Genomic DNA, 72,089 nt, shown 5'->3' with positions numbered 1-72,089 from the left:
CTGTTTTTCTGCCAATACCATGCTGTCTTGATGATGACAGCTTTGTAGTAGAGGCTAAAGTCTGGGATTGTGATGCCTCCTGCTTTGGTCTTCTTCTTCAAAATTACTTTGGCTATTCGGGGCCTTTTGTGGTTCCATATGAATTTTAGGATTGCTTGTTCTAGTTTCGAGAAGAATGCTGGTGCAATTTTGATTGGGATTGCATTGAATGTGTAGATAGCTTTGGGTAGTATTGACATTTTGATAATATTTATTCTTCCAATCCATGAGCAGGGAATGTCTTTCCATTTCTTTAAATCTTCTTCAATTACCTTCATAAGCTTTCTATAGTTTTCAGCATACAGATCCTTTACATCTTTGGTTAGATTTATTCCTAGGTATTTTATGCTTCTTGGTGCAATTGTGAATGGGATCAGTTTCTTTATTTGTCTTTCTGTTGCTTCATTGTTAGTGTATAAGAATGCGACTGATTTCTGTACATTGATTTTGTATCCTGCAACTTTGCTGAATTCATGTATCAGTTCTAGCAGACTTTTGGTGGAGTCTATCGGATTTTCCATGTATAATATCATGTCATCTGCAAAGAGCGAAAGCTTGACTTCATCTTTGCCAATTTTGACGCCTTTGATTTCCTTTTGTTGTCTGATTGCTGTTGCTAGAACTTCCAGCACTATGTTAAATAACAGCGGTGAGAGTGGGCATCCCTGTCGTGTTCCTGATCTCAGGGAAAAAGCTCTCAGTTTTTCCCCGTTGAGGATGATGTTAGCTGTGGGCTTTTCATAAATGGCTTTTATGATCTTTAAGTATGTTCCTTCTATCCCGACTTTCTCAAGGGTTTTTATTAAGAAAGGGTGCTGGATTTTGTCAAAGGCCTTTTCTGCATCGATTGACAGGATCATATGGTTTTTCTCCTTTTTTTTGTTAATGTGATGTATCACGTTGATTGATTTGCGAATGTTGAACCAGCCCTGCATCCCAGGAATGAATCCCACTTGATCATGGTGAATAATTCTTTTTATATGCCGTTGAATTCGATTTGCTAGTATCTTATTGAGAATTTTTGCATCCATATTCATCAGGGATATTGGCCTGTAGTTCTCTTTTTTTACTGGGTCTCTGTCTGGTTTAGGAATCAAAGTAATACTGGCTTCATAGAATGAGTCTGGAAGTTTTCCTTCCCTTTCTATTTCTTGGAATAGCTTGAGAAGGATAGGTATTATCTCTGCTTTAAACGTCTGGTAGAACTCCCCTGGGAAGCCATCTGGTCCTGGACTCTTATTTGTTGGGAGATTTTTGATAACCGATTCAATTTCTTCGCTGGTGATGGGTCTGTTCAAGCTTTCTATTTCCTCCTGATTGAGTTTTGGAAGAGTGTGGGCGTTCAGGAATTTGTCCATTTCTTCCAGGTTGTCCAATTTGTTGGCATATAATTTTTCATAGTATTCCCTGATAATTGTTTGTATCTCTGAGGGATTGGTTGTAATAATTCCATTTTCATTCATGATTTTATTTATTTGGGTCATCTCCCTTTTCTTTTTGAGAAGCCTGGCTAGAGGTTTGTCAATTTTGTTTATTTTTTCAAAAAACCAACTCTTGGTTTCGTTGATCTGCTCTACAGTTTTTTTAGATTCTATATTGTTTATTTCTGCTCTGATCTTTATTATTTCTCTTCTTCTGCTGGGTTTAGGCTGCCTTTGCTGTTCTGCTTCTAGTTCCTTTAGGTGTGCTGTTAGATTTTGTATTTGGGATTTTTCTTGTTTCTTGAGATAGGCGTGGATTGCAATGTATTTTCCTCTCAGGACTGCCTTCGCTGCATCCCAAAGCGTTTGGATTGTTGTATTTTCATTTTCGTTTGTTTCCATATATTTTTTAATTTCTTCTCTAATTGCCTGGTTGACCCACTCATTCGTTAGTAGGGTGTTCTTTAACCTCCATGCTTTTGGAGGTTTTCCAGACTTTTTTCTGTGGTTGATTTCAAGCTTCATAGCATTGTGGTCTGAAAGTATGCATGGTATGATTTCAATTCTTGTAAACTTATGAAGGGCTGTTTTGTGACCCAGTATATGATCTATCTTGGAGAATGTTCCATGTGCACTCGAGAAGAAAGTATATTCTGTTGCTTTGGGATGCAGAGTTCTAAATATATCTGTCAAGTCCATCTGATCCAATGTCTCATTCAGGGCCCTTGTTTCTTTATTGACCGTGTGTCTAGTTGATCTATCCATTTCTGTAAGTGGGGTGTTAAAGTCCCCTGCAATTACCACATTCTTATCAATAAGGTTGCTTATGTTTATGAGTAATTGTTTTATATATTTGGGCGCTCCGGTATTCGGTGCATAGACATTTATAATTGTTAGCTCTTCCTGATGGATAGACCCTGTCACTATTATATAATGTCCTTCTTCATCTCTTGTTACAGCCTTTAATTTAAAGTCTAGTTTGTCTGATATAAGGATGGCTACTCCAGCTTTCTTTTGGCTTCCAGTAGCATGATAAATAGATCTCCATCCCCTCACTCTCAATCTAAAGGTGTCCTCAGGTCTAAAATGAGTCTCTTGTAGACAGCAAATAGATGGGTCTTGTTTTTTTATCCATTCTGATACCCTAAGTCTTTTGGTTGGCGCATTTAATCCATTTACATTCAGTGTTATTATAGAAAGGTATGGGTTTAGAGTCATTGTGATGTCTGTATGTTTTATGCTTGTAGTGATGTCTCTGGTACTTTGTCTCACAGGGTCCCCCTTAGGATCTCTTGGAGGGCTGGTTTAGTGGTGACAAATTCCTTCAGTTTTTGTTTGTTTGGGAAGACCTTTATCTCTCCTTCGATTCTAAATGACAGACTTGCTGGATAAAGGATTCTCGGCTGCATATTTTTTCTGTCTAGCACACTGAAAATCTCGTGCCAATTCTTTCTGGCCTGCCAAGTTTCAAAAGAGAGATCAGTCACGAGTCTTATAGGTCTCCCTTTATATGTGAGGGCACGTTTACCCCTTGCTGCTTTCAGAATTTTCTCTTTATCCTTGTATTTTGCCAGTTTCACTATGATATGTCGTGCAGAAGATCGATTCAAGTTACGTCTGAAGGGAGTTCTCTGTGCCTCTTGGATTTCAATGCCTTTTTCCTTCCCCAGTTCAGGGAAGTTCTCAGCTATTATTTCTTCAAGTACCCCTTCAGCACCTTTCCCTCTCTCTTCCTCCTCTGGGATACCAATAATGCGTATATTATTTCTTTTTAGTGTATCACTTAGTTCTCTAATTTTCCCCTCGTACTCCTGGATTTTTTTATCTCTCTTTTTCTCAGCTTCCTCTTTTTCCATAACTTTATCTTCTAGTTCACCTATTCTCTCCTCTGCCTCTTCAATCCGAGCTGTGGTGGTTTCCATTTTGTTATGCATTTCGTTTAAAGCGTTTTTCAGCTCCTCGTGACTGTTCCTTAGTCCCTTGATCTCTGTAGCAAGAGATTCTCTGCTGTCAGCTATACTGTTTTCAAGCCCAGCGATTAATTTTATGACTATTATTCTAAATTCACTTTCTGTTATATTATTTAAATCCTTTTTGATCAGCTCATTAGCTGTTGTTATTTCCTGGAGATTCTTCTGAGGGGAATTCTTCCGCTTGGTCATTTTGGATAGTTCCTGGCGTGGTGAGGACCTGCAGGGCACTTCCCCTGTGCTGTGGTGTATAACTGGAGTTCGTGGGCGGAGCCGCAGTCAGACCTGATGTCTGCCCCCAGCCCACCGCTGGGGCCACAGTCAGACTGGTGCGTGCCTTCTCTTCCCCTCTCCTAGGGGCGGGATTCACTGTGGGGTGGGGTGGCCTGTCTGGGCTACTTGCACACTGCCAGGCTTGTGTTGCTGGGGATCTGGCGTCTTAGCTGGGGTGGGTAGGCAAGGTGCACAGGGGCAGGAGGGGCAGGCTTAGCTTGCTTCTCCTTAGGTGATCCTCTTCAGGAGGGGCCCTGTGGCAGCAGGAGGGAGTCAGATCCGCTGCCGGAGGTTTGGCTCCGCAGAAGCGCAGAGTTGGGTGTTTGCGCGCGGAGCGAGCAAGTTCCCTGGCAGGAACTGGTTCTCTTTGGGATTTTGGCTGGGGGATGGGCGGGGGAGATGGCGCTGGCGAGCGCCTTTGTTCCCCACCAAACTGAGCTCTGTCATCCGGGGGCTCAGCAGATCTCCTTCCCTTTGTCCTCCAGCCTTCCCGCTTTCTGAGCAGAGCTGTTAACTTATGACCTCCCAGACGCTAAGTCGCGCTTGCTGTCGGAACACAGTCCGTCAGGCCCCTCCGCTTTTTGCAAGCCAGACTCGGGGGCTCTGCTTGGCCGGCGAGCCGCCCCTCCGCCCCGGCTCCCTCCCGCCAGTCCGTGGAGCGCGCACCGCCTCGCCGCCCTTCCTACCCTCTTCCGTGGGCCTCTCGTCTGCGCTTGGCTCCGGTGACTCCGTTCTGCTAATCCTCTGGTGGTTTTCTGGGTTATTTAGGCAGGTGTAGGTGGAATCTAAGTGATCAGCAGGACGCGCGGTGAGCCCAGCGTCCTCCTACGCCGCCATCTTCCCTCTCCTCCTATGAAGCATTTTAAAATGCTACTCTCCTCTTCTATAAACATCCCCGTGTTTTATTGGCAATAGCACCAGAACTGTATTTCCAAAAGCTTTTTCTATTCATATGGAATATTTTGTAATTAGATACCCAATTAATCTGCTTCAGCATAGCTTTGTGAGGCTCAAATGTCTTTCATTTTGCTGTTATGCCTCTCTGCCCTCCAGTATTGTTGATGGAAGTGAAGTCTTATGGAGCCATTTTTAAAAGCAAAGAGCAGTCCTTAGGTTAAGTAGGTGTGTCCATTGTAATGCAGAAATTCCTGTCCCACTGATAAATACCAGAGGAATTCTCACAAGGGCCCATACTATGCAAGAGTATCCATTGCAGCAGTGTCTGCGCTGGAGATGAACACATCTGAGGTGTTCATTACTTGGCGAATGTGTAAATAAATCAAGGAATACTATTCAGACACCAAACTAGGCGTACACACAATAGGGTGAATAGACTTTAAAAACAGAATGAAGAAAATAAAAATAGAATGGTATCTTTAGGACATCACCATTTACGTAGATTAACACTATACTTTTTTAAAACAAGTTTTTAAATGTTTTATTTATTTTGAGAGAGAGGAGAGTGATCAGGGGAGGGGCAGAGAGAGAGGGAGACAGAGGATCTGAAGTGGGCTCAGGCTTCTCTCTGACAGTGGAGAGCCTGATGTGGGGTTCAAACTCATAAACTGTGAGATCATGACCTGAGCCAAAGTCAGGCACTTAATGGACTGAGCCACCCAGATGCCCCATCACTATACTTCTTAAGGATACATTCAAACTCAACACTAGTCAAACACAATGAGGTGACCACCCATGGTAGGAGAGAGAGACATATGGGAAAGGGAATAAAAGGCAACCAATCAGTCATCAATCCAACACAAACCAATACTGGCATGCCACTAAATGATGGCTCACCATTAACTAGGAGGATGATTAACTCAACTCTGTGCATCTGAGGCTCGAAGGGGTAAACTAAACAAAGGGGTGAACCTTTTCTAGTCAAGGGTTTGTGCCAGCATCTGCTGCTGGTGCCACGGCCCTTTGGTCACTAGTGTCCTTACTTGGCTCTTTGTCTCAACTCTAGGCTGCTTCAGTCTGTTGGCCTGTTCCACCACTGAGGCTCATGGGAACTTCTGGATCTTTCCATGCTTTGCCGCTCAAGCTAGAGATCTGGGATGGGAACTACTTCAGAGCCTCCAGCTCCCACTCTGCCATTTCAGTTTTTACTGGGACCACCTCATGTTGCCTTTGGGCATCCCACAAAGCGGTCTCCTCCCAGAATTCCAAATAGAAATTGGGATACAAGACCTTCTTCTTTTTGGATCCCCTCAAGCTAACTGGCATTTTTATTATTGCTCCTACCTCAAGGCCATCTAGGTAGGAGCCTGACCAATTCTGGGACCTGGGAAGTATCTTAATGTTGGCCTCATTCCCTGTGAATCTCTTCTGAGCTCCTTTCGACAAGCCTGGAATAAACACATTTATCCCTCTGGTGTAATGGCAGCTACTCTCACTTCTGGATTCGGCTCTCATCTTGGCTGTTCACATTTCCTGGTGCCTCTCAGCTCAGAGACCTTCTGGGATGAGCCTGTTCAGAAATGTTTCAAGAGTTCTATTTGCATTTAAGTTTTTAAAATATTTTTGAGAGAGTGCACGAGCAAGCTGGGGAGGGCAGAGAGAGAGAGGGAGACACAGAATCTGAAACAGGCAGGCTCTGAGCTGTCAGCACAGAGCCCAACACGGAGGTCGAACTCAAGAGCCATGAGATCATGACCTGAGCTGAAGTTGGACACTCAACCAACTGAGCCACACAGGCACCCTGGATTGATTGATTGATATTTTTATTATTTTTTTAAATATTAAATTTATTGTCAAATTGGTTTCCATACAACACCCAGTGCTCATCCCAACAGGTGCCCTCTTCCATGCCCATCACCCATCCTCCCCTCCCTCCCACCCCCCATCAACCCTCAGTTTATTCTCAGTTTTTAAGAGTCTCTTATGGTTTGGCTCTCTGCCTCTCTAACTTTTTTTTTCCTTCCCCTCCCCCATGGCCTTCTGGTAAGTTTCTCAGGATCCACATAAGAGTGAAAACATATGGTATCTGTCTTTCTCTGTATGACTTATTTCACTTAGCATAACACTCTCCAGTTCCATCCACGTTGCTACAAAAGGCCAGATTTCATTCTTTCTCATTGCCATGTAGTATTCCATTGTGTATATAAACCACAATTTCTTTATCCATTCATCAGTTGATGGATATTTAGGCTCTTTCCATAATTTGGCTATTGTTGAGAGTGCTGCTATCAACATTGGGGTCCAAGTGCCCCTATGCATCAGTCCTCCTGTATCCCTCGGGTAAATTCCTAGCAGTGCTATCACTGGGTCATAGGGTAGATCTATTTTTAATTTTTTTGAGGAACCTCCACACTGTTTTCCAGAGTGGCTGCACCAGTTTGCATTCCCACCAACAGGCACCCTGGATTTAAAGGCAATACATGGTTGTTGAAACAGTTTTAAAAATACGGTAAAGATTATAGAAGAAAATGAACAGATACATCATGTCTCAACACCCACAAAACCACTGTCAAATTTTGGTGCCATTGTCTTTTAGTCTTTGCTTTGGGAACCTTGTTCATATACTTTCTGGGAATCGTGTTTATATATTTGGAAGCATAGTGCATACAGCATAATATACATGTAACATTCCATAAGCACTTCTTTCTGTGGCTGGGCCATAATTTATTAAATCAGAAAATTGGTGGGCTTTATTGTTTTTGGCCATTAGAAGCAACACAGTAATGGACATTCTTGAGTGCAAAGCCTTTTCTGCATTCTGGATAATTTCCCTAGACTGAGAAGTAGGATTATTTGGTCAAAGGATATAAACACTTTTTAGAGGCTTTTTATTTTTCTAAATTACTTTCCTGAAAGGGTAAGTCAGTTTATCCGAGTTATGTACGAGGTTTATAGAGGATAAGACCCTCTTAGCCCATCCTCACTAGCATTTGCCAAACAGCTTAGTTGCTACATGAAAGGATTATGGAAATGCCGAACTTGAAAGACTCCAGAATTAAGAAGTAAAAGTGTCCAAGTCACAACAGATTTGTCTCCTCCTAAGTTTATTATTTTGGGGGCAGTGACACTGTCTGAAGATTGACAGTCTTCTACATTCCATTTGCTCTGTGGCTGCGCATTGGTGACCAGCCAGCTTGGCAGTAAGTTGGCAATGTTTAATAAGATTGTCCTCCATGATTGAAACAAATGACTCTCTTTTTGTCATCAGAAATGGAACCTTTATGCATTTGTTTTAGTAATACAAGATCTGACATCATTAATAATCTGGGCTTGCAACTTGTGCTTGTTGAATACAATAGATGAATGAAAAATTAAATTTTTTAGTAGATCATAAAAAGATGTGCCAATAGATCAAAAATAATTTAGGCAGAGTACCTCTGATGCACAAGCCATTCCTTTGTTTCTACTTTTTGTTGCTAGCGTGTACATACTGATCTCATTCTTTGTGAGACCTCTAAATGCCATAGTGTAGTATCCAGAGACTTGTATTAGCTGGTCCTCTCTCCTGCTCTCTCTCCCCCATGACTTTCCACCCTATTTCACCAACAAAGTCTATCTGCTTGATGTTCCCCGAGGATGAGCTGCAAACCCCACCTTCATGTTTCTGTCCCTGATATACTTCATGTGAGGAGCACCTTCTTTTTTACGGCAGTCTGTATAATTCCTCTCTTTCCAAGACCCCATTGAAAGTTCACTTCCTGGTTTCATTTCTCAGGTTGCTCCTTCAAACCTAGCATTTGCATCGTGAGTCTACAGTGTTTTGTTTTCCATTTGATTCAGTGTGGCTTCTACAGGATCTTTATTGATGCTTGGTATTGGACAGATAATCACCTTCAGGAATTTAGAGGCCACAAGTTTGATTCTTTGCTTTTGGATCTCTACCAACCAGTAGAGTTTGAGCTTAATAGAGTCACTTAGGTATTTCTTCAACTTTCATTTCTCCGTCGTGCGCTTGAGAAGACGAGCTGGGTTGGTGTCTGTCTGAAGTGCAGTAGCAACCAGCATGGAAACGTCTGCCCAAGGACTATTTAAAAAACTTCCCAGTTCTGCTTTTGTTCACATGGGAGACGGAGCTTTGCAGGAATCTCAGTACCAACAATGGCTTTAGTGTCTCCTCAGCCAGGGACCTGCAGTGCTGTGACCAGTTTCTGTATGAGTTGTGTTTGGAGCCACACAGCCAGGATCTGGTGCTGAGGATGGGGAGATTGGGGGAGGACAGGCAATACCTGGCAAGCAGTTGGGTTTTGCTTAAAAGAAAGATTCTAGAAAATGTATTGAAGACTCACCTTTGCCCGTTGTTTCTGAAGAACAGATATTTCGTGGTGTCAGGATGAAAATGTAATTCAATAATTGTGAATAATGATAGCAGAAAGGTGGTCACATGACATCACCATGCTTCCTTTCATTACTTGTGGGTGAAATTTATTGGCCCCTGAGAATTTTTGTTTTTCTGAAATGTACAAGGAGTTAGAAGACAGTCTTAATGGATTTTTCTGTTTTATCTCTTGTAGATGTGTTGTTGGGTGCAATACAACATGTCTGTAGGGATTCAAGGAACAAACTCCTCCCAGGTTGCAGTATCAGAACTTCAGTCTCTCCTCCCCACTTAAAAAAAAAAAATCTATGGATACCGTGAGCCTTGCAACTGATTCCCTCTGTGGCCAGTAGGAAACTTAGATGAAAGTGTAAGACCACTGCTCACAGCTGCAGAGGGTTGTGGGCTTGTGTTTCTCTGCTTTTTAATTACCCTTGGACTTACCATTTTACTGCCCACTTTCCCCCTTGCCATGATATGCTCAGTTCTTTGTTATTTTACCTTTTAGATTATATTTTTTTATATTGATATTAAACTTGTTCTTTTGAGATCATTGTTAAGTCGTAGGCAATTGTAAGAAATAATAGAGATCCAGTACCCCCTTTACCCAGTTGTCCGCAGTGATAACATCTTGCATAACGACTGTAAAAGTATCACCACCAGGAAATTGACACTGGTGCAATCCGGTAGGTGTGCTGTCCCCACCGGTCCATCAGTAATGGACAATGGACAATGATGGATGAGCATTTTCCAGAAGAGGCATTACTTGGTGATCTCAGGTGGATGGCACCTCTGTATCAAGAGAAAAGAAAGTACACATTCTGCGGCATTTTCTTTTCTTTTCTTTTCTTTTCTTTTCTTTTCTTTTCTTTTCTTTTCTTTTCTTTTCTTTTCTTTTCTTTTCTTTTCAAGCATTTTGCTTTCTGTTTCCAGCATCTGGCGTCTGTTGGCTCCAATATAGCAAGTAGCTGTAGAGATTTCACAAAGAAAAGAAAGAAAAATTCATCCTGTTCTCATAGTGGCTCAGATGCTCTAGGTGCATGCGTCCTCACTTCGCGTGGTAGTGTGAGGCCATAGTTAAAGACGGTGCCAGCTAAAGCCATGCAAAGGCACTTAATGATCAAAGAAAATGTCACACAGAGAAAGGGAAGCATCAATCCTCCAGAAGAAAGCTTTGAGATCTATTTAGTTTAAGAAATCATAGTATAAAGCAAATGACTTCTATTTAGTATATCTGGCACTCCCTTCATGTTTGTTTCGCATACAAAAAAGTCTTCTGCTGTGGTACATGAATGAGAAAATCTGGGTCTTGGACTTAAGTATGTGACTACTGAAAAGGAGGGGGCAGAGAGAGACATAGAGAGATAGTCACAGAGACGGGCAGAATGAGGTAGGTAGAAGAGCAAATGTAAAGGGAATTGTCATAGATGTTCAGAAAGGGACATAATCAAAGAGTGATTAGCAACTTGCTGAGCTTGTTCTAGAAAAAGGACTCTTGTTGGAGGAAGATAGAAGGAATTCTGAGATAAACAGTGCTGACATTTCTCTTAGGGCTTATGTGTTTTCCCATTCTTGACATTTTGTTTCTCTTAGATTCTGTTGGTGGCAAGGAGGCATGGAGAGGCATTTGGCAGGAGGTCTGCGCCTCCCTTAGGTGTTCAGGGGGTAGGGGACGAAGAACATAGGGGATGAGACGCCCCTGACAGGTGGTGTAGCTACAGGTGGAGGGGTGCAGCTATTGCAAAACTACAACGTGGAAGGAATAAATACCCTGGACTGGCTCCCAAACAACCTTTCCTCAGTCTCCCACTGGCACCTTCCATGGCACACAGGCTAAGAGAAAGTTGGGGTTGTATTGTGTTATATTTAAAAGAGATTCAGGAAGCGCCTGGGTGGCTCAGTCGGTTAAGCGTCCAACTTCAGCCCAGGTCACGATCTTGCGGTCCGTGAGTTCCAGCCCTGCGTTGGGCTCTGGGCTGATGGCTCGGAGCCTGGAGCCTGCTTTCGATTCTGTGTCTCCCTCTCTCTCTGCCCCTCCCCTGTTCATGCTCTGTCTCTGTCTCAAAAATAAATAAATGTTAAAAAAATAAATAAATAGAAGAGATTCAGGTCAGGTCCATTGTGACAGTCATGTGGTTTTTCAGGCATTAGTAATTCATAAATACCTTCTTGATTTTCAAATAAGCAAATGTCTCAGCTATTCTTTCTAGAAGACTTCTACATTTTTCCTTTCTATAGACAGCCTCCTCGTATGACCACAAGCTCTGGAATACTTAGGAAATACGTACCTTCTCAGGCTGCTTGTCTCTATCATTTAGTGCAGGCTCTTTACAAACAGGAAAAATAAATATGGACCTCTTCTTTCAGTCATACATTTTAATATAGTTTAGCATACCAAGCTGTCAGGCTTTGATCTCCTGGGTCAGAGTTCAAATTCCTTCTAACCCTAATGTCAATATTTCTAAATTTCTGGGGCAGTTTCAAGCACAAGCCAATTGGTGTTAATAAAGGCTAGTAGCAGGGTTGTACTTCGTGCAGAGCCTGACGAGTTTTTGGATGGTGTCCTCCAGTAGCATGAAGGTGTTTGTTTGTGTTGCTTCTTCCTTTTTTTTTAAAGTTTATTTATTTATTTTGAGAGAGAGAGCGAGAGAGAGAGAGAGAGAGAGCACACGAGAAAGTAGGGGAGGGGCAGAGAGAGAGACAAGGAGAGGGGGAGAATCCCAAGCAGGCTCCACACTGACAGTGTGGAGCCCGATGTGGGGCTTGGGCCCAGGAACAGTGAGCTCATGACCTGAACCAAAGTTGGATGCTTAACCCACTGAGCCACCCAGGCGCCCCAGTCTTTGTTATTTCTTCAGGTGCTTCTTTGCCTTATCTCCTGGGGCAGAGAATAGAAGTGAGTACACATTGTTCTAAGCCCTTGTTCGCTTCTGAGGTAAAGAGGAACCTCCTTACCCAAAGTAAACGGAATCTATGTGGTAGATGGGTGTGATGGTTGATTTTATGTGTCATCTGGCTTGACTCTGGTGCACAGGTGTTTGGTCGCACCCTAGCTTGATGTGGCTATGAATATATTTTCAGATGTGGACAGTGCCTAAAATCAGTTGACTTCAACGAAGCGTATTACTCTCTGTAACATGGATGGGCTTCATCCAATCAGTCAAAGGCCTTCAGAACAAAGACTGACGCTCCCCAGAGAAGAAGCAATCCTGTTTCTGGACTGAAATGTAGAAAAATTGAAATGGCAATGCCAACTCTGACCTGAATCTCTTGCCTGCCAGCTGGTCCTATGGATTTCAGCCTTGCCAGTCCCAACAATTGTATAAGCCATTTCTTTCAAATATATCCTGTTGGCTCTGTTTCCCTGGAGAAACCTGACTGATAACAGTGGAGGAAGGGTTTGGACATCAGGGTCGACCCCCAGAGAGATCTGTCTGCTCAGTGAGCACAAGTGCCAAGTATGACTGTCTGGAAGATTGTGCAGCTGTGGAGTCACGCTCCTGGTGACATCAAGGAGGTCTTCCCCATCAGGTTCCTGGCAGGAAACCGATAGCACACTCCAGGGGTTCACTGAAGAGACCCTTTCAGAGGTAAAGGGAAAAGGAATCAAGAAGCGTGGTGCACCCAGGGGTAAGCATCAGTGGGACTCTGTTAGTGCCTGTAGGCTTGGGAGGTGCAGGGCAGAGAATGAGATCTATGGGGGATGCTCCCCTGACCGAGGCTGGGGCCATGGGCAGAGGAGTGCAGCCATCAGCAAGACTGAGGGTTGGCAGACAAGGTGTGGAGAGAACAAGGGCCCTGGCCTTTGTCTCCTCCAACCCCAGTCTCCTGCCAGGACCTGCCATTGTCAGAGCCCAAGCGGCAATCACAGGACAAGGAGAATCACTGGAAATGTTTGGTGGGTGGGCCACTTGGGTGCTAAACAGGGGAGCAAAGGGCAGAGAATGGATCTGGGGGAAGAAAGAGAATAACCAAATCACGTAGGGCTCCATCTCTGGAGAATTCATAATAACTTATTCACTTTCAATACATTATCAGCTTGATTAGCTTGATTATATATTCCATGATATGGTGGAGGAGGATTCTTAGCCTCCCTGAACTCTGGGGCTCAGGTGACCCCAATTCTCAACCACTTGGGGTGGGGACTCCTTGACTTAGATCCTGTTCTTTGCTTCGCCCCCCCCCCCCCCCCACCACACACACATCTAAAAAGCCAGGCCTGGGGTGCCTAGGTGGCTCAGTCAGTTAAGTGTCCAAATCTTGATTGGGGTTCAGGTCAGGATCTCACAGTGCGTGAGATCAAGCCCCTGCTTTGGGCTCTGTGCTGACAGCATGGAGCCTGCTTGGGATTCTCTCTCTCCCTCTCTCTGCCCTCCCCTGCTTGTATTCTCTCTCTGTCTCTCTAAATAAATATACAAACTTAAAAAATAAATGAACAGCCCGGCCCCAGTTCCTGTCTGTCATTACATGGCTTCACAATGCAAACAATTCCAGAGTCATGCCTTGGGATAAAGGTCTGTCATCTGTGGGTCACCTCATGCATAGCTATCAGCCTCCAGTTTTCTGTGACAAGACAAGGGTTCAACCTTTTAAGTGAGCATTTGATTATATGCTTATGGCTTTCCTAAGTAATAGCTTTTGAGGGCTTGGGAGTAATTTATAATGCTAGCTGCACATGACTTGCTTTAAAGCAATTGAAATGGTAGCTTTTGAATAGGAAGATTAGTTTATACTGAACAGTGTGCCCTTAGTGGTTCTAACAATCCTAAGGTTCTAACAATCCTTAGCTGTTTTATTGATTTTCTATTAAATTCCAGCACACCATCTGTGGGCATATGAACAAGCTCTTGAGTCAGGATGTGTTGGGTGCTTATGGAGCTCTCACCCGATGCCAGGAAATGCGCTAAATCCTGGTTATGCAGAGATCCAAGTCTCTGCTTCCTGGGCACACACAGACGGGTCAGGGAGACAAACACACAAATGGTAGCAGCAATGTGATCAGAGCAGCATTAGAGGTATTCATAGAGGGGCAGTGTTGTACTGGACCCAAGACCTGGAGGGCGGGGACCCCTCAGGAGGAATTGGTATCTATGTTACAGCCTGGACCTTATGGTCAGTTCAAGGAATGACCCCAATGCCTCCTAAGTAGGGAGGTGGCACAACGGGATTTTTATTGTATTAAAAAAATGCGTGTAGAGATGGATGGAGACTGGACTGTGAGGGAGTGGGCCAAGACTGAGGATCCAGGCCTATGAGGAAATGGTTACACCAAATCCAGTGAGAAATGCAAGAGCCTGGATGAAAGCCGTGTGTGGGGCATTGAAGGAGGGATAGAGTATAAAGATATTTGTGAGCTGTGGTCGCAGAACTTTGCCAGAAGCATGACTGTGTGTCCAGCTTAGTTGGCAAGACAGAGAATCACCAATACAAACAGTGAAGGAGAACAGACTGGTGGGTGGCTGAGAGGTCAGTGTGGTTGAGTTGCCTGGAGGGCATCCAGGTGGGGATGGCTGGAGGTGGGAGCAGACAGGCCCACAGAGCGGGACAAAATCGTGGAAAAGATTTTACAGTTAACACTGTTAAGGGGGAAGGGAGCATAGAATAATGGATGAAACCACCAAGATCAAGCATAGAGTGTGGGAAAGTAAGAGATTCCAAGATGAGCCTGCTAGACTCTGCACTTTTATGAGTGTTTGAAAGAGTTCATTGTTGAAAAAATAAAATTTAAAATTATAAAAAAGAACAGATGGAGGAAGAAGGACTTTCATGGATAAAGACGCAGTAACTATGGGTCTGGGAATTCATGAGTTCACAGAATGAGAAGGTTGGGAAAATGGCAGCTCCTGGCCACAGAGGATAGAGATAAATAAAGATGGAAATAATTCAGCTGTATTTGGAAGTTAATGGGGCGTTAGGGACTTCAGCCCGAGCAGTGTCATGAGTGTTGGTAGTGGGATTGGGGAATGAGAAGGAGGAGTGGAGGCAGAGAGAGGTGTAAGCTATTCCTTCAAGAAATCTCACTTGGAAGAAAGGAATGAAATAAGTAGCTAGAGAGGCAATTGGAGTGTAGGCGGGCAGAGCTAGGATATGACCAGGATGAGGGCAGAGTTAGAAGGGAGGCAGTCTAGACACCCGTGATGATGCAAATGTAAAGCCCCTGAAGAACTGGAGATACTGGACTGGCAGAGCAGGTGAGCTCAGGGGAGCAGAGGACATAAGCACAGATTCCCAGAGTTGCTGATTTCAGAGGCAGAGTGGTACCTTGTGAGGAGAGCCCCAGGTGTGATTTGGGGAAGAGCCTGGAGAAGCTCAAGGAACTGAGGTGTGCATATGGACCCTTAAAAAAGTCAAACATAGCAACCAAAGTCTCCAGTGAATGTGGGGAGGGGAGGGAGGGTGGAAACGGTGTAGGGGTGAGTTAGGGGGCAACATAGCTTGCAGGCTCAAGACTCCAGATACTTCAGAGACTGGGAAAGCAAAGCCAAGGCACAGCCAAGCCCTGCCCTTGTCCATTTAGACAGCCCCTTGAGGGGGGTGGAAATGGAATCTACCAAATCCAGTAGGCTCATGGGGCACACAGGAAGCAGATAGATCCAGATTTCGGGTGAGAATTGTGAATTAGTGAAAGCAGGTTAGGGGAACTGCGTTTTTGGCATCATTTTCCTCTAAAGTTGAGACTTGCAGACAAGGGAGCGAGAGGGGCACCAGTGAAAAGATGGAGAAATGAGGATTTGTTATGAATCTGTTTTAAACATGTTTTATCTAGGATGACCGTTTCTTTGTTGTGAAGAACTCTTTGCATTTTATGACCCTCTTCTGTCACTAGGGCACAGGTGTCATTCTTATGAGCCTTCTTCACGGTGAAAGTCTCACTAGTGGTAAAGCATATGAGCTTTGAAAAGAGGAGTGTAAATGGAATCATAATTCACGACCTTACTAATTTTGTATAGCTGATTTTACATCTGAGATGTCACCATAATGTTCAAAATGCAGAACTTTCTATTAAAATGAGCATTTAAAAACACTATGTGAGTTCAAATAACATAAAATTAAAACAATCATATTTAGGTATATGTATAAATAAATATATAGAATCTATTATATTACACCATACCACATTATATTTCATACGTGAAGTTAAGGGTAGCATTTCAGCAAAGTTCAATACAGTCACATTGGTTGATGTGTGTATATAGTTATATATCTATACCTATACCTATCTATCTATTTCTACCTCTATTATCTTCATTGTTTATACCCTAAATTGTGTATTGAAATATTCTGGGGTGACTCCTTTAGGACTTAGCAAAGGTAAATTATTTTGAATTCTGTAATTTTAAAATGGAAGTTTGGATAAAAGTTCATTTTTAGATAGTTGAGTGTAATAACTCAGAATTTTTGCCCAAAATTATAAGACTATGTGCAAAGACCTTGAAAGACCAAGAAACGACATAAATTTATGATATAATTTTCTAAATGACCAGCCATCGCTTCTTTAAGAAATGCTATCTTCATTTGTAACTCTCAGGATACCCTGAAATTTATAATACAAATAAGATTTCTGTGGTATTGAGTCCGCAACCCACACATAACAGCCCAGTATATCTTCATTAACAAGAAACATTTCTATTGATTTCATTTTGCGATGTTTCATATTACATATAACAAATATGTATGGTCACCTAAATGAATTATTACAATCCAATTTGAAATGATTGCATAGGGTTATTGTATTATCTCTAGGATGCTTTAGTCTCTGGGTGTCAAAACTGTTTTTATTTAATGGAATAACATGGAAAAGTTAATCAGAGTAGGTTAACCTCTGTGGAACTGAAGGTCACACGCATTTACTCTCAGTTGGAAATGGAGGAGCTTTTGGTTTTGAACTCTCACTGGGGGTGAGTGAAGGTGGACGAGGGAATAACCAGGAGTGATTTAGTGCCTGTGTTTCCTCGCATCTTGCTACTATCAGTTGGCTTATGGGGCTTTTCGATAACTGGATTTTTGATTAAAAAATTTCCTGCAAGGGAAATAAAATTAAACAGGCAATACAAACATAATAAAAAATCAATACTGCAGTTAACATTTCTATTATATGTTATTGAACGGCTCTGCTTCAGGCTCATTCAGCTTTGCATATACGTGAAACAGCTCAGAGTTTCCAACCAGGGTTGGGGTGAGGAAGAGTTGCAAAGAAAGAATCTTCTTGTCAAAATTATATTTTCAAGATAAACGATGCTTCTTATGTGTCCTTTCACTTCTGAGCCAGGAACACAGAGGTAGAAACCTCCCTTTTGCTTCACTAACATCTTATATTTGTTGAGTACAGCAAATATACCAAGATGAGTGTTCACTGAGCATATTAAAACTCATTAATGCACATCATGCTTTCTCTTTCAGAAGAGAAAATGTGTAGGGATTTTTTTTTTGTCTTGCTATAAAGGCATTTGCTTGCTCTTGTAGGACTCAGATGTAGTGGTGGGTGGCTGGAAAGACATCCAGTTAGGGGCTGAGGTAAAGCATTACCCACGAGGTAATTCCTCTAGAGTAGCAAAGGTCCTTTAAACTTCCGGTCAAGATAGTCAAATGAGGTAATTGTGAAAGTCCCCCACTTCTACTCCAAAAATAACAACAACATGAAAATCCATAGGTGAATTCAAAAGCTGGAAAGGGAGATCTCCAGGTGCAAGAAACAGGAAGCCAGCGTTGGAGCAGAAGGTGGCCTGGAGACTCTGGATGTTGGTCACTACCATGAGCCTGGGTTGTAGTAGTGTACTGCGAGTGAGTTCAGGCGTCAACATCCTTGGTGGACGAGATGAGACTGAACTCCAAGTGACAAGGACTGTCCTGTCATTGAAATAGGGATCAAAAGCTCCAACCACCAGTCCCAGATATGGACTTTATGTTCTGGACCTTGGGTAGAAAGAGTTGCTTGAGGGAAATCAGAAAGTACAAGCTGACACAGCGAGTGTGAGACTAAATGTACACAGCAGATCTCAAGCCAAGAAATCCCATTAAAAACAAGTCTATGAATCAGCGCCCCTGTATTCTTTGGATAAATTCCTGGTAGTGTTATTGCTGGTTCATAGGGTAATTCTATTTTTAATATTTTGAGGAACCTCCACATTGTTTTCCAGAGCGACTGCACCAGTTTGCATTCCCACCAACAGTGCAAGACGGTTCCCATTTCTCCACATCCTCGCCAACATCTGTTGTTTCCTGAGTTGTTAATTTTAGCCACTGTGACCAGTGTGAGGTGGTATCTGCTTGTGGTTTTGATTTGTCTTCCCCTGATGATGAATGATGTTGAGCATCTTTTCATGTGTCTGTTGGCCATCTGGATGTCTTCTTTGGAAAAGTGTCTATTCATGTCTTCTGCCCATTTCTTCACTGGACTATTTGTTTTTTGGGTGTTGAGTTTTGTAAGTTCTTTATAGATTTTGGATACTAACCCTTTGTCTGGTACGTCATTTGAAAATATCTTCTCCCAATCTGTCGGTTGCCTTTTAGTTTTGTTGATTGTTTCCTTTGATGTGCAGCAGCTTTTTATCTTGATGAGGTCCCAGTGTTCATTTTTCACTTTTATTTCCCTTGTCTTCGGAGATGTGTTTATAGCAGTGCTATCAACAATAGCCAAATTATGGAAAAAGCCCAAATGTCCATCAACGGATGAATGGATAAGGAAGATGTGGTTTATATATACAATGGAATACTACTTGGCAATGAGAAAGAATGAAACCTTGCCATTTGCAAAAATGTGGATGGAACCGGAGGGTATTATGCGAAGTGAAATAAGTCATCATAGAAAGACAGATATTGTATGTTTTCACCTATATGTGGAACTTGAGAAACTTAACAGAAGACCATGGGGGAAGGGAAGGGGAAGAAATAGTTTCAAACAGAGAGGGAGGCAAACCATAAGAGACTCTTAAATACAGAGAAGATTCATGGGAATCTACTGCTAAAACCAAGAGCACACTGTATGCACTGTATGTTAGCTAATTTGACAATGAATTACACTTAGAAAAAAAATAAATGATAAAAAAACAAGTCTAGCACAGAAACAAATATAAAAAGCAACCTGGAACTCCTCAGGGTCTGTAAGAGCCAAATTTTCACCTCCATGACTGGGGGCACACGGGTGGCATTCCTTTAGGGGCCAACATATGCCAAAGACAAGCTTCCATCAGACACACCATGCAGGCTTGTGTGTTCTGATTTCCCTTGAGCACCTAAAAAGATTACAGAACACACAGAGACATTTATCCTTGGAGTGAGGGCCAACAGATGCAGCTAATGGAAGCACTCACGAAGAAAAGTGCAGACAAATGTCCAAAGAATTTGAAAATAAGCATGATTTTGATGCTCAAAGATAAAAGTGAGGAACCAATTTTATAATGCATGATGCAAGAAAAGCAGGTGGGTTTGAGAAAAAAAAAACCTAAATAGTCTGCTAATAAAACTGAAGGAATAAGTCTTTTTGAAGATAAAGACAGAAAAAATAAAATGCTCAGAATATAGCTCAAAGAGACGGCAACTGTGAAGCAGAAATCGAGACAATAAACACAAAATGAGAAGCTCCAAATAGAGCTAATCGGAATTCCAGAAGGCAATTAGAGAAAGAATGGGGAGAGACAACAGTTAGAGAACTATTGGTGGAGAATTTTCTGTAACTAATAACTATTAGACCAGTTTGCAATAGCATCTTAAGCCTTGGGGAGGCCACATAACATAAATCCACATCTAACGCACTGCGGTGAAACTTGAGGCTATGTAAGACGGCGTGAAAATCTTCATAATGCACACCCTAAAATGGAGCAGCGTCTGACTGACAGCAGACTTTTCACTGGCAACCACACACGTCTGAAGATGATCCAGTGCTGTGTCCTAACTGGTAAGGATAAGTAACTATCCGCTTCCAGCTCTACTCAGTTCAATGATTGTTCAGAGGGGAGGGAGCTTTCCAAGCAGCTACAAGCCTGGAATGTTGCCAGCGTCCTCAGGGTCCTCCTCCCCATTTCCTCTTTTCTCATTATCCCCCAGACTCTCTTGATATAAAGCAGGAAAGACTCTCCAATGGGAAAAAGACAGCCTCTTTAACAAACGATGTTGGGAAAACTGGACAGCTACACGTAAGAAAATGAAACTGGACCACTTTCTCACATGATAGCCAAAAATAAATTCAAAATGGATGAAAGATCTAAATGTGATACAGGAAACCATCAAAATCCTAGAGGAGAACACAGGCAATAACCTCTTCGATATCAGCTGTAGCAACTTTTTGCTAGATATACTCCTGAGGTAAGGGAAACAAAAGCGAAAATAAATGATTGGGATTTCATCAAGTTCAAAACCTCTGTACAGCAAAAGAAACCATCAACAAAACTACAAAGCAACCTTCAGAGTGGGAGAAGATATTTGCAAAGAACACATCTGGTAAAGGGTTAGTATCCCAAATATAGAAAGAACTTATAAGACTGAATACACCAAAACCAAATAATCCAGTTCACAATGGGCAGAAGACATCAATAGACGTTTTCCCAAGAAGACGTCCAGATGGCCAACAAACACATGAAAAGATGCTCAGCATCTCTTATCATCAGGGAAATACAAATCAAAATTACAATGAGATACTACCTCATGCTTGTCAGAATGGCTAAAATTAGCAACACAGCAAACAACAGATGTCGGCCAGAATGTGGAGTAAGGGGAACCCTCCTGCACTGGTGGTGGGAATGCAAACTGGTGCAGCCACTCTGGAAAATGGTATGGAGATTCGTTAAAAACAAAACAACCTTATGGTCTAGCAATTGCACTACTAGGTATTTACCCAAAGGATACAAAAAAAAAAAAAAAACAAAAAAAAAAAAAAACTGATTCAAAGGGCTGTATGCACCCTGGTGTTTACAGCAGCCTTATCAACAATAGCCAAATTATGGAAAGAGCCCAAATGTCCATCGAATGATAAATGGAAAAAGAATATGTGGTATAGATACACAATGGAATATTGTTCAGCCATAGAAAAGAATGAAATCTTGCCATTTTGGCATTTCAGTAACAGTGTGGATCGACCTAGAGAATATTATGCTAAGTGAAATAAGTCAGAGAGTGACAAATACCATATGATTTCACTCATATGTGAAATTTAAGAAAACACAACAGATGAACATATGGGAAAAAAAGAGAGGCAAACCAGGAAACAGTCTCTTAACTATAGAGAACAAACTGAGGGTTATTGGAGGGGAGGTGGGTGGGGATGGGCTAAATGGGTGATGGACGTTAAGGAAGGCATTTGTTGTGATGAGTACTGGGTGTTGCATGTAAGTGATGCATCACTGAACTCTACACCTGAAACTAATATTACACTGTATGTTAACTGGAATTTAAATAAAAACTTGCAAAAGAAAAAAAAAAACCTCTTTTAACATAATGGTTTCACTCCTTGCTGTATAAATGAGTGGAAGTAAAGAGAGGTATTTTCAGACACAAAAAGACTAAGAAACTTGCTATCTGAAAGAGAAAATAAAACAATGCAGTACTGAAAACAAGAAAAGAAGCCGTAAAGAATCTGTAGGCAGCAAGAAGCAAGGGCAAGTTAAGAATCTGGTAAAAACAGATTCTGGTAGGTTGCAAATCAACCATAAATATAATATGAATGATATTTGAGAGGCTATTTACAATGAGAAGGAGTTGAAATACTGGACAACAATATGACGTATGATAGAAGGACAGAATTTGGGGATATATTAAAGAGTTGTAAGAGCTTTATCTGTGGGTGTTGGTTCGCATCACAACCTGAAAAAAAAAGAGAGCCCAGTTCACTTAATACTGTATTAATATGAGTATAGAAATATGGACACATAATTCCAAAAGAACAGAAAGAAAAAAGGGTAAAAAGAAACAAAAACAGAGCAGAAGGCAGGAGAAAGGGGAGAAAGGAAAAACACAGCTGGGGAGGTGATAGAGAAAGTAGATGCAAATGAATGATCAGCCATTAAAATAAATAAAAATGGATTAAACTCTTTTCTTAAAGTAGCAGAGCCTGAGATTGGACAAAGCTCCCTCATTCCTTGGATACTCTGAGAGAACCCTGGGTTGTCCTGTTCTCCAGCATCAGCATGGAGACGACAAGAGCACTTCTTCATGACAAGAGCACTTCGTCTCAGGTTTTGGAAATGAAGTGTTATCTGTCGTGTCTTTCTGCAGATGTGATCAGATCCCAGACCAAGAGTCTCCTCTAGTATCATGACGGTGTGCCTCCAGGGAGTAGGGGTAGAGCAGTTGATTGGGGTCACTCTACCCAGGTCAAGTGAACAGAGAAAGTCTGATGAAGCGATAAGCCTCCTCCCGCGTGGGGCGGATGGAGAGATGTGGAAATGCAGGCTGCGTAGATTCTGATTCACAACGTGGTTGAATAGCTTTACTCAGAGGGTGCTGATAACTGGATCAATGGCCACACACAGAGAGGTTCCCAGTGAAAAAAGACTTTGGAGTTTTAATTGAGTTTTGGCTCAATAGGATGTGGCTACTATGATCAGCTAATGTGATTTCAGAAGGCAATAATGGAGGTAGAGTGTCCATAATAAAGGGTGTGATAGAGCCTCTCTCCTTGTTCTTATCAGACCACAGCGGGAAGGCTGAATTCAAAGGCAGGTCCAGAGGGCATCACCTAGGTGTTAAAAGTTATCATATCCTATCACATGGACACTTAAGGAGGAAAGGTGATGCTTATCTCAGAGCAGACATTCCATTTGTCCCTAAATATTCCATGAGCTGTCATGGTGCACAACAGTTGGACCTAATTTTTGTGGTCTCAGTAAACACAACTGGAACCACTAAGAACTTTGTAGCCAAACTGTAAAGGAATAAATGGACAATTTCGGGAGGTAGATGCCTCCTATTACAGGAAGTGTTCAAGCCAAAGATAGACCAGTTTCTGTTGGCAACATTATCGGGTATTGATATTACTGGGTTTGGGGTTGAATTCTCTGGTTCCTAATCTCCTCTTGCACCCCAAGATCTTGATTCTGTGTTTTTCCCTGCCACTTGCAGTGAGTACCCAGAGTGGGAGTATTGTCTTTTTCATCCCACTTCTGACTCCCTCTACAAGTCATGTGTGTATTTGTGAAGCTAGCACTTTAAGGCAAACACTGACAATAGACTAAAGGAATTCCTAGAAAAGGTCTAGGTCTCTGTGAAGGGCGTCCCTTCATTCCAGTCTAATCCAGGACATTGCAAACCTGTGATGTCTTCAGAACTACCTGAGGATATTACATGATTCTGGATTCTTACCAACTTAGAATCTTGGATTTATAGCAGGAAATAAGCATTTTTAACAAGCTTGATAAACAATCCTGTTTTTGTTCTCACTTAGGCATAAGAACCACTGCTTCCGGTGCAAGGTTGGTTTCATCGCAGCTTCTGGTGAATGATTGAAACTTGTTTATCTCAAACTTTTCCCCCTGATATTCCCAATAGATGACATTCTCATAGACATCCTCTCAGATGTCTTTGGTGCAGGGACAGAAAATAGTCAGTAGGTTGTATGCAAATCACATTTAGTTAATTGTAACTCCGCCCTTGTTCTTGCTCAGGATGCAAGAGATTCAGGCATTCATTGTGGACTGTTAATGGCTATATACCCATTCATCCAAGCCAGCCAGCCAGCCATCCCTCTACCCATGTATCTGTCCATCCACCCATCCATCATCTATCTACCATGTATCTATTAAACACCTACGACTGTATCATGTACCAGCAGATGATGGGGGAAGGCTTGTTGGGATGGGGAGGAACTGATTCACCCCAAAGGTTACTGATTCACCCCAAAGGTTTGGTGAACTCAGTGAACTCTTTGGAAGTCTGTCCTTGGTTGTCCCCTCCACTGGGGCAACACTGTGCCATGGAAAAACCAAAGGCATTGGAAACAACTAGAAGTGCTGTTGAATGCAATATTTGACTCTGGGTGATCTATCAGCCTCTCTAGACTCCGTTTCCTAATTTCTAAAATGAAAGAATGCTAACAACACTGATGTGAGAAACCAATAAGATAATATAACCAGAGTGTTGTACAATTTAAACCCTTCTATGAATAGTAGTGTGTGTGCGTGCGTGTGTGTGTGTGTGCGTGTGTGTGTGTGTGTGTGTGTGTGTAATGTACATCCAAGTTTAGGTTTCCCTAGAAGCAGGTTGTGAGAAAAGGATTCAAGGTCAGCAAGTTATTTTTGTGGAAAACGAGGGCCTAACACCTTGGGGGAACTCTAGGAAACAGTGTTGCACATCAGAATTTTCCCACTTAGTGACACCCATCAGTCACTGCGTGAGAACTGCTCCTGGTGGCATTAATTTTCTGCCCATTCCAGTCTGTGATGTCTACGGGCGGGGGGCAGACTCCGGTGGCCAGAGAAAGCCTTCGGGCAAGTAAGTGAAGGTGCTGGGAGTTGGCAGCTGGGCTGGAGAGCACTGAGAGGGAGGGGCAGGGGGCTAGTGCGGGGCACTGGATCGTCTGCCACAGTGCGCGTGTCGGCATTGGCACGTGCCAGCTTTACTTGCACCAGATGGCCTCTAACCACAGAGTCCACTGCACTAGACAATAGTTGGGCACCAGGCGGGATGCAAGCAAAGCACTGACTGAGAGGCGGACCAGTTTGCAACTCTGCGCCCAGAGCCTGCTTTCCCTCCCTAGGGTTTCTAGGCATTTTTGCCACCACTTATGCAGCCCTATCCTGCTTCCTAACCCTATGTTTGCAACTTAGCTTTTCTTCCTAGACGATTAGGGTTCTGTGGCCTCTGCCAGGACACATCTCCCCTCCTCTCTCTTTTCTCCTTGAGAGCCTTGTTTCGTGTGGGTCTGAGGGCCGTTTCCAGACAGTGCTGACATAGAGACACATCCCTGAGTGGTTCAGGTACGTTTCTGATATTAATAATCTGGTGCAGACACAGAGCCCCAGATCAGAACCACAAGATGTCTAAGCCCCTTTGCATGTATGCCGTCCTGGTATGAGTCCTGGAGTGAGCTTCGTCTCAGGGTGCAGGGCTGACAGCCATCGGACTCCATACATGACACTTGTACCCACCCCTGCCAGCAGCGAGCGGCCTGTTCGTTGCAGACCCTTGATTCTGCTGGCAAGCCTCGTCCCCACACCCCAGTGTTTGGGGTGAGAACTGAATTCTGTCCCGTGAGCAAATCTCACTCGAGGCCTCCAGAATTCAGTGAAGGAAGGAGTGGGCCTATGTCACTGTCACAGTGTAAAGGATTTCCATTGACCCAAAGACTTGGTGGAATTTCAATCCCGGGCTCAGAGTCCATTTTGTGTGCCTCTGCCTCCCCGAGGGACAGGCACTGTGTCCATGGTCAGCAGAACAAAGGCCAGCCAGCGCCATTAATATTTCAAAAAGGTGAACACGGAAATGGCATTGCGGATGGCGCATTGACCCTCCAGGGCAGTTCTTGCGAGACTGTGGGTGAAGGGTCCGTCAGGAAGTTCCTGCGGCAACTTGGTATCTGATTCTTCCAGCCTGTTCTAGAAATCAGCCCGGGGTGTCCTGACTCCTTGGCCCAATTATGTCCTAACTTCCCCAAGGAGCTGTGGTCCTCCTCTGGTGCCAGTCTTGGTTCACCATGCTGCCAGTCCTGGGAAGCCCTGGCCGCCTCCCTCCCTTTCCCACATCCTATCAGCTAAATCAATAGATGACGTTAGATGGGATGCGACGTGTGTGTGATGCTTTGATGGTGACAGTATTTGCTGAACCATACTGTGTGCTCCAGCAGGGAAATGCCAGGATAGAGGAAGATACCGTCTCTGATGTCAGAGGCCAATCATGTACTTGGGGAGAGGAGAGGATTCATAAAAAGTGACAGCAACTCCAGACCCTGTCACCAGCACACGAGCCCCGGGGTTAGAGTGCGTGCAGAAGGAGGAGTGATGGCTGCTGGCACCAAGACTCAGAAAGGCTCAGGAAGGAGAAGACAATGACTGTCTTCTTGAAAGGACTAGCCAAGGGACTATTTTAGTGATGTCCCAGAGGCCAATGATCACTGGGTTCGATACACATTGAGTCCTAGGGGAAGCACATTAAGTATTCCTTAATGAACTTAATGAACCTGAATGGGGTGGTACCGGGTAATGGTTAGGAAGACAGGCTCTGGAGCCAGGTGCTGATTCTACCACTTACCAGCAGTGTGGGCGGGGGTGGGGGGGGTGGCATGCCTCAGTTTCCCCAGCTGCGGAATGGGGATGTCGAGAGTGCTACCTCATGAGGACAGAAGGGATGGGTAATTTCAGAACACTCCATCTCATGCCTGGTACACATTAGGGGTGAGGTCACTATTGCTGTTACTATGAACTCTATAACCCCATAGGGGGACTCGTTCTCCCTGCCCAGATGGGAGAGCCCCAGCCTTTTGTGGGCAAGGTGATTTAAAAAAAATATTTTATTTATTTATGGGAAAGAGTGCAAATGGGGGTGGGCAGAGAGAGAGAGGGGGCAGAGGATCCCAAGCTGGCTCTGTACGACAGCAGTGAGTCTTATGTGGGGCTTGAACTCACGAACCGCGAGATCATGACCCGAGTCAGGCGCTCAACTGACTGAGCCACCCAGGTGCCCCAAGGTGATTTATTTTCAAAGACCCCTCAGATGATGGCCCACAGAGGTGGAACCAGAACTGGGCTCCTGGGTCCCAACTGATAATTCTATGCGTCAGGCCTGGGAAGCTGTGACCCTTTACCTCATCTTTGTAGGAGAAAACAAAATTTGGTCTGAAAGTATCTAATATGTAACCATATTGTTCCCAGAAACCAAGATCAATAATTCTCAACTGTATCAAAATGCCACAAGAAGGTAAATGATTCCACAACTTTGACCACAACCCTCCAAGCATCTAGCTTCTGTTGAGCACCACATGGAGGGCTTGGGGAATAAGAATCGTTGGGTGTTTTCATTTGGTGTGTGTTTGTTTGATTGTTTTTTTCCCCCTGTTCTTCAGAAACTTAAAACTGAGAGAGAAAAGACAAGGCAGAAAGAGCTACAATAAAATCAGGACTGCAAAACTTGTGCGTTTTTCAGATTAAAAAAAACCTTTTTATTGTTTATTTATTCTTGAGAGAGAGAGTGAGACAGAGTGTGAGCAGAGGAGGGCCAGAGAGAGGGAGACACAGAATCTGAAGCAGGCTCCAGGCTCTGAGCTGTCAGCCCAGTGCAGGGCTCGAACTCACGAACTGCGAGATCATGACCTGAGCCAAAGTTGGAGGCTTGCCCGACTGAGCCACCCAGGGGCCCCAATGTTTTTCAGATTTCAGACCCTCTTCTTGGTGCTTCTCAGGAACACACTTAGTGACTCTCACCTAGCCCTTTGAGGTAGGTTGTATTATTAAGCACATTTTTCCAGATGGAAACACTGAGGCTCACAGGGATGGTTATTTTGCCAAAGTAACATGGTTAGAAAAGGGGGAAGCTGGGATAGAGCCCAGGCTTTTGCCTGGAGTCTTTGCTCTTGACCCCAACATGGCAGCATTTTCAGCTAGAGGAGCCAGAACGCTGGACTGTAGTTTACTGGGTGTCGGTAAATACTTTTTGATGAAGTCTGTCTTCCATACGTATGATCAGGTGTGCAGGTCTCCAGCCCACAGCGCCTGGATTGTTTTTTTTTTGTTTGTTTGTTTTTGTTTTTTAAAACAAAGTGAACACATCCATGTAACCAGAAGCTGGGACAAAACATGGAATACTATTAGTGTTCTGACTGTGAACTGTTATTGCATAGATCAGTGTTTCCCCACCTTGTCTTTTCATGATCTACTCCCTGTGGAGATTGTTAAGATATTGTTTTCCTATTTGTCTTCCGGCAAATGATAGTGCCACAGAGGGTCTGTAAATCTGTATATGTACTGGATGTATATCTGTACCTTATGCCTTAAAAAAGTAAGTTTTTTTTTTTTGTCCCCCAAGAACCACTTTATATCCAGAAACAGCATGTGCCATCAGAAATGCGTGTCCTAGAGCAGGGGTTCCTGGGTATAAATGCAGAGGACACAAGGGGGACACTTCAGGGGCCTCAGTGCCTGCCCAAGGTGTGCACAATGTTGTCTACAAGTGCATTTTTCTGGAGTGATCCCTAGTGTAAAGGCTAAAGTCGTCAAGGTTCCCAGCATGATGGCGGCCAGATCAGATCAGTCACCAAGGCTCGGTTAGCTACACAATGAGCCCCTTGATGGGACATTTCATTGTGGTGGACACCTCCTTCCTCCGGAAGTACCCCACAGGAACGGTCCTTCTGTCGGGGCCACCCCTGCTTCATGCAGTCCCTGTTACTGTTGGGGTCTACATTAGGTTTCCAGGCTATGTTACAAATTGCCCAAACTTAGTGGCTTCAAACACATACTTGTGGTCTCATGGTTTCTGTTGGTTAGGAGTCTGGACATAGTTTACCGAGTTCTCTGCTCAGGGTCTCCTAGGCTATCCTTAAGGCATCACTGGCTGGGGTACCACCTTCCCTGAGGCTTGAGCCTCTCCCAAGCTCTCTGGTAGTTGGTGGAATTCAGTGTATCCTGGTATAGGTCTGAGACCCTGAACTGCAGAGACGCCCATAGCTCCCTGGGGCATGGTGCTGTCCACAGGCAGTTCACTGCATGATAGGTAAGCTCCTCTAACGCTGGCAGGACTCTCTCTGGCTCCTGGAGTCTTATACATATTTAGGTAACAGGTTATATATGTATATGTTTGATACACACACACACACACACACACACACACACACACACACACACACATACAGTTATAAGTCAAGAGGAGGTGGTTGTATGATGCACAATTCCAGAGGTGGGGATCACAGACACCATTTGGAATTCTGCCCCCACAGCGTCTCTATCTCCTGGCCTTAACCAATGGGAGGTCTTCTTCCGAGAGAATCTCTCAGGGGAGATACATCTGAAGCTTCAGGGGGTTACTCAGTTGGCTGGGAAATCAGTAGACCCAGGTTCCCCAGCACCTACAGGTGTGGCCCGCTGTTAGCAAAACAAGTTCTAGAGATGAACTGGATGGAGTAGAATCTGAGCTTGGCTCCCCAGCAGTGAGCAAGTTACTCTGTGCCTGAGTTTCCTCATTTGCAAATAAGTTACTTCATGAGTTTTGGTTTGCAATGAGTGTCACAAGCACAGAAGAATAGAAGGGTTAGCACTGCCAGTGTCAACAATAATAATGGCAACATCATTATTAGTCTCGGCATCCATCCTCTGCGGGAGTGCACCCTGAGGCAGCACCTGTTTGACCTTGCCGACAAATGATTTGGGCTCATTCTTCTAGCACCTTCATCTAGGGACAGTGTGAGTTGTGCATGTTGAGACTTCTTCCTTGGGCTCCTTCTTCCTGGGAAGTGGACATGTGACCCCGTTGTAGCTGAAAGTCTGGCTCTCTCAAGACAGACAGCTTATTGGAGCCGTGCCGTCTTACCTCTGTGCCTGAGAGAATGTTCCGGGGCTTCCCCTTGGGTACCAGGGCTGTACCAGAACCTGTCTTTTCAGGCTCCTTGCGCATCCCCCCGATTCTATGTGTCCCTTCCAGTTTCCTTTTACAGAATCCCGCACTGTGTTGGAGTCAGGCAGAGTTCCTACCAGGCACAGGCTATACTGACCAGATGGAGAGACGGTGGTCAGCTGTCCAGCCTGGTTTGTCCTAAAGGGAAGACCCAAGTGTGTCAGTGAGTTCAGAAGAGCTCTCTACACAGCTGTGCAACCGGGGGAGCAAATATTTCTGCCTTCATTCATTTCACCCAACCTTGGGAATTTCTTAATGAATTAGTTGGAACGTGGATTATTTTAGGCCCCCAGCATTTAAACTAGTCTTGTATGATGATTGATGGTCACATATATAAGGTATCAATAAGCCTTGATGTATTCATTTTTGAAAGTTGAAAAACTTAATGAGGCACTAAAATATAAAAGCAACCCTGAGTTCCCATCAGAAATATTGATTATATACTTTGTCAGATAGGTTTCTTTTAAATGCCCAAACTCAGATGCTCAGATTAAAGAGATGTCTACCATTCCTGGCCAAATGTTTTCAACTCTAATGTATCTTGAGGACCTACTCTATGCCTGTCACTCTGCTGAGTGGTGCATATTAGGGATTAAAACACCATGCGCTTCTTGCCATTAGGGACCTTACAGTTGGATGATGAAGGTATTTTGAAAGTCTGCAAACAATTAAAAAAATTTTTTTTGTGGGAACATTAAAAACATTTTTTTAAGGGGCACCTGGGTGGCTCAGTTGGTGAAGTGTCCAACTTCAGCTCAGGTCATGGTCTTGCAGCTTGTGAGTTCGAGCCCTGCATAGGGCTCTGTGCTGACAGCTCAGAGCCTAGAGTCTGCTTTGGATTCTGTGTCTCTCTTGCTCTCTGCCCCTTCCCCGCTTGTGCGCTGTCTCTCTCTCCCAAAAATAAATAAACATTAAAAAAATTTTGTGGGTATTTTTCGTCTCCTGAGGCCATACTTTTCATTCTCTAATAGCTAATGACTATTTTCAGTAGTATTTCTGAGTAATGTATGACCAAATGTTATAGGATGAATGAGGTGATGTCAACATACTATGGTGCCTGAAGGTTCATCTGCTATGTTTCTATTCTTTTTACTTAAAAAAAATTTACTCATGTCTATTTATTAAAAATCAGTATTTCCTAATAATATACAAAATTCATAGTAAATTATCTAATGTAAGTAGAGTTGGGCTTTAATGATAATTTCCCCAAGACATCAAAACTATTAAATGTAATTTCCATTTTTAATCTTTAATATGATGCATTATTTATTTTGAATAATTAATTTTAGTAGCAACTGACACATATAAGGAATTTTGTATCAGTTTTGGGGGAAACATATGAACTAAGTTTCAAAAATACTTCTAATGAAAAATTGACTAAGGATAGTTAGGGTTTTCCTGTGCTAGGAAATTTTGGGGGAGACAGAATGAGAAATTGGACTTGAAGTGCTACATCCCCCCGAAAAATCATATTGTAGAGCTGCAATTACTTTTAAACTGGCAGAGAGAAAATTGTCCATCTCCAAAATATGCAGAGTATCCAACTTGCAACTAATCCTGAATTTCAAATCAATAAGGTTTAATATTTCACCAGCAATCATAGGTTGAAATCAATGCTGTCATGGCTCTTTGGAAGAAAGAAGCTTATGAAACAAAGAATTGAAGGCAATCATCCAAGGGTGAAATAAAGAAATATGCTTTGCAAGGGCTTTTGTGAAAGGAAAACATACGGCAGCTCACCCCTTCCCCTTGCCAAGGTTTTTTGTTTCGTTTCAATGTTAGATCCTGGTGGCCCACGAAAATGGTTCCAAAAGACCCTGTGGCAGATGGAGCAGGGATACCACCAGCTGACTATTTGAGAATGATTCAGGGGGTGGGTTCTTTCAAACTGGGAACGAACCCTGATGTTTTTGCTGATAAACTATGGAGCCTGTATGAGTTAGCATTTACTGCATAACAAACTACCCCCAAATGACATAGATAAAAACAGCCACCATTTGTTTCACACATGTGTCTGTGGGTTGGTCCGGGCTCTCAGCTGGGCAGTTTTTCTGGTCTCTGCTGGGTTTACTCAGTCGATAGTCAGTGGCTGGGTCGGCCGGGACCTGGCTAGTCCAGGATGGCATCCGACAGACAGCAAGCTTCTCCTGAATGTTGTCTCTCATCCTCTAGCAGGCTGGCCTGGGCTTACTCTTTGCAGGATTCTGAGGTGGGGGAATTAATGCAAAGCCTCTTGATGCCTGGGCCCCAGATTATCAGATGGTCACTTCCACCTCATTCTTTTGCCTTCATTAAGTTCGAACAATGACTCAAATTCACAGTATGGAGAAAGAGTGCGTTTCTTGATGGGAGGCATCACCAAGTCACATGCAAAAGGTGTGACTCTCTCAAAGATGGAAGGATTGTAGCCATTTTTCAGTCTACCACAGAGCCATTCTTAGTATTCAAGTCCCCAGAGAGCATCAGACTTGTAGCAGTTACGCACTGGAAACACTGTCTCCCCAAGGAGGGCGCCATGTCTGGATAGAGCTTGGACTAGAAGAACTTTGTGATATTGTCCTGTGCAGTTTTCCCACCACTTTACAGAAGGAGAAAATAATAAATTAGTCTTCCCCTGAGATCTCCGGGGGAAGGCCTTGTTTTAGAAAGAGAGAGAGAGTGTGTGTGCAAGCAGGGGAGGGAAAGAGATCGAGAATCTTAAACATGCTCGGCATAGAGCCTGATGCAGGGCTTGATCCCACCACTCTGGGATCATGACCTGAGCCAAAATCAAGAGTCGGACACTCCACCGACTGAGCCACCCAGGTGCCCCTCCAGGGGCGGGTCTTAAGAAGAGGAAATAAAGAGAACAAGATCTTCACTGTAGAATGAAACATCATGGTGATTAATTTCTCAGTGGTCAGTTCTCAGGGGAGGTGATGGATGACATCTTGCATTATAAGAAAGCTGAGGGGATGGCTCCAGCAACAGCCTCTGAGTGCTCCATGGAGTTGAAACTGCTGGAAAGAAAATGTTCCTTTTAGGCAGCTGGTAAAGTCTGGGAATTCCCAGCCACAAGTGAAAACGTGGCTTGGGGGATCGTGTCACTTAGGCATGAGCTAGGGGCCTGTGTGATAGTCCGGTCTTCAGAGGTGACTCCAGAAGTGACCTAGTGCCTACATTGCCCCTTGTTACATTTGTAGGCTAACAAGCCAACTGTCTGTGCAACAGCAGAGAGAATGTAAGGGCACGACGCCTGAAGACGTCCCCAGGGCCAGGAACCTGGCTCTGAACTGCCCGTCCAGCTTCCCCCTTGCCCTGTCATTCCATTTCCTTTCTCCAGGTAACTATTGACTCTTGCTCAGCACCTGCATCAGACAGACCTTCAGGTGGCCCTCATATGCCCACCCGCTGTAATTGCCTCTTCTAGAATGTGGGCGACACCTCTGACTTGCTTCTGAGCAACAGAATATGGCAAAGGTCAACTGATGCTCCTGGGATCAGGCTACTTTTTAGGCAAAAGTGACGGAATGCAGCTCCTGATCCAGGACTCTGTCAGCTGTGAGAGTGGACAGGGCTGGATCACAGAAGCGTCGGAGGCAGGTCCCTCATAACAGGGAGGATGATGAGGAAGGCAACAAATCAAGGAGATCTAAACTTCAAAGTTGCCACGTGTGGGCAGACAACATCTTGTCAAAGGAACTGCATAGAGAAGCTGTAATTCCCAAATGGTAAATATGGGGAAAGTTTCAGGAGTGGGAACTTTTGGGGCGTCACGGGCATTGTGGCTGTGCTTCCAGGAGGCCTTAGCTGGAGCTCCAGCATCTGCCGAGGTCAAATGCTACCTGTTCCGTGAAGCTTTCTTTGAATGGCTCCAACCCAACTTGAAGTTAACTGTCACCTTTTCTCCATCCTGCAGCTCTTTCTTTTTGCCTCTATTATAATGAATTTCATGTGCCTTTCACTTGCCTTCAGTGCCTTTTACTTTAGATTTTAAGCTCCTCCAGGGAAGGCCATATGTCATGCTCATTTTTATTTTCATCACACCTTCGCTCTGTACACAAAGTTCCTTGAGGCAATATGTGGCTAGAGCTTATGTAATGGATCTAACCAGCAGGCTATGTTGATGGCAATTCAATTGTCAACACATCTCCACACACCCCGAATTTAGCCCTGCAGAACCACACAGAGCAATTTCTCACACCAGAAAGGAATAGTTGGTTCCTCCAGCATCCCAGCCTATAAACCAAGCCCTGTGAATTCCATCCCTCATGGGGCAACATGAGCCCTGAGTTTCAGGAATCCCTGAAACTCTCTGAGCTCCTGTAACTCCCTCTGTCCTCACGGAGCAGTGGAGATCACGTTTTCCCATTCTTCCTATGTCACACTCCAGCTATTAGAAGACTGCCATCCTTGCCTTTCCTTGGGTAAATATACCCAACTATGTCAATGATTTGTCACCTAGTGTGGCAGCCACATCCTTCACTGGTATTGTCCCCCTCTACTGAATTCTCTCTTATCTGTCCTAGAATGCAGTGCCTGACCTGAACCTGGGTATCTCCCAGCCCACCACATAGCAGGATCGTAACTACTTTTGTTGGGGGGGGGGGGGACCCAGAGTGTCTACCAAGGCAATCTAAAATGCCTTGGGTCTGTTGTTGGCTACAACAAATCACTGAAGCACATCATGCATGGGGCCAGGTCTTCTCTCCCTGAACTGCTCCTGAGCCAAGATTCTCACACCCTCTATTGTGCCATTGACTTTGGAATACATTAAAGGACTTTATCTTCATTCCTATTACATTTCTTCTTGATGGTTTGGGGGCCATTGGACTAGCAGGCTAGCATTTTGGATCCTGATTATTTTGTTTAATGTGTTAACATCCCCCCTACATTCCTGTCTATCAACATTCTAATAAGCATGCCTCCTACAATGCTGTTCAAGACACTGATGAGCTCGCTGAACACAAGACCGAAAACAGAACCCTGGCTCTGGTCTCCTTTCCAAGTTGACATCACTCTATTAATCAACACTTGGGATACGCTTGTCTGACCAGCTACAAATTCACTTAACTGTATTCTAGTCCCACCCCCATTTCTCCCTCTTGTCTACAAGAATATCCTGAGCAACTCTGTCAAGTGCCTTGCTGAAATCCAGATCCACTGATCAACCAGCCTAATAACCCTATCAGGAGAGGAAACAAGATTAGATTGGGGTGATTGTCTAAGAGCAGTCAGCCTCTTGGCAGTCACTGTTTGTCCCCGAGCACACAGATCAACCCATAATGATTAGTTCTCGTGTTCTGCCAGGGATCAATATTAAGCTCCCTGGTCTGTATTTCACACAATATTCTTTGCTCTCCACTCTCTACCTCCTTATCTTCAAGCCCTCCTCCAGCCCTTTTGAAAATGGAATGCTTTGCCTGCCTCAACTCTGCAGGAATCTTTCCTTTTCTTCTCAATTTCTTGAATAATTTTTGCATCTTCTGTCACTTTCATGTCTCCCGATAATTTCCTGGGCATCTTTGACTGCCCCCCCACCCTCGGTCTCCTCCCTGTGGGAAAATAATGCGAATCTTATCTAACCCCTGATAAAGAAATATGCATGAAAGCTCCTTACACAAGTCCAACATAGATAGAATGAAAAATTGTTAATTGAATAAACTACAAAGAAGCATATAAATGCAGAATTTTACTATAATTGCATGAGATACTCACAGATACCCACAGAATACTTTTCTAGAAAGCCTAATAAATTACGCTTTGAATTTCACTGTGTGCTGTCATAATTTCAGCAAAGTATTTCTCAAAGAATCTAAAAATCTTTGGCCCAGTTGTCTATTTGAAATTAGCTTACCCTAAAATCGGATTTAATAGAAGAAACCCAAGGTTTTGTTATACCCCAATTGATTAGTTCTAGTTAAGGAAATTTAAGATTGGTGACATAGTTTGCACTAGTGTTTTTTTGCTGGTTGAAGTGGGTAAATCAAATGATGGGGTTTTGGATCAAATAGTATCATATTTGAAACCTGGGAAAAAATAGAGTATTGAAAGGGTGAGGGAGATCTATTGGAAAAGAATTTCTTAAAAAAATTTTTTTTAAACATTTACTTACTTTTGCGAGACAGAGATAGAGCATGAGTGGGGGAGGGGCAGAGAGAAAGGGAGACACAGAAAAAAAGCAGGCCCCAGGCTCCGAGCTGTCAGCACAGAGCCTGACACGGGGCTCAAACCCACGAACTGCGAGATCATGACCTGAGTTGAAGTTGGATGCTTAACCGACTGAGCCACCCAGGAGCCCCTTGGAAAAGCATTTCTTAATAGAAATAGAATTTGTGTAATAGGTATTAATTACAATGCTGCTGCTGTTAATTGGCAAATTTCCCAGAAGTAGCAACAATGTCTGTTATTTCAATGAAACTGACGGTCTTCCTCCTTGCTACACAGAGTATGATTTTTACTCTCTAGAAGTAAAATAATAATTAGGGTGGAAGGGCCCTTTAAACTCAACCTAAGTTAATACCCTTCTTTTATAGGACAGGAAACTGAGGCACCTGGAAGCTAGGCGACTTGCTCAAGCTGATCTGCTGGGCGATGGCTGAGCTGGAGCTCACAGCGGGGTCTTCTGACTCCAGGTCTATGCAATTTGCAATGACTTGTAGCTGCACTGACAGGTCTGGGATCTCTGGGGCGATCCGTTGTAGGTCCTTTGCTTCTGATTCCATTGGATGGTGGGCAGAAAAAAAAAAAATACTATGTATGGTTGTCATCTTTCTGCCATTTAACTTCGTTCTTGGAAACATGAAGCTTTCAACTCTGGCCTGTCTGGTGCCCAAGGCAACGCAGATGTGAAGATGACAACGTGCATCTCTGTGATGCACGTATTAAAGCTGATTGATAGAAGGCCACAGATAAGATGTCACTTCTTATAGATGTGGATGGGCCATGGGGCCAGTGATAAAGCGAGACTGGTGCGCTCTGACATCCACACAGCCTGGCCTTATTATTGACAGTGGGAGATAGTATTGATCCAGCTGCCAAGATGATCCTATTATGCAATTAGAATATTAGATTTGCATTTTTAATTCCTTTAGAAGAGATTGGCCCGAGGCAATTATGGCAGGAAAATATTAAGATGGATCCAGCTTCTTTGAAAATAACTCAGAAGAAGCTTTTAGGAAGATGCGGTCATTATCAGAGAAAAGTTTTGCTTATAAAAAGGGGTAATAAGGAAGCGATAAAAACACAAGGCTAGGCAAGTTGGAAGGGTTCATGGATACCAAGCTTTCCCCTGTGGAAAAGAATAAAACTGCCCGACCGTAGGACGCTGTCCAGACCAGTTTGGGCATCGCTTCCGTTCCGTGTGCAATCCCCAGCAGGCTGCATTTTGGGCTTCTCATTTGGGCAGATTTTGTCCCAAAGCGTTTGGGCAGGATCGTGTTCCAATGCTCCTGCCGCAGACGATTTTCCTCTACCGGCTTAGCCTGCTTGTTAGTTGCGTTTTTGTTTTTGTTTTTTTGTTTTGTTTTTGTGGTGTGTTTTTGCGGTGGCTCGGCTCCATAGCCAACTGAAGTCGATCCTCCCTCCCTTGAGATACTAATATATTTTTTTTTAATTGTAGACTCAATTTATAATAGCTTATGGAGAAATCTGTAGAACCCAAGGTGGTAGCAGGTGCTTCTAAAACTCTAAATTGCCTCCTTCTAAAGTGTGGATGGCCTTGGTTCCATTAGGGCTGTCTGGGCCCAATCTGCGGTCCCAACTGTTCCTGAGCCCTTGGGAAAATTTCTGGGTAAAGCTGGAGTGAGGTCATCCTAGAAGAAAATGAAGGCACCGCTAGATGATGTCTGCATGCTCAGTGTGGGAGACAGTAAACTTCTTCTATAAAGGACCAGATAGTATATATTTTAGGCTTGGGGGTGAGGGGCACTTACAGACTCTGTCTCATGTCCTTCTCATCTGTTCAGGTCACTTGAAAAAAATCTGGCCACAGGCTGGATTTGACCTGCAGGCCAGTTTGCTGACCCCTGGTTTCGTGGGCAGTACACGTAGACCAAATAATTCCCTTGGGATTATTGATTGAATGCCTTCTACATGGCAGATACTCACTTTCAAGAGGAAAAGCCTTGGCTTCTGTCCCCTGGAGCTTCTGGTAGAGCGGGAGAGGAAATCATGCAAGACGTTACAATAAACAGGATAATCGGTATGAGGACGAAGAGAGGCATACCCGGGAAAGGGCGAATCCTATGGATACCACCACCTCCTTCACTGACACCAGAAAACACAGCAGCAATTGAAAGCTACTAGATAACTACGAGGGTTTCCATAAGCAATGGAGGAGGAAGGTAAAAGCTGTCTAGAGAAATCCAGAAAAGCTTTTCAGAGGTCCCTGCGTTTGAGTTGAGAGTTTAAGGAACAGGAATTTGAACAAGGAAGGAACAGCAGTACAAGGGCAATGGGTAGAGGAGAGCACAGTGTGTTTGCTGCCTCTGCACAGCAGCTAAGGGTCTACATGATGAAGCCTGTCAGCCAGACTGGGCGAGGGAGCAGGTCCGATGCACAGAGGCCGTAACGACCGTGACAAAGCTCACCCAGCAGAGGTATTGGTGGAAACAGCTAGGATGGAGACACAGGTGTTTGGGGGAGTTGATTTATGCTCAATACGAAGAGGGCCTTTTTAGTCGCAGGTTGGTTCCATTTGTCCACTCAGCAGACATGTATCAAGTTCCTGTTTGCATTGGACATGGCTTTGGATGCTGGGGCCTTAAGGAGCTTGGGGACACACCCTGCCCTCCAGAGGCTTACAGGGGGATGCCTTGGTAGGAGGAGGTGATCTCCTGACAGGCATATGGCTGCAAACAGGGAGGGTGATATCATGGATATATATGAATAATGTATTTCAGATACAAGTGCTGACTTTGAGAGGCTCTGAGAAACTTTAGTCTCATGGAAAACAAACCATATTGCAGAGCTTATGTTCTTCATAGACTTGGCAGAGGGAAACTTGCCCCCTGCCTCTCTGCAAGCTGTCAGATTCATTTAGTCCCTGGGTTCTGCTGAGAATTTTCCCTGATGTATTCATTTCCTGGAGCTGCTGTAACAAATTGCCATGAGTCAAGTGGCTTAAAGCAACAGAAATGGATTCTCTGACAGTTTTGAAGGCTAGAAGTTCAAGACAAAGATGTCAGTAGGGTTGGTTCCTCTGGAAGTTCGTGAGGAGGGAGAGAATCTATTCCATGCCTCTCTCCCAGCTTCTGGTGGCTGATCTGCCATCCGTGGTGTTCTGTGGCTTGTGGCTGCGTCCCTCCAATCTCTGCCTCCACCTCACATGCCTTTTTCCCTGTACTTCCTCTGCCTTTCTCTTTTTATTAAAACAATTTTTTAATGCTTATTTTATTTTTTTTTTTTGAGAGACAGAGCATGAGCGGCAGAGGGGCAGAGAGTGAGGCGAGATACAGAATCCAAAGCAGGCTCCAGGCTCTGAGCTGTCAGCACAGAGCCCGACGTGGGGCTTGAACTCATGCATCATGAGATCGTGACCTGAGCCGAAGTCTGATGCTTAGCTGACTGAGCCACCCAGGTGCCCCTGCCTTTCTCTTATAAGGACACTTGTCATCGGAATTAGGCAGTATCACACTAAATCCAGGATGATGTCATCTTGAGATCCTGAGCTTAATTATATCTTTAAGACCTTTTTTCCAAATCAGATCACATTCACAGGTTCTGGAGGTTAGGACTTAGACATATCTTTTGGGGTCCCTTAAGTGTAGCCCTATTCAACCCCCTATACCTGATAAATAGCCCTTGTGAGTTATATTTATTCTTTAAACTTTTTAAATGTTTATTTATTTTGAGAGAGAGAGAGAGAGAGAGAGTGAGCAGAAGGGCAGAGAGAGAGGGAGACCCAGAATCCGAAATAGGCTCCAGGCTCTGAGCCATCAGCACAGAGCCCAACGCGGGGCTTGAACTCATGAACCACGAGATCATGACCTGAGCCCGATGTCAGATGCTTAACTGACTGAGTCACCCAGGCGCCCTGCCCTTGTGACTTTTAAAGACCATACTGGTTGCATCCAGGTTGCCTACTACGTGATGGGGAGACAGGAAAATCTCCAAGACGTGGGGTTCGTCGCTGTAACTCCCCGGCAAGAACGAGAGCACTTCCGTGGGGCGAAGCTTCAGAACGACTTCAGAGCAAGGGACTAGCATTGTGAACACAGGGGCTCCTGAGAATCGAGGCTTGGCGGTGTTTGCCCCAGAGGCCAGCTGCTTTAAGCAAGGCCGCTCATGGAGCTCAAAGTTGTACTGTCGGCAATGTCACCCTGCAGTCCAAAAGACAAAGATGAATGGAGTAAAAATGTAGTACTCTTGATTTATCAAATGATTCCACCTAATGAATCCATCACATTCAATAGAAACCACATTAGCAATTCCTGTTATTGGTCTTACCCTCCCGAAAGCCCCTGAGGTCCACCCCAGTGCCCACATGATCCGCTCAGGGGAAAAAGAATGCAAAGTTTAAATAGATTTTTCTGTAAATGTAAACTGCTTGGACGAAACAACGCAAAGCCCGGCGCGGGGGTGGCCAAGATACCTGGCTTCCTTTTGCTATTATGGAGCTAGCCGGGTGATTATCATGCAACCCCGTAGAAAAGCTGAGACCTTTCCATCAGTTCATTGGAGCAACGATACGGTGTTCTGGAAAAGTTTGATTCAGTTTCTCCTGGTTGTAATAGCTGTGGCATGTTCTTGGGGGTTTCTGTAACTGTGTTTGTCAGTTTCTGGAGCCGCGTTTTTGTTTCCTTGCTTTAAACAGCTGACTGGATCCCAGCTTTCAGTTATTGTGGTGCTTAAGTTGCTTAGCTCAGTTCAGCAAACATCCTTAAGCATGCACTGTATACCTGGCTCCATGCCACGGCCAGTTGTTCGGATGCTGAATAAAACTGTTTTAGATATAAGGTGGGAAATGTGGGATCCTTTCCTTTGACTATCCTAATGCTTTAAAGTCGCCTGTATATTTGTAAGATTTATTTTTCGATGTGTGTTTTTGAATGGTAATGAAATGGAGGGACTGTAAGGTGGAGTCAATCCTCTGCAATTTTAGCTCGGGATCCTCACTTCCTTCAGCTTTGAGTCAACGATGAATAAATGCCTTAAGCCCTCCTTTCTCTGGGTCTTTTGAAAGAAGCACAAGATGTTAACACGATGATGCTGTTTCCAGAGAACAGCACCACTAATTGGGTCTTGGCTATTTTCTGTATAGACTGAAGCTTGATTTGGGTGTCAGCAAGTTGAAACTCCAGCACATCTATCTTTCCTGTAAATTCGGCTGTTCCCCACCCCCATCCCCATCGATTGCAGTCAATATTCTCTGCTTTTCATCAAGATTCTCCTGTAAGAAAGGGAAACGTGGAAGCAGTGTCTTTGCATTTCCTTTAACTTCTAGAATCAGTGCTGCCCAGTAGAAATATGAAGCAATGTAATTTAAAATTGTCTAATGAAAAGAGAGATGAAATTCGTTTTAATGGTCTATTTTACTTAACACAATATCCAGAATATTATAATGTCAACATGCAATCGATATAAAAATTACTGAGATATTTTATGCCTTTTTTCATACTGAGGTTTCCAAATCTGGGGTGTTCTTTGCATGTGTGGCACAAATTGATTTGGACCAGCCACATGTCAGGTGCTCAATAGCCACATGTGTTTAGCGGTTATCATACTGGAAATTGTACTTACAGGGGAATTTATCAGTATTAGCTTTTGATAAGAAGGATATATCAATCTTTTTAAAGAAGCACTGAGGAGTTAAAATGGATTACTTTGTGTGAAGTTGAGGACTATGTTTCCCAAGAAGAAAAATTTATGAGAGTTTTTACTGTAAAAATATCTTTAAGGTTGAGGGTATGTGTGTGATGTGTGTAAACGCACTTGTATACACAGAGCCTCATATTTTAATGCTTTATCAATAAAGAACATGAATTGATAACTGGCTTCAGAATGTACTGACTGCAACTCTAGCCTGAAGCCAATTAAAGGCTAGCAGGGCATGTGTTATAGGCACTTGTATCCAATAAGAATTGTTGCATAATGATTAGAAAAAGTAAAAAGGGTCAGACACACACTGGGAGTTTTGCATGGCTATGCTCATATGTGGCCCATACACTGTCATGTTGTTGTGAGGGAAAAAAGATCGAGAACTTCCAGTTTGGAGAAGAGAAAGAAAACAAAACTCTGCTTGCTGAGGCTACCAGTTCGTCATCTAATCATGGTTAGTATCTAGTAGCTTTATATTAATTTGGATGGAGTATTAATTTGAATGGTATCACCGTCACCAACCCTCGCCTTGTGATATGATGTTAAAGTGCTAAATTCTTTATAATTCTATTTTTTTCTTTATAATTTGAAATGGAAAAGATAAAGGGTGGGAACAACAAATGAAGACTTATGTACCAATGAGTTTCCTAGGGAATCACTCGCTCGTGTAAGACATACAAGCACTCGTGTGTCCACCCTCCACACACACAGGTCATCCACCCAACCCTCCCCGATTCCTTCTCTCACCTGTGAAACAGACTGGACCACCTCGATTGAACTCAGCTGCTAATATAAAATGACTTGCTAGCAAATGTGCTTGAACCAACTCAGGAGGCAAGTCCATGCCACCAGTCCCCACCCCTACCACATTCTCAAGGGCAGGTGACATCGGTGCCAGGTGAGATTGGTCAGAATGTCTAGTTCCAGAACATTATAGTTGAAAGTGATCTTAGAGGTCCTCCAGTCCATTCTTCTTATCTATTAGGAAACTGAGGCACCAAGAAGAATGCCCATGGTTGTGTAGCCAATTAGTGGCAGAGCTGGGACCAGAACTCAGGGCTCCTGATTCCTGATTCCTATTCAGTACTTTTCACACTGAGAATTATCGGAAGGGAAAGTTATATAAATGAGGCAGTTTATCAGTCAGAGTCCCTTCATTCCTAAATTCCAGTCTAGGTATTGCAGACAGAGGGAATTTAATAAAGGGAATTAGATACACACATTATATAATAGCTAAGAAGCCACCAGAAAGCCAATAGGCAATCAGTGATCAGTTCTAAGAATATCCCACTGCTATCCCTTGGGCTGGAAGGACATTGGGCGGATATGATATCAAACTGGGGCCCCTAGGAGGGACTGCCTGACTGCAGCTGAGAACCCAACATGGAGGGCTATCAGGTAGAACACTCAGGTACTGTTGGAAGCCTTGTTACAGGAAGAGTAAGAGAGACTCTCAAGTCTTACCACTGGCTCCTATTTGACAAGCCTGGTAGAAGCCAGTTGGCAAGGAGCCTGGGAAATGCGGATTCCTGTGGCATAGAGCAGAACAAGGCTAGGTTGGGAGGGCATGTGAGAACAGATAGACACCTGCCGCCACAGATGGATAGCCTTAAAAAAGCTGTATGGCTTTACAACAGCTTTATCATCTACTTATGTTTTAAAGCTAATCTTAGAAATGATTTGTGTACCAAGTTCACAATAACTAAGGTGGAGTGGAGATGCCAGTTGAGAAGCAAACCTTGGCCATGAATGTTCACAATGAAGAGCTGGCTATACCCAGCATCCCTTTGGCCTTACTTTGATCCATCCTCATTCGTTTGTCTCGAGGTGTTGGACTTCCCAGTTTCTTGTCTGAATCTATAGTCTCGTCCTTCTTGGACAATGCGCAATTTCTGCTCATGGCTTCCTGGAGATTTTTTCTACTTGTTTCATAATTCGGAGCTTCTGAAGGTGGTTCCTCAGGTACAGGATGAAACCAGAATTCATGACTGAAGGGGCACTCTTACATAGGAGGGTTTTTGTTTGTTTGTTTGTTTTTTTGGTTTCATCAGTACAAAACATTTTTTTAAGTCCATCCATTTATTTTGAGGGAGAGAGTACAAATGGAGGAAAGGCAGACAGAGAGAGAGAGAGAGAGAGAGAGAGGGAGAGAAAGAGAGAGAATACGAATGAATGAATGAATGAATGAATGAATCCCAAACAGGCTCCACGCTCCACACTGAGTCCCACACAGCACTCCATCTCACAATGGCGAGATCGTGACCTGAGCCGAAATCAAGAGTTGGTGGCCCAACTGACTGAGCCACCCAGGCACCCCAGCAGTACAATACATTTTAAATTATTTTTTTTAGCATTGAATGGTGCATGGCAGGAAAGAGTTAATGTGCCTAACCCCCCAGAGGAGAAGTAGCTGAAGCACTGAAACATTAGCCATCTTTGAGGATTTTCTATGTTCTAAGAGCTCTCTTAAATGCTTTGCATCTATTAACTCAGGTAAGCCTCACACTCACCACACTATGTGTTAGAAACAACTGGTTTCCCCCAGTTTTCAGGTGAGGACACCAAGGACCAGAAACATAACTTGGCCAAGTTGGAAGGTTGATAAGTGGCGGGGCTGTGTTTGGACCCCACGCAGTTTGGCTGAAGTGTTCATTTGTCAACCACTCATTTGTGTCTTGCTCCTGTCCGTGTAGGCTTGTTGCAGGTCCTCCCCAGGCTCCTCCCCAGGCTCCTCCCCCTGGCGCATGGGGCTCTGATACCCAGAGGGCCATTGGGTTGGCGGGGAAGCTGCCGATGCTGTCATGAGGTGGTGAGTGCCCCATTATCGCAGGGCACTTAGTTGCTAATTGCCATTTAATCACAAGATGAATATAGTTATTTCTTTTCTCTCCCTACCAAGTGCCAGTGAGATGGTAATTACTGCTGAACCAAGTGCTGAAGATGTGGCTTTGCACGGAGCTGGCGCTAAATGCCACATCCTTTGAGCCACCACATTCCTGGCAGCACTTGTTTCCTCACGTGGCTAATTAAACACATCACTTTGATAACAGATGCTCCTTCCAAGCTTTCCATTTCCCTTACATGAGGACTTCCTCCCACCCCACCTAGGGAGATTTGATTTAAAAAGAAAAAAAAAAGTTTGGATTTTATATTTGGTAAATTAACTCACATTTTTGTAGAGGTGACATTGTGTTTTGGTCAACAACTGAAACAGAAAACTTTGCATCTGGATAGTTCTAAATTGACAATGAGTTAACTGAGAATTTGTTTCGCCACAGTTCCCTGTTTCCAGCTATTGCGTATGGAGGTGAAGGAGCTGCTTTTTGTTTTCTGTGGAAAGTCTGAAGGTGTAAAAACAGAATTATATGGACTTTCTCTAAGCATGGAAATACCATCTATGGGCTTATGCTTTTCTGAGGATGTTTCCTCCAGGTGCCTTGTAAATGAGTCAGGCTTGATCTACTTTGTACAGAGTGGGAATTAAGTGAGCAGGTTAAATGACTCGTCTAAAGTAACTCCGCTAATGCCGGGCTTGTTCTCTGGCTCCTGGTCAAATGTCATAGCTGATACCTGAGGTCAGTAAGCCTTTGACCTTGTTAAGACCTCATCAGTTTGGTCCAGGTTTGGAAGAGTCTACAGGTCCAAAATAGGTCATCTGAGTAGCAGAGAAGCCAAATGTTCGAGATCGAGAAGTCTGCAACACAAATGTGATCCCCTGATGGACTTTGCAGGGGCCTGGTAGGTGATGGAGGCGTGTCAAAGTCCCTGGTTAGGTGGTGGTTAAGTCCTAATTGGTTTTTGAGGTCTCAGTTTATGGTGTTGTGTTGGAACCCCCTGTGGATCGTTATCTAGGCACCCTAACAGAAACCCTCCAAATCTCAGTGTCTTTACCCAATAAAGCAGTGGTTCTCAAACTTTAGAGCCTTCAGATATTCTTATTAAGACACAAACTGCTGGGCTACTTGTCTAGGGTTTCTGATTAAGTCTTGGCTGGGGCCCGAGAATTTGCATTTTTAACAAGTTTCTGCAGGGGTGGGGGGGTGGGTGGTGCTAATGCTGCTTGTCTGAGGATCACACTGTGGGAACCAGTGCATTACAGGCTTATTTCTTCCTACTGTCACAGTGCAATGTGGGTGTTTCTGGCTGGGTGCCTTTCTGAGAATGATCTCCTCCACGTGGTAAGTCAGGGACTTAGGCTACTTCCCTAGAAGCTCTGCCATTCTCAAAGGCCATTGACTCCTGCTCTGCAGGCAGCCAGTGGGTCACAGAAGAGAAAGAGAGCACAAAAGATTGTGCTAGAAGGTTCTAGGGCCGTCAGTCATATGGATCTACCTAATTGTAAAAGGAAGCTGGGAACAGGGTCCAGTTGAGTCTTCAAGAAGAAAAGGAAACTGAATTTAATGAAAATACAGTTTTTTTTTTTTTTGCTACATCTAAGTTATGGAAGTCCTCCTCTTTACTTTCACCTGCACCTACGCCACTGAAATTACTTACCACTCATTGATTTTGAGAGTTTAATGATGTTCTTTGACCTGCCTGGGCATATTCTTGAGAACTGGCAAACGGAGATGGTGAAGCACATCGTCATCCGTGTTCCTTGCACGGATGAAGACACTGTGATAACAGATCACAAAGGCGAATGGTTTGTCTGCCCTGGAGGCCAGGCCAGATCTGGAATAGGGGTCTCCATCTGTGCCAAGTTTCAATGTATTGTCTCTCAGCTTCACATCCACCATTCTCTGCTCTGATTTGTGATGCTGGAACTGGACCCTGTAACGTTCCTTTTTTGCCCACTGGCTGAATGTTAGCTTCATCACTAGAGGGTTCTAGAGTGCAGTGCAAGGTGAAGAAACTTTGCTTCTGAGCTCTGGGCCTCCATTATTATTGTTCCCTGTGGTAGTCCAGTGGCCCAGGCGGCTGAGCCCAGCTGTGCCCTCAGGCCATGCTCTCCCCACTGGCAGCCAGTTCCCAGAAGCTTTTCCCACCATGCCTCCTGCAAGGACAGGCTGCTCCTCCAGACCACCTCTGGCCTTTGCCTTCCAGAAAGGTTTATATTTTTTAACTCCACCAGCATGTTGCAAGTTCCTGTGGTAGCTAAGCTCTCTGATGAGGTCTGAGTCTGGGGAGAGAGACTTCTTAGTCCTTGGCCCCTTTGTCTATTTTCTGTCAGCCTGGAGGTAATAGCCACTCTTCGCACATGTGACTTCTTTACGGTCCATGTTTAGCCATTTTTCACAGTTAAGCACCTTTTATAGTTAACATTTCCTTATTTTCCTTGTTACAATAACTAGAGTGATTTCTTTGGACCAGACCCTGGCAGATATGACCTCCTCCTGGTAATTTTTGCTATAGAAAAGCCAAGGTAAATGTATGTCCTCTCAAATCTCAAAGCAGGACAGCCAAACTATACCTACTCAAAGCTCCTTTCCATCGAGTGCCCTTCTTTATTCTTTGCTCTCAGGATGTTGATTTCTTGCCCTGAGAAAGGCTGGTGTTCTTATCAAAGATCCAACAGGAAAAGGGCGAGGGGGTCTTCAAGTCTCAGACTTCTAGACTCTCTAGTCTTGAACCTCAACAAGCAGGGGCTCCCGTGGGTAAGGCCCTGGGTAGGATTCCCAGGTTAGCAGGGGGCATGGGAAAGAAAGAGGAAGCACATGTGTCATCAGTAACCAGAAACCAGTCTTGCTGCCTCAGTCTCTGTCCAGGGGTGAAACCAGAAAGTGAACTGTGTGTAACCACCAGGTCCTTTGCCCTGGCTTGGTTTTGCTGCCACAGCAGTAGGGAATCAATACAACCTAAAAAAAATACAATCCCAAGAGAAAGTTGAATAAACAACACAGGATCTAATTTTAGGCCACAGAAAATAAAAGGTCAGCATAGAAAAAGGATAATAATAATAATAATAATTCCAGTCAGCATTAGCTACTTATTATTTCTTTTTCTCCATAAAGCATGGATCCATGCCAACAAAAGGTTGAGGCCAACTCTGCTTCCTTCCTTGAGAGCTAACCTTGGTTTCCCAGACAGGCCACAGTGAAGGCTTCCCATCTGAGGCAGGCTCAGTTTTGGACAAAGCAAACAAATTCCTGTGATTTAAGGGCCCTGAGAAAGCGCTTTAATAGGAAACCTCTACCCCATTGCTACTACAGCTTAAATTTCATCATGAGAGACTCATGGGCGACCATCTACAGACTCCCCCACCGTTTAAAAAAATTGTGCTCAAATTCATATATCATAAAATTAACCATTTTGAAGCGAAGAATTTAGTAGCATTAAGTACATGTACAACACTGTATAACTACCAACTCTATCTAGTTCCAAAACATTTTCATCACCCCAAAAGGAAACCTTGTACCCATTAAACAGTCATTCCTTATTCTCCCTCCCTCCAACCCCTGGTAACCACCAGTCTACTTTCTGTGTCCGTGGATTAGCCTATTCTGGGCATTTCATATAAATGGAATCATAATGTTTTCAAGGTTCGTCAAGCTTCTTTTTTATGGTTGACCCAAATGATCGTCAGTGGGTAGATGGATGGATAAATAGACCATGGGGTATACGTATCAAATTATTTTCTACAAATTTAGTTGAGAGAGAGAGAGAGAGAGTAGGGGAGGGGACCAGAGGAAGAAAGAGAGGATCTCAAATAGGCTTCACACTCAGCACGGAGCCCAACGCGGGGCTTGATCCCACGACCCTGAGATCATGACCTGAGCTGAATTCAAGAGTTGGCTGCTCAACTGACCGTGCCACTCAGGCGCCCCTCCCTTTTAAGTGAGTTTTAAATTATCTCCTCAAATAGAGGAGGTAACACACAGGACCACTGCCACCAACCAATATCCTACTTTGAATGCGCTTATCTGACACAATTACTTTGGACTAAAAAGACCAGGGAAAATTGCAGGGTAGAGGAGACTCCCAAATTACAGAGAGATGGCGGAGAGTTGGAGGGGTGTAGTAAACCAACTACAATTTCGTGGAGGTCTGACTCTGGTTTCAGTTCTAGGGAATGATTGCTGTGGCTTCTCTCTGACTAAATGCGACACAGCATGGCTGAGTGTAGGATCCACGCATGCACACCCATATTCTCAAAGGTCAGCGCTAAAAGAGGATCTGGGTGAGAGATCTGCCTTCTCTTTATCCAGCACACTTGTGGACCAAGTCTTCAATGGATGAGGACCTCAGCTGCAGAGCGCATAACCTCATCAGCCCCCAGTGGGTACAAGCGGTGCCACGGATGGAAGCTGCTCCCATGTGACTGCCTGGTGATCACACTTGCCACAGGGACGTGGTCTATATATACCGAGTTGAGTTGAGTTTCCACTCCTAAGGTGGGACAATAAAATACCTTTGGAAGGAAACAGTCCAAGAGTCAAGGAGACAGATTTCCCTTTTCATCTTCATTGGGAGTTAATTTGCTGGCAATTACAGTGTCTTTACCATACACTTAGAGTCTCATTCTTTTACACTCCAGGAAGAAGAATGACTCTTTATGACTTTTTTATTTTAATTATTGATGCTTAAAACCATGAGCCATTCATTTCCTGCTTTCTCGACATTGGTAATTGACTAATTCAAGGCAGGTGTGGGTTTTGAGAAAGCTGTTTAGTTGGCATGAGGAATGATCACTGCAGGGACCATGCTGTTAATTTCGCCCACAGATAATTATCAGTCATGTAACATTGTAGTCTCCATATTGGAGCACACAGGTGGCTCCCTGTGTGCAGCTGTTTTCTCTAGATGCCAATGCCAGGGCTGGGGTTTGGGTTATCTCTATAGGTGTACATATAGGGTATTTCTAAAGTAAGTGCTGAGGTACACGTAGATCTTTCACTCTACCTACTGTTTCCTCTGTACTTCCTGTCAACATCCAGCTGGTAGTAAAATCTTTTTTTATTTTTTAAATGTTTTTTTTATTACTTACTTTTTTTTGAGAGAGAGAGAGAGAGAGGGAGAGACAGAATCCGAAGCAAGCTCCAGGCTCCGAGCTGTCAGCACAGAGCCCGATGTGGGGCTCAAACTCACCAACTGTGAGATCATGACCTGAGCTGATGTCAGACACTTAACTGATTGAGCCGCCCAGATGCCCCTGCTAGTGGTAAATAAAATCTTATGCCAGATTCTGCTTGGAAGTGATTTATTTTTAAAAAAGGCCAAATAGAAACAGCTACAAAGGGAGAGTGAGCAAGGGTAATTTAAGTACGGTAAGATGTGCAGCCAGAAAAGTCATAGAAGTGTAAATTGGGAATGATCACATTTTGGATCAAATATGTCACGTTCTTAGAGTATGGCATGAGTTCAGCCAACATTTCAAGAGAGTGTAACATGTTTGAGAAGGTGTGCCACACTCCCCAGACATTTGAAGAATGTGGTCCCAAACCTGAAGAAATACACAAGTTTATCAGGGGAGAATGAGTCTTATACATCAAATCATGGTAGAAACAGGATGGGTGTTATAATTGAAGAGAGAAAAAATAAAAGTGGGCATTGAGAAGAGGAAACTTCATTTTTGGGAGGAGGTGGGAGATAATAAGCATACAAGGAAGTGACATTTAGCTGAAGCTGGAAGGGTGAGGGGGATTCATTAGGTGGAGAAGGGAATTGTAGGCATGTCTGAATGAAAACACACCAGCTGCTTTCAGATTGGTAGTGAGAGCCATTTAGAAGGCAGTTGGGAGACTGATGATAAGGTAAGAGGGAGGGAGCACTGAGTGGGGTGATTCAGGCAGACATTTAGGAGGTAAGTGAGGACTTATCCATGGGGAACTGATGGATGCAGGAGCTTAGGGAGAAAGAAAGGAGACATGGATGATGACAGTGTTTCCAGCTTAGGCGGACAGGTGGCCGCTAACACCTGGATGATGACAATGTTTCCAGCTTAGGTGGACAGGTGGACACTAACACCCTTAACGGAGGGAGAGAAGATTTGGAGAGGATAACAATGAATTCAACGCTGGCCGCGGTGAGTTGGAGCTGCCCCAGAGATAGGTTGGGACAAGTGGCTGGCTGGCATTGGGCTTGTGCCCTCCTGGTCGAGATAGAAGGCAACTCTGTTGATCTGTAGGTATTAACACATCTAATTCTAATTGTAAGCAATTAACATATTTGGGAATGGCATTAGAACTTCTGGCATGTGTGCCGGAAATCCTCACGAGTGCATTCTTCATCATGGTTTTTGTTTTCTTTGGTTCAAAGAAATGAAGTTTGCTCATGAATGCCTTAGCACTTTATCTGGTGATGTGTTTTGTTTCTATTTTCTTCGTCTCTGGAGAATGGAGCACCACGTTTCGGTTACAGACTGCTACTGCTGCCACCACATTGTGAATCTCTGGAATCGTGTTTATGTTTGTAAGACCAGTATAAAGTGTTATTTAAAAATCCAAAATGTATTAAAGGGAAACACCTAAAGAATTACTCGTCAATAGAGTTCTCCTTTTTCTTTCGTTCTTTCTTTCTTTTTTTTTTCCTAGCAAAAGACCAAGGAGCTAGTCACTAGCAAAAATGACTAGCAGCCTCATGACATCATTCAACGGTTGGCGTGGCAAGTAGGGGAGGGGATTGGTGTTTCCAACTGCACTTTGCCTTCATCTGCCTCTTCATGACGTGCGATGGCTCCCCAGGGATGGAAGGATAAATTCCAGAAGTCTCGGGCCGATTTTCAAGTCTCAGATTTGAACCCTTTTGACTTTTATGTCCCAGTCTTGTATAGCTATCACTAATAAAAATTCCTGTTCAAGCCACTTGGGTCTTCTTGCCGTCACCCAAATATGACACAGGCATTTCCTCTCCTGTGCCTGCGCAGGCTCATCTGCGTCATCTGCAGAGCTTTCCCAGTACCCAGTGCTGATGACTTGGCGTGTTATCTGATCGGTGATGTGAGGCCCATAGCTGTTTTCAGTATGATTTGACATAATGCGCTCTGCTGTTTCCAGAAGGGTCTCTCTGGCAGCAGAGGGTGGGCCAGAAATACTGGTAGGCTTTTAGGAGGGTTTGCAAGGGGTTCGGTGAGCGGGGAGGAAGCAGCAACAGGTTGGATTCTAGGGGAAAGGAGTCAAATGAGACGTTTCCTAAACAATGTCAACCAATGGTCTTTGGTTGCTTTTTGGATTTCTCTTTTAGATGGTGGTGGAGATGTGGAGGCTTTTAATGGTACGTGGGAAACCAGGAAGAAGGACAGAGAGCAAGAATATAAATATCTGATCCAGTTGGGGACAAATAAGTTCGTGGTGTCTGGAATATCCAGGTGTACTTGGTCAGTTGGGAACTGAGAATACCACTCTCAAGAGACACCAGATGAAAGGGTATTAAATAAGCACAAAAAAGCACCACAAATATTTGCATGCTAATTGTGGCTTCTAAGGTCTTTGAGGGGGTTTGAAAACAGTTTGTTTTTCACATAGTTTCAGCATTATTCTTGCCATCTTCTTTGGAAGATTCTGTTTGTAGGGTCGACGAAGAAAATGCTTGCTTAGCAGTCTAACCCATATTAATCACAAATTCCAAATTCATGGCATCAGAATTACAAGAAGTTTCATATTATATAATTAGAAGAAGATTCCGGTCCTTGGTTCATTGACTCTGGATCCATATTACAGTCTTGTTATATTTGATAATGACATAGCAGACATTCTATCAGAACTTGGCTATCTGGAGAGAGATTCCAAAATGCTTTAATCTCGTCACAAATCAGAAGCAGCTGCTCCTTATAAAAAGGAGAGTTCAAGGCTGGATGATCCACAGAAAAGCAACTGTGACTTACAGTCTTAAATCGCAGATTCTGGGGGTTTTCAATTGGCAGGTATTCATCAAACAGTCCTCTCCCCATACTGATTCTTGTCGCCTTTATTTCTTTAGACTTCCCCCAAACTGAACATTGCATTTGTGCAATGAACTTTATCTTAGGAACTTAGGCATTTTGTAGCTAAGATGAAGCGTCCTCTTGGGATTTTTACACGCTGATGAAAACAGTTACATGGAAAATGTGACTTAAATACAACTTGCCTCCTCTGAGTGAATCACTGAAGACAGAACTGTGGTTATTGTCTCTCAGTCAAGGACTGTCAGCCTCATGCTGAGCCTGCAAACCTTCCATAGGTTCTATGATAACATGAAACTGCTGTAGTAGAAACTCTAAAACTAACAAGGGTATTAGCTTCATTGATTTTCTGGAAATGGGAAAGAAAAAAAAAAAAAAAGGAGCGCTCAGCTAAGTCCAGGAAAGAGATTTAATACAACTGTCTTTTAATAATATTAAGTTTCCTAGAATCAATATTTTCTCCCCTCATATTATGCTATGGGTTGCTACACACCAGTTGCTATGTAGGAGAATGGGAATCAATAGAAGGCTTACCTTCTTTGGAGACTATTTCAAAGGCCTGCATAATGGAGCATAGATCAGGAAGAGTGAAATTGAATCTTAAGTACACTGACATTATGCTATCATCTTCAACCCGGGGAATATAGATTGTTCTGGGGCCCATGGGACCCATGAGGCACAGGGTGAGAGGTGCCAGTTACTACTGATCGGCCCACAGAACTCCGGCTTCCTAGAGACTGTTTAACAAATGCTAAATACGGGCCTCTGGGCCACGCCTAAAAGTACCTTCAAACACTTCAAGGAGAGCAGGGATGATGGTGTTCTTTACACAGTTTGGCACAGGGGGTTGTAACATCAGCCAGACCCAGTGTGTGTTAACTCAGTGTCTGATGTTAAAAACCTTTCCACTCAGCTTCTTTTCACTTTATTTTGGAAAACTGAGTGACCGTTTCTTAGCCAGTAAAAATAACTCTTGATAGAATCACTGAACTTGTTTTTACAACAGTGCTAAAATGACCTTTTTTGTTGGTATCTGTGGAAAACACTCAATAGTTCCACAAAAATATTAAAATCTCAAATTCTGGGTCTCTGGGTGGCTCAGTGGGTTGAATGTCCTACTGTTGATTTCAGTTCAGGTTGTGATCCCAGGGTCGGGGGATCGAGCCCTGTTTTGGGCTCCGCTCTGAGTGTGGAGCCTGCTTGGGATTCATTCTCTCTCTCTCTCTCTCTCTCTCTCTCTCTCTCTCTTCCTCTCTCTCCCCACGTCACCCCGTCTCTCTCAAATTAAAGAAAAACAAACAAACCTCAAATTTGTAGAGAGGGTAGAGCACCTTAGTTTTTGAGTTGATTCATAGTAATACTAATCTTTTATTTTAAGAGGTTGGCTTGAAAAAAATTTCTGGAGATTTACTGCGATGTTGACATTTGCAAGTCAGTATTTGTTCAAAAAAAATGGAATGAGGGGCGCCTGGGTGGCTCAGTCGGTTAAGCGTCCGACTTCGGCTCAGGTCGTGATCTTGTGCTCCGTGAGTTCGAGCCCCGCGTTGGGCTCTGTGCTGACAGCTCAGAGCCTGGAGCCTGCTTCTGATTCTGTGTCTCCCTCTCTCTCTGACCCTCCCCCCGTTCATGCTCTGTCTCTCTCTGTCTCAAAAATAAATGAATGTTAAAAAAAAATTAAAAAAAATTGATTCGGCAACCCCACTTTAGAGAACTAAAAACTTACATTCACACAACCACCTATACATGAATATTTATAGCTTCTTTATTTAAAATTACCAAAATCTGGAAGTAAACCAGATGTCCTTCACCAAGAAAATAGTTAAAGAATCATGGTACATTCACACCATAGAATACTATTTAGCAATAAAAAAGAACAGGCCGTAACTTTGGTGATTCTCAAAGATGTTATGTTGAGTGAAAAAATAAAGCCACTTTTAAAGGCTGTATGCTGTATGATTCCACTTGCATGACATTTTTTGAAAAGATCGGAATAGACCAGGAAAACAGATCCGTGGTGTGGGGGCTGGGGTGGGGAGTAGAATTTAAGCGTAATGGGGACTTTTTTAGGGTGATGGAGCTGTTGAGTATTCTGATTGTGATGGTGTTAGGCAAATTTATGCATGTGTCGAAATTCATAGAACTGTACCCCAAAGGGGGAAAAGGTTAAGGTTAATTTTTCTGTATAGTGAAAAAGAAACTTAAAAACTGCTCTTATCTTGACCTTCTTTTTTAAAAAAATTGGAAGGGGCGCCTGGGTGGCGCAGTCGGTTAAGCGTCCGACTTCAGCCAGGTCACGATCTCGCGGTCCGTGAGTTCGAGCCCCGCGTCAGGCTCTGGGCTGATAGCTCGGAGCCTGGAGCCTGTTTCCGATTCTGTGTCTCCCTCTCTCTCTGCCCCTCCCCCGTTCATGCTCTGTCTCTCTCTGTCCCAAAAAAAATAAATAAAACATTGAAAAAAAAAATTAAAAAAATTGGAAACAGTGGCATTAGTATTATCTTTCTGTAAAAACAGCTCTTAAATATGGATAAAATCCCACATATTGGTAACTATAAGTACATGTATGGTTAGGTTATGGAGGTCATCATGTAGTTGCCTAGGTAGGAAGTTGCTTATGTGTTATTTTACAGGTGACTTCAACAGAACCTGTACGGCTCTCGGTCATTACTGTGGCCTGGACCAGTCTGTGTTAGGCATAATCAGAGAGCACATTTACCTGCTTTATAATCCCTAGCACTTTCCTGTGTTCTCATTTTAGCACTGCGAAGTAAGTAGGACAGGACTCCTTACCGGAGTCTTGCGGATACAGGACATTGAGGTGTGGGAAGCTCAGGGAGCTAGCTGGTCTCAGATCACCAACTGGAGAGTGGGATTGGCGTCCAGAGCATTTGATTCCTGGCAAGTTCCAAATCCCAGGTTTGTTTTTAATTTAAAAACAATTTTTAATGAAATTGATTATTTTTTTATTTGCACCAGCCTACATCTAGGTGATGTCCTACAAAGCTGGAAATCCCTGAGACCCCACTTAAGGGGATTTATATATGTAGCCAAAGAGCCTCTTGTCACAATAAATAAACAACAGCACAGCACTTGGTCACTCAACGATGGGATAGTATAGAGAATTCTATATCCTTCCTGGTTTTTAAACTTTTGGCTCAGCTAAGGACATTTGCTAAATTTCTTGAAACTGCATTATCTCATCCTAAAAAGAAAGGTAATATATTGAGGCTGTAGTTCTCTAACAGAATCCTGGGATGCCAATGAAACAGGTACAATGTGGAGAGAGAGTAGACCTCAGCTGTGGCCACATTTCAAAAAGACAGTCGTAGAAGACAAAGGGGGTATCTGCCTGGGCCACGTGTGCTCCAAGCAGACAGAGGGCACTTTGGCGTCAGCCCAGAGAGGGGCAGCACCAGCCAGGAAATGACCCACTGTCCTGAGCAACAGACTGTTCTTTCCAGGATGAAGTGGCTGTGTTGAGCACTTAATTTTAGCTGGAGCCCCAGAAGGCTGAAAGTTGGGCCTTTCTTTGTATCTTTTCCATCCCCACAACTCCAGAACTCTGTGCTTCTTTTTTTTTTTTTTTTTTTTTTTTTTATGTTTTATTTATTTTTGGGAGACAGAGAGAGACAGAGCATAAGCAGGAAAGAAGGGCAGAGAGAGAGGGAGACACAGAATCTCAAGCAGCCTCCAGGCTCTGAGCTGTCAGCACAGAGCCCGACGAGGGCCTCAAACCCACGGACTGTGAAATCATGACCTGAGCTGAAGTCAGATGCTTAACCAACTGAGCCACCCAGGTGTCCCCAGAGCTCTGTGCTTCTAACCTGCCTGTGACTCGTGTCAGGAATGTTCTAGAAGTTCTGCAGGAGGCCTGGGGAAAAGCCAGGGTCCTATTCGTGGTGCAGAGGAAGTCTGATTCCATTCTGAAGAGCTGGTGGCAGACCCAAAAACAAGTGTAATCGGAGCAAGATGAAAAAAAAAAAAAAAAAGAAAATGCAAACCTAAAGAAAGATCCTTTCTCTCTCCTTAAGACGGTTCACTGTATGCCCCGTGGTGCTAATACTTAGAAAGGTTTGCAGAGTGTTTGGGCATCCAGAAATAAGTGAGTGGATGTGAGTGTAAATGAGGTACCGTGGTGCCAGGGGCAGGAGGCTTGTTCGGCCTCCTCGTGTTTCAAGACCTGGGTAAGCTGGTCAAGCTCATACATCAGCATGGCTGCCCAGTGTTCTTCTTGGGTGGTGACAAAGTAATCTTTGGTGCAGTTTATGTCACCGGGGCAGGTAACTGACTCTTTGTCTAGGAGCACGCAACACATTATCACTCATTTTTCCACGCCAACCTCTTCCAGGGTGTAGCTGTTAACACACTATAACCTATAACCTCTTGCTGGTGTGCTGGCCAGCAAGCAAACAAACCCACCTGCATGAGACTGGGGCAAACCTGTGTGTGAGTGACAGGTGGACAATGCCCTAGTCCGGAAGCAAAGAAGGAAATCAATGCATGTGCCTTGACCCTTTTTCCTCATAGGTTGGATGTCCTATAATTCCATCAGGGCCCCAGAGAGTTTACAGAGATGAAGTGACTGTCACCTTGGGGACCCTGCTTGTTCTCATCTCTGTCTGTCGTGTTTCTCCCCATCACTTTATTCCACCCTCCCCCCCCCACATTGTTTCTCCTTTTCCAGCTCTTTCTCTGGAAATCTGCTTTTTAAGTGAATCTCTTTCTTTCTCTGTAGTTGGCAATTGGCAATCCAAATCCAGGGTGGGCAGTAATCCCTCTCCCCAGAAGATTCCTTCAGAAGCTCATGGGATAAAATATATATGTATCTGTGAAAGTAATTCCAGAGTCGTCGATAATATTTTCACGCTGATTAGCATTTTTGAAGGCTAGTGGTCTAGATGAAACTTTTCCAGTCTTTTCTCCAAGTTTAACCTCATTCCAATTTGCTGCCGCCATAGATGAAATATTTGTAATGGGACGTGGGCAGCCAGATCCATGGGGCGATGACTGCCTGTTAGCCCACAGATTCCAAAATGACAACCTCATAAACGTGGAAACAAAATTAATTATCGTGGGGCTACGTGCCAACCGTAACTTGAAACTTATTTATGTGTTTGCTGACTCTCATCTGAGCTCTTAGTGTCTCCTCAGATATAATTCTGGTGAGGCTCTTTGGTTATCCTTGTTGGCAAAGTTTACCTTCCTTTATTTGGGAGGAAACGTACCACAGCTCTCCCCCTGCTCACAGGAGGTGTCTTTTACCTTCTTCCTCCAGTCGACGCCGATGTGCTCTCTGTCCTCCCAAGTGGTGAAAATGTCAGCTTTCTCTATTTGTGGAAATATTGCATCAAGATTTGAGTTTCACCGTGCATTGAAATTTGGAAAAATAATGCCAATTGATGAAAGTTTCATGGTACACGATTTATGTGTAGTTGGCATGCGGTGTCCCCATGGTTGAGGCTCTGGCTGAAATGAGATAGAATGGCAAATGATGCAGAAACACCATTTTCATTGTTATTTTAAGAGCATGCATGAGTAGGTCAGGTAATCTCCGATAACCTCTCCTGCCCTAGAGCATTATTGCTGCCCCCGTCCGTGTTAGTCATTCCATCTCTAGCCACTTATTGGCACAGTGTCTCTTTTCTAGGCTTTTTATTATTTTCATTGCTCTTTAATTTCTCTGTCAGTCACTTTTAATGGGATGGATCCACACTGAACCAGTAATCTACTTAGGGTCTTAAATTCTCAGTGTGAGGTGGGAGCGAGTGCCTGGATTTCGAATGATATTTTTCTGTTAATATGTTTGGATGTCACATTTCCTTATTGTGATAAAGTATGCGTAATATAAAATCTACTGTCTTAACCATTGCAAAGTGTACAATTCAGTGCATCGAGTATATTCATAATGTTTTGCAACCATCATCAGTATCTAGTTGTAGAACTTTTTCATCGCCCCATGTGGAAACCTGTACCCATTAAGCCGTCACCCCTCTGTCCCTTCTCTCCAGCCTCTGGCAACCCCTCATCTGTTTTCTGTCTGTATGGATTTGCTGATTCTGGACATTTCGTATAAATGGAATCATAGAATATGTGGCTTTTTGTGATTGGCTTCTTTCACTCAGCATAGTGTTTCCAATGTTTATTCGTGTCAAAACATGGATCAGAACTCCCTTTCCCCTTTGCTAGCTGAATAATGTTCCTACATTAAGCTTTTATTTTTTTTAAGTTTATTTACTTATTTTGAGAGAGAGAGTGTGAACAGGGGAAGGGCAGAGGGAGAAGGAGAGAGAGAATCCCAAGCAGGCTCCACACTGTCAGCACAGAGCCCAACACGGGGCTTGAACCCATGAACTGTGAGATCATGACCTGAGCCCAAATCCAGAGTCCGACGCTTAACTGACTAAGCCTCCTAGGCTTTTAATTGAAGCTTTTAGTTGAAGCACATTCTATTGCTGATTCAGGACTCATGGGCTATGTGTTCTCCACAGATCCCTAGCTTCCTAGTGTATTTCTTTCCAAAACATAGCTTGGAATTTTTCTCGGGAGCCTTCATTTTATTAATGAGATGATGGTGATGGTGATGATACATATCTTCTTTTGAGCACCTACTGGGTAACCATAATAGTTCTGGGTAACTTCATACCCACTGTCAAATCTAACTCTCAGAGAAGTTGGGCTAATTCAGATTTCAGGCCCGTTGGACAAAGGGATAACTGAGGTACAGGTGAGTTAAGTAACCTACCCAGTGCCCCTCAGGGAGTGAAAAACAGAGTTGCATTGGTGCCCAGGACTGACTGCTTCAAAGCCTAACCTCTCATGGGCTCTTGACTTGCCTGCTTCTTTCAAGCTGTTTCAGGTCAGAGACTAAGAGAAGAGCCTAGTTTTCCATCTGGTCTAAAGCCCTCAGGAAGTGAGCTGAGTCAGGTTGTCAGTTGGATCACATTGACCTCTCTAGAATGGACTTCAATACTTTGATGCTTCTGGAGAGCCCTGTGGAGCCCAGCCTGTCGGGTTTCTTCACTGCACCAGGTGTTCTGAGCATTCCTGCCTCTGCACTTTCTTTGCTTCTTCCTAGCTAGTCAAAGATGTCCTCCCTTCCAAATTGAGCTCAACCCAGTTCCCTCCTGAAAGTCTTCTCCTACTTCAACCACGATTCTGATAATGTACTTTATTGCGCTTTGCCTGCAGGCCCTTATCATACATGGTCATATCGTTATGATTTTGTGTGCATATTTTGCCTCCCCCGGGAGATAAAATATGACTTCAGATCTCAGTCTTTGCTTTACATTTCTTCAGTAGATTCCCCACCTCACCCTCAGCTTTTATCTCAGCTTTAGACGCAGAATCATACTTTGAAGTAGTAATTGGAAGTTACCAATAAAATGGTGGAATCCAACCCCACACTATCTCCTCTGAAGCTGACCAAACAGGAATTTAAAAACACAAAGATATAAATATAAAGTGGGCTTGGAAAGGAACTGTGCTACACTGACTCTTTTAGAAAATAGTTGTGGGGAGGCGCCTGGGTGGCTCAGTCGGTTAAGCGTCCGACTTCAGCTCAGGTCACGATCTCACGGTCCGTAAGTTCGAGCCCCGCGCCGGGCTCTGGGCTGATGGCTCAGAGCCTGGAGCCTGCTTCCGATTCTGTGTCTCCCTCTCTCTCTGCCCCTCCCCCGTTCATGCTCTGTCTCTCTCTGTCTCAAAAATAAATAAAACGTTAAAAAAAAAAAAAGAAAATAGTTGTGGGGAATCAGGAGGATGGCCTAGTGGTTAGTATTGAGATTGGTCAGCTGGGTTTGACGTGGCCCCTCAGTGGGCAGTGGGGACATGGGACAGGTGTCCACTATCATGGCACAAGTGGAAACCTCCCATTTCCTGCTAAAAAAGACTGAACATCTATCAGTGTTCCTCCAAAAACAGCTTAGGAAATGTTGGTTAAGAGTTGAGTAACCTGATTGCTTTTGAAGCATTCATTTAGTACTGGAGCTATACTCCCCTAAAGTCGAAGTCTTTCCTGCTTTGGTCAATTTGATATTTAGAGAGGATGTTCATGGACTCCTTAGGGAGATATTCTATTTGGGTTGGGCAGGGACAAATGCTACCAACATCTCGGTGGCTTAACAGAGTAAGAGTTTGGTATTATTTCGCATGGGTTGGTGGGGTAGGGGTGGGGGCTCTGCCCCCCACAGTCACTCCACACCATCCATGGTGGTTTTAAAATGCCTCCTCCTCTCTCGCCACGCACACACATCTTTGACACTCCTCTAATGGAAACATGGCATCTGTTGTCCCCTCTTCTTGAATCTGAGCCAGCTTGTTACTCCTTTAGCTACTTTAACATGGCAGATGTGATGCTGTGTGGCTTCCAAGCTGGCTCTAGAAAGGCCATGAAGTTTCCGCCTCCTTTGCTGGAACCCTCCTGCTTGGAGCCCTAGGTGGCCATATGTGGAGTCCATCGCCTTGATGTCACCATGTTGTGAGCTGGTCCTCACCACCTGCTGAGGCTGTAGTTGGCACTCCAGGTGGCAGTCTTAACCTTTGAGTCATATGTGTGTGAACAACGCTTCAGATGACTCTATACCTTAGCCACCGAGTCTTTCTGGTCTCAGACATTGCAGAGCAATCCAGGAGCAGAAGTTGATGGTTTAAGCCACTCACTTCTGCAGCAATGGTAGCTGGCATACCACGTATGACACTTTCTCCTCCATGAGGGGTTCAGGGCTTGCTGACAGGGTAAGAGATGGCAGGAGAGCTGAGACACAGCAATAAAACATTTTGGCCTGGAAGGAACATGCGTCGTATTTCAAAAGCCATGGCTAATCACATATGCAACCTTAATTTCAAGAAGGGTGGAGAAGTATAATCATCAATTCACTAGAAATAGGAGCTAGAAATTGATGAACATCCACCCCTGGAAACTGATAAGCCCATACTCTCTGTTATGGACTGAATTGTGCCCCCCAACACAATTGTATGTCGAAGCCCTAACACCCAGTGTGATGGTATTTCAGATAGGGCCTTTGGGAAGTGATTGGGTTTAGATGAGGTCATGAGGGTGAAGCCCCGGTGATGGGATTACTGCTCTTGTAAGAAGAGACACCAGAGAACTGGCCCTCTCTCTCCCTCTCCTCCATGTGAGGATCATGAGAAAACAGTCATATGCAAGCCAGGGAGAGAGCTCTCACCAGAAACTGACCATGCTGGCACCTTGATCTTGGACTTCTACACCCCAGAACTGTGAGACAATAATTTCAGTTATTTTAGCCACCTAGAGTATGTTATAGCAGCCTGAGCTGACCCACAGGTCCCACACTGCAAATGTAATCAGACTTATTTCCTAGGTACCCAACTTGCACAGAGAATTTGCTGGCATATTATACAGCAAAGGAAATAGAGCCCTTATGGTTTTGTTTTCCTCTCGTTACATTATTTCATCTGGGTGATGTACGTCCTACATCATGCGTGACCTACAGGTAGAACTTAAACACATACGTCACATTCCTCTGACTCCTAGACACATGGATGTGCTTGACGGATTTAGAGGGTCCCAGCATTTTGGCAAGTGACTTCAACAGATTGATATGCGACGATATGCAAGAGGCAACTGTCAGCACACTCTGACTCTCTTGAGAAGCAGAGACATGCCCAGCTGCTTCTGGAGGTGAGCGGATTTTTCTACCACAGTCCATTCCCATCTGGTTTCACCTGTCACATCCCTCTAGGTGATCAGGAGAACCAGGTTGGTTCTGGGACCCCCAGGACCGTCACCGTCCATGCTGATGGACCTGCCAAGTCATAGTTAATGTAGGATTTTTTTTTTTTATTTTTTTTTCCAACGTTTATTTATTTTTGGGACAGAGAGAGACAGAGCATGAACGGGGGAGGGGCAGAGAGAGAGGGAGACACAGAATCGGAAACAGGCTCCAGGCTCCGAGCCATCAGCCCAGAGCCCGACGCGGGGCTCGAACTCACGGACCGCGAGATCGTGACCTGGCTGAAGTCGGACGCTTAACCGACTGCGCCACCCAGGCGCCCCAATGTAGGATATTTTAAAGGGAAAAAATCACTTTAAAAACAACCCAAGAAATGGTGAGCTGTACAAAACTGTAATTTTGGGTACTTGTTATTCACCGACGATATTCCGTTTTTGGACCAACATTGTACATTTCTCACAGGCTAGTGGACAGTTATGAATAAATTTGCTGTGCTTTGTTTTATGAGAGATAACAGGCTACATAAATATGATTCTGGTGGATTCTAATGGACTGAGTCCCTTCTGAGGATTAACACAATTTGTTGCATTTCGGATTGTCTTTAGACAATTACAATTGTGCCCAAGTGAAGGTGCCATTTTTTAAGGATGAAATCTTGTCATGGAGAAGATATTGATGTCCGGGTGAGTCCTGGTTTGCCTTGAACGTCAGGCAGTGCACACACCAGCTGGCGTTCTCTCCCCGCTCTGCCTACAAGTGCGCTGTTACTAAAATCAACGATTAATGGCTGAAAAAGTCTGAAAAATGGATATCCCTTTGACCTTTCTAAGGTTTGTCATTTAGTTGACATACCCATTACCTCAAAAATCAAATGTGTTTGTCTAAACATTATTCTGATGTTTACTTTGGGCACTAAAGGGCAGACAGCTGACCACGGACCCGCTGACAGTGATCAATTCAGCCCCGAATCTTGTCACTTTCCCTGTTTATTCTGCTATCAATCTCCCCTTTGCCTGCCACCACGGCCACTTTCTGCTGCTCAGGCGCTTTTAAAACTAACAATAATCCAATTTAGAATTGATCAATGAGAATGTGTGGTCAGTAAGCAAAATGACAAAGTCTGCATGTAACCGCTGACCACAGTCGTGGGGTATATTTTATATGGGCTGGAGGCAAATTTTAATTAATTAATTAATTAATTATTAATTAGTTAAATGCTGACAGCATGCAAGCCTCTTCTCTGAGGTTTTTTTTTAAAAGTCAGATCCTCTAAGTTCTACTGTCTTAGAAATGGGGAAACTACTGTTAGAAGCAGTGTCTTCTGGATTAGTGTGTCTAACGGAACTTCCTGTAAATGTGGGTATGGTCTATACCTGTCCCTTCCAATGTGGTGGCCACCGGCCACCTGTGGCTAAACTTGAGCCAGGGCTTGTGCCACTGGGAGCCATATATTTGGGTTTATTTAATTTTAATTCATTTGAAGTTGAAGCTCAATGGCTTTGTATGGGTAATGGCTCCGATACTGGACAAGTCAACTCTAGAGTGTTGAGAGTTTTGTGATCAGGTGAGGTTTGCCAATGCGATTTAGAATGTCATGCTGTCTATGGGGCGCCTGGGTGGCGCAGTCGGTTAAGCGTCCGACTTCAGCCAGGTCACGATCTCGCGGTCCGTGAGTTCGAGCCCCGCGTCGGGCTCTGGGCTGATGGCCCGGAGCCTGGAGCCTGCTTCCGATTCTGTGTGTCTCCCTCTCTCTCTGCCCCTCCCCCGTTCATGCTCTGTCTCTCTCTATCCCAAAAATAAATAAACGTTGAAAAAAAAAATTTTAGAATGTCATGCTGTCTAGACACCGTGCATCAGGAGGTCATAAGTCTCTGGCCTGATCCAATGTGGCTACAAACCAGGCAAGAGAAGTTCAAGGCGATACTCATAGTCTTGCCCACATCCTAAAAACACCGTCATGTCTGACCAGGGCACCCTTGCTGGCCCACAGGAGTGGGGTTCTCTCCATGGCTAGAGGACCTGGGCACGGGTCTGCAGGAGTAGTTCCTGTCCACCAGAAAAGAAAGCCCCAACATGAGAAGGGGGTGTGTAGGGCTGGTACAGGAGACAGAAGAAAGCTACTTTTCCTAAAGGCATTCCAAGGCAAGCGCCATTCTGGGCTGCATCCCTGGTCTGGTTTCCAAGACAAAATTGTCCACTGGGTTCCCAGTGCCAGGTGACTCCTGGCTCCCAGGTGTGACTAGACCTCTTTCTGGGCCACTGGTTTCTGGTTCCCCAGCTGACTGGACTCCTGCACCCTGCTTTTTTTTTTTTTTTTTTTTTTTTTTAGATCCCTCCCTCAACCTCAAGCTCCATTTTTGCCAAATCCAATGGTAGGGAGTCATTTGATGGATTTCTTAGAGTGATTTGAAAAATCACTTCTTAAAATGTTACCTTCAATGAGCATAACTCTTTATTTTTTTTTTAATTTTTTTTTTCAACGTTTATTTTTTATTTTTGGGACAGAGAGAGACAGAGCATGAACGGGGGAGGGGCAGAGAGAGAGGGAGACAGAGAATCGGAAACAGGCTCCAGGCTCTGAGCCATCAGCCCAGAGCCTGACGCGGGGCTCGAACTCACGGACCGTGAGATCGTGACCTGGCTGAAGTCGGACGCTTAACCGACTGCGCCACCCAGGCGCCCCTGAGCATAACTCTTTAAAAACCAATTGCTATTGGGGGCGCCTGGGTGGCTCAGTCGGTTGAGTGTCTGGCTTCGGCTCAGGTCATGATCTCACGGTTTGTGAGTTTGAGCCCCGCGTTGGGCTCTGTGCTGACAGCTCAGAGCCTGGAGCCTGTTTCGGATTCTGTGTCTCCCTCTCTCTCTGCCCCTCCCCTGTTCATGCTCTGTCTCTCTCTCAAAAATAAATAAACATTAAAAAAAAATTAAAAGACCAATTGCTATTAAGGTTAGAACTATATATGATATTTGCGAGTGTTTTTAAAAACATGAAATTAGTTTAGCCTTTATCTCTAGATAGATATATGTCAAAAGCTAGATGAAATTTTTTTTAAAAAACTGCATCACTTATTTGAATTTCAAAGTTTATGGGGGGAATTATGAGCAAGTAGAAACACTTTATGAGGGTTGTGTTATAATCAATAGAGATTTAGAATGCTGTACCAGATTATTGTCTTAGAAGGAAAGTGGTCTGGGTATTCTCTTGAGGGAAATTCCAAATCTATAATTCTTGTATTATTTGCATACCAACAACAACCAAAAAATTAAAAACAAAAGGCAGTTCTTACTTTAGAAGAATGGAAAAAAGTTATTTCCTGAAAATCTTATGTAGGAAAAAAGACAATTTAATTTGGGGCATTTAAAGAATATAGCTTTTAATAAAGCTTTATGTGACACACTATAAGAATTTGAAAGTGTCAATAAAGGGATATCTCATAATGAGAAGGTCCTTTAATTAAAATGTGTGTGTGTGTGTGTGTGTGTGTGTGTGTGTGTGTGTATCCCCTCCATGGTTCTACTATCCAAAGACAGACATTGTTAATCTTTTCTTGTATTTCTTCCTAACTCTTAGTCTATTTGTTTTCATGCTAAATGTAAAAGCCACATTTACACTATTTTTATTCTGAGTTTCTAATTCAACATGTAACCTATTTTTTATATATTGCATTTTAATTATAAGCATAATTTTTTGAAGTTACCTCATAATCAATGAAGTGAGCACTCATATTTGTTTAACTGTTATATGTTTTTCTGATATTTAGATCATTTCTGATTTTTTTTTTTTTGCTATCATAAATAATGCTTCTCAATATTCAGGATTATTTCCTTAGGCTCCATTCTCAAAAGTGGACTTCCTGAGTTATAGAGTATAAACATTATAAGGCTCTTTGCCAAATTGCTTTCCAAAAGGCTTATCCCAAAATATCAGCAATATTCGAGAGTACCCTTTTCACAGTCCCCACATCAGCAATGGATATTATTATTTTTTAAAAAAATCTTTGCTAATTTGATAGGGGTCAAATGTTACTTCATTGTTATTTTAATGCACCATTCCTTGATTACCAGTGAAGGAAAGCATTTTCCACACATTTGTTGATTAGTTATATTTCCTTTCTGGAAATTGCCTATTCACATCCTTTGTCAATTTATCTATTAGAGCTTCAGTATTTTAAAATTCAATTTGATTAACCTCTTTCTATATAAGGATATTAGTACTTTGTCTATATAGTATTTCCTGTGACTATTTTCCCACAAATATGATGCTCGTCTTTTAATTTTGTTCTATTTCTTTATTTTTTTGGATAAACAGAGGCTTAACTTTGTAACTTAGCAAAATAGATTAATGTTTTTATTCTACATTTAGTAAATTGTATCTCCTCCAATGATTTCTTCTTGATTTTTTTATATATTGATATTTTATATTTAATTATTAAATTTCTTGGAATTAATTTTGGTGAATAATTTTAGATAAGCATCTAAATAGATTTTTTTTCACTGAATAATCAATAGCACCAAGGGAACTTACTCATGAAATGACTTACCATCCCTCCTACGCATAACATGTTTCTTTTATCATTATATACATATATATTTTTAGTTTATAAGATAGCCTGTTTCTTGATATTATGTTCTGTTGGTTTTCAGTTTAAGCTTGTTCCAGAATTTCAATGTTTCATTTACTATCAGTTTATACCACTGATCATTGGCTGACTGGCCCAGAATCTTCCCGATGCTACTCTTTTTCAAGATGTTTTGTTTTGTTGTATTTTATTTTGTGTGTGTGTGTGTGTGTGTGTGTGTGTGTGTGTGTGTGTGTCTTTGTGTGTGTGTGTGTATGTGCTCACACCATGGGAGGAATGAGTATTGATTATTGAATTTTCCACTGACATATTTTGATTTTTACTTTTGCCAAATTCTTCCCATTTCTACAGCTCACAGAGTCTTTCCCAACCCTTCTGGGTGGAAAGAACTTTATTCCCTCTCTTTCTCCTGCATGGCATTATCTGTACTTCTTTTAGAGCATCATTACTCACTTGCTTCCTTGTACTATAGTTATTTGTGGCCAAATATCATTTTCATCTAATTATATATCTATAGTAGACAGAATAATGGTCCCCAAATCTGTCCACATCCTAATCTCCAGAACCTATGAATGTCACCTTACATGGCGAGAGGGACTTGGCAGATGTGATTAAGGATCTTGAGATGGAGAGATTGTCCTGGGTTATCCAGGTAGCCCTAAACATATTCATAAGGGACTTTGTAAGGGAGAGGCAAAGAGAGACTTGACCAGAAGAAGGAGATGTGACCAGAGTGGAAGAGATTGGAATAATGTGGTCAGGAGCCACCAGAAGATGGAAGAAGCTAGGGACAGATTGTCCCCTGGAGCCTCGGGAAGGAACCAGCCCTGCTGACACCCTGATTTTAGCTACTGAAGACTCATTCTGGACTTCTGACTCTTACAACTGTGAGAGAATAAACCTATGGGGCTGTTTTTGTTTCTGAACCACTAAGTTTGTGGTAATTTGATACAATAGCACTCAAAAACTAAGGCAGGTCTCCCCCACATCCTAAAGGCAAGAACATGCTTACCCAGACCACCCTTCAGGTATGTGGTATGGGGAACTCTCTTCCAAACCCTGTCGGGGGGAAGGATGCATAAATAGTGGCTTCTGGGTTTGTTCCACTTTCCAGAATTTGGTCCAGTTCTGGATCCAGGAGCATGACTGGCTACGTACATGATCCTTTTTCTTCTGAGGCCACAGCTTTGTGTTCCAATTTTGTCTGCAAATGAAGTTTAGCTCATCATTTATCAGTCTTTGGGAGATGAATTCAGAATCACTGTGGCCATGAATTCTACTCTATAGGAGTTACTGTCAGGATTACCACTGAAAGCCATGAATTTGATAGAAAGGAGTTCACGAGAGAAGGTTGAATGACTATGTTGATAGAAGTTTTCATTAAACATCTTTATTTGCAGCTTACTTATTGTATCAAGTGAATGTGAACGCAATTATTGGAATTTAGCAATACTATGCTTTATGTGGCATGTATATGTATTTATTATTATTTATTTTGTATGGCATATGCTTACTTAAACAAATACTTTTTTAAAATTTATTTGGAGATGGAGAGAGAGTGTGCAAGCAGGGGAGGGGCAGAGAGAGGAGAGAGAGAGAGTCCGAAGCAGGTTCCAAGCTGTCAGAGCAGAGCCTGATGAGGGGCTCAATCTCACAAACCGTGAGATCATGGACTGAGCTGAAATCAAGAGTCAGACACTTAACTGACTGAGCCATCCAGGTGCCCCAACAAATGCTTTCTTTTATTTTCTTGTAATTTTTAAATGTTTATTTATTTATTTTGAGAGAGAGAGCAAGTGCAGGAAGAGCAGAGAGGCGGGGAGAGAGAAAATTCCAAGCAGGTTCCATGCTGTCAGCACAGAGCCCAATGTGGGGCTCAAACTCACAGTCTGCGAGTTGATAATCTGAGTAAAAGCCAAGAGTCAGACATTTAACCAACTGAGCCACCCAGACGCCTCCAAATGCTTTCTTTGAACCCAATTTACCTGACCAATATCTTTGTAAGTAGGAGAAGAACCATTTTACATATTTTCCTGAATAGAAAACAGGACTGAAAAGGGGAAGCCATTTATCCAATATCTTATTTTTGTATCCATCAAGATTTTTAGGATTGGGAAAAGACTACGCATTGTGCTACATTTCCATTGATTTGAAGATGAATGAGACACAGCATTGGCCTTGAAGGAGATCACAGAAAGTAGGGTAAACAAGCCAGGAAACAATTGCAGTTCATTCAGACAGGGGCACAATTAGTGGGAGCAACATAAGGGGACCATGAAGGGGTGCCATGGTTTTCAACCTTGCTTGCACATTAAAATTATCCCTAAGAGTTTTAAAAAAATACTCAGCTGTAGACCCTACCCTAGACTATGTGAATCATAATCTCTGTGTGTGGAAGCTGGAATCAGCTGGGGAGAGAGACATGGAGGAGAAGGATGAAACGCACAAAGGGAATTTCATGCTTGCACAGGACTTTAGGGAGCAGCAAACAGGGCACTGACCTAACATAGGATGCATCGTCACCATGGTTCCCAGTCTGGTTGGCTGGAGGCTTATTGGAGAGAATCCCGGAGGGGAACAGAAATATGTGGAGGCATCGGGTGGGGGTGGCTACCACTTGTTGAGTGCCTCTGCGTGCCATGCACTGTGCTGGGCTCACACATTCTTTCATTTAGTTGTTGTAAGACTTGCTGAGTTGTGTGTCATTATCCCAGTCTTACAGATAAGGAACCCAAGGCTTGGGGTAACGGGGAAGCTTCCTCAGGATCACAAAGCTGGTTAGTTTCAGAAAGTCAACTCCTGATCCACTGTTGTTTCCATATGCTGGGCTGCCTTGTACAATTGAGGTAAGTAGTGGAAGAAATGCCCAGCTCTGGGGGCTTCACTAAGAGCGCTGATGTTTGAGTTGAGTCTGTTTAATAGATGGAGATGGAAAAGAGGATGAAATAGCATTCAGGACACATTAAATAAGTGGAAGGCTCAGATTAATGGAGCGGTGACAATTTTGCAGAGGGATCCCAGCAACCTGGTACATCTCAGGACGGACTGATGTGGAGAAGAGGGACAACAAAAATCCATTTTATGAATTATTAATCCATTCTTAAAAGCAGTATGCTACCACTTGAAATAAAACTTTTGGCAGAAACACTACATTTTGATGTTCTAGATGGTCAGTAGAGAGTTCCATGTTACTTACTATGTAGGACTTTCCTGGCTGGTGTCGACACATGGCCAGGTGATAACAGAAGGAGTGCTTTAGCTTTCCAATACATTTAGGGGCTTGTTTCTTTCAACTGCATTAGACTAGATTAGCAGAAATTGCAAATATGACTAACTTGAGAGATGTTTTCTTTAGTTGCATTTTTATCTGCCATTCTCTTTGCCCAGTTTCAATAGTCCGATGTGGATGAAGGTTTTTGCAAGGGGAATGTTTTCATATATTAACATAAATAAATTTGGTATTTCTATGACTATTTACTTTCTCTTAGGAAAATACAAGCACATCTTAAATTCTCCTTGGTTCCAAACAGCTCTGCCATTCAGCATCTCTGTAGTCATTTTCAAATCCCCACAAATACACAAGTCTCTATGTACATACTTATATCCCACTCAATGGACATCAGTTTGTTATTAAGATAATAATCGCTCAGCAGGATAGTCTCCTCCGATGGCCCGGTCAATACATTTATAGAATGTAATTAAACCATATCACTTCCATGACAGGAAATAGATGACCTTTTAATTATTTCAAGATAACTGAATACGTAATCATTTTCTCCTTTAACTGGGAAAGAACCATATATTTTGAATAAATTGAAAACAGAATATAAATACTTACTTGTTTTGTTTATAAGCTGTACTTCTGCACTCTCACTGCACAGGGTATCATTTTGGGATAGTTTCCACAGGATTTAGGAAAACAATTTAGAAAATCCAGTGTTAAACACAGAGGTTAATATTTAGTAAACAGCATTTCAAAGGCACTTGATGATTATTGGATTTAGGAAAGATCTATCACTACCACCATGGAATTTCATGTTGTGGGTAAGCTCACAGTAATTTTTCAGATCGTCTAGTGGGAAATTGGTGGCAAGTAGCTTTCTGAAAGAGTTAAACTAGACTAATGTCTGCCTATAAAGTCAGAGCTGTGGCATGGGGTTAATTCCCATGGGGAAGACTGAATTACAGCACACTTTTATTACATGCCATTTCGGGTGACCCAGTGTGATGGGACATTACAAGGTCCATATTACCCAAATCAAAGACCAAACCCAATGTGTGGTAGGTGTAAGTGTTCTTATGGGGATAATGGAACGTGATATTTCAAATCACCATTATTTCACACATTGGATGGCATAGCCTTTATATCTCTAGTGTCATAGATTTTCCCCATTTGAAAATATATTTTTTAACTCCCTTGAATAAGAAAATTCTCACCTTCTACACTGCACGAATGGGTGATTTAAAAACTCTATCCAGAGGGGATCATTACTTTGCAATCTGATACAATAGTTTTGTCTCTCCACATGAACTACAAATGTGAAAAACACTCTTTTCTCACCATCTTCCATTAAGAGAAGGGAGAATTTGTACTACCACTTGAAAAATTAACTACTTAATCTTCAACTGAAACTCCAGTCAGCAAAATTAATGGGGAGTGGGACAATTTCACTAGAAACACCCCATGGTGAGTGCTTTTGATTTACAGCTGGACAGATTCAGTGTATAAGTTATGCCTAGGAGCAGCTCTTTACTGGATATGTTTTATAAGTAAATTAGTATGGTGACTTTCATGCATTATATTTAAAATTTCCTCTCTTTAAAAAAATATTGCAAGCATGTTCTGAAAACTTTCCTTAATTAGAGCTTCTCTTCGGAAAACTGTTTGGAATGTTATGGATCTTTTTCCTTAACTTCAAAGAGAGCATTAGGAATATTCAAGTGTTCATTCAAGATATGTGAAACAATTTTCTGATTTTATTTTATTATTTTTTCATTATTCTGGCCACGCGTGTTGATTTAGAGTATAAGCCCCTTGTGCCAGAAAAAAAAAAAACAACACAGGCAGGTTGCTCTTGTGGTCCTGACAAACTGGGTGGGTGAAAGCAGAATGCTAGATAGAAAGCAAGCCTTCTTTCTGTTTAAACTCCGCAGGCAGAACATGAACTACGAGAGAGTAGGGGTGGATCAGAGTTTTTTTTTTTTTTTTTTTTTAATTTTTTTTTTCAACATTTATTTATTTTTGGGACAGAGAGAGACAGAGCATGAACGGGGGAGGGGCAGAGAGAGAGGGAGACACAGAATCCGAAACAGGCTCCAGGCTCTGAGCCGTCAGCCCAGAGCCCGACGCGGGGCTCGAACTCACGGACCGCGAGATCGTGACCTGGCTGAAGTTGGACGCTTAACCAACTGCGCCACCCAGGCGCCCCTGGATCAGAGTTTTAAAAATGACTACGAGTGCAACTATGATCAACACTTAGTGTGTGTAGAAGGACCTCCATTAAATACTTTTTTTACTTTGCTCCACCAATAAGCCTTTCTTGGACGTTGGCCATGTGCTGGGGGCTGGGGATTCAGGGTTGACAAAAAGAGGATTCCTGTTTTTAAGAAGCTGGAAGTTAAGTGCAAGAGACACGTCTTGCGTCAGGAAGTATGTCTAAGAACAGGGATTCATATGTTG

This window comes from Puma concolor, chromosome C2 (assembly GCF_028749965.1).
Source record: "Puma concolor isolate L17-30 chromosome C2, mPumCon1.1.hap2, whole genome shotgun sequence".
In the NCBI taxonomy this organism is placed as follows: Eukaryota; Metazoa; Chordata; class Mammalia; order Carnivora; family Felidae; genus Puma; species Puma concolor.
This window is presented reverse-complemented; position numbering follows the sequence as displayed.